At 42.4% G+C, this 70,953-nt stretch overlaps 2 protein-coding genes across 3 annotated transcripts; one reads left to right on the forward strand and one right to left on the reverse strand.

Moving 5' to 3' along the window:
- Nucleotides 1–3,838: 3,838 nt before the first annotated feature.
- LOC146657984 (ADAMTS-like protein 2) lies at nucleotides 3,839–47,292 on the forward strand. 2 transcript variants are annotated; one of them, XM_085426383.1, is made up of 19 exons: nucleotides 3,839–4,446; nucleotides 26,326–26,431; nucleotides 29,157–29,299; nucleotides 31,539–31,614; nucleotides 31,868–31,970; nucleotides 33,354–33,499; nucleotides 34,358–34,481; nucleotides 34,662–34,742; nucleotides 34,848–35,023; nucleotides 36,430–36,730; nucleotides 37,788–38,133; nucleotides 39,531–39,634; nucleotides 40,542–40,668; nucleotides 40,751–40,964; nucleotides 41,750–41,905; nucleotides 42,904–43,074; nucleotides 45,032–45,208; nucleotides 45,324–45,468; nucleotides 45,689–47,292. In XM_085426383.1, exons 2-19 carry the CDS (start codon nucleotides 26,327–26,329, stop codon nucleotides 45,814–45,816), a joined length of 2,823 nt encoding a protein of 940 aa, XP_085282509.1. In that variant the 5' UTR covers nucleotides 3,839–4,446; nucleotide 26,326; the 3' UTR covers nucleotides 45,817–47,292. The 2 variants fall into 2 exon arrangements, with proteins under 2 accessions (XP_085282509.1, XP_085282510.1); XM_085426384.1 differs by lacking the exon at nucleotides 3,839–4,446 and adding an exon at nucleotides 18,063–18,195.
- A 9,040-nt stretch (nucleotides 47,293–56,332) lies between these two features.
- Nucleotides 56,333–59,963, reverse strand: fam163b (family with sequence similarity 163 member B). Its single transcript, XM_085427089.1, has 2 exons — nucleotides 59,871–59,963; nucleotides 56,333–56,779 (listed from the first exon to the last, which is right to left on the reverse strand). The coding sequence occupies exons 1-2, from the start codon at nucleotides 59,961–59,963 to the stop codon at nucleotides 56,333–56,335; spliced, it is 540 nt and encodes a 179-aa protein (XP_085283215.1).
- Nucleotides 59,964–70,953: the final 10,990 nt, after the last annotated feature.

The raw sequence follows: 70,953 nt of genomic DNA on the forward strand, positions 1-70,953 counted from the left end.
CCCCAAACCATGATCCTCCACCAAAATTCACACTTGGCAACATGTCATCAGCTATGTACTGTTCGCCTGGGAACCAGTTCAGTTCAGTTTTATTTATACAGCGCCAAATCACAACAACAGTCGCCTCAAGGTACTTTATATTGGAAGGCAAACCCTACAATAATACATACAGAGAAAACCACAACAATCGTATGACCCCTATGAGCAAGCACTTTGGCGACAGTGGGAAGGAAAACTCCCTTTTAACAGGAAGAAACTTTGGGTAGAACCAGGCTCAGGGAGGGGCGGAGCCATCTGCTGCGACCGGTTGGGGTGAGAGAAGGAAGACAGGATAAAAGACATGCTGTGGAAGAGAGACAGAGATTAATAACAGGCATGATGAGTGTTACACACTTGGATTAAAATGAATTGAAACCAGTGTGGCTTTGTGAGTTCGCCTTCACTGTATCTGCAAATATATATATATATATGTAGACATAGCACAACCTTACACACTTTTGCAGTCTCACACAACTCTTATAGGCGCACTGCCTTATGGTTAGTGGCTGGGCTTATTTACTCCCGCTGGAGCTGCTCATTTTAGGGGATACTCCCTCTTGTGGTGTAACGGAGGAATAACTACCCTTCCTGCACTATGTCATTTTTGGAGACTGGGGCACACATTATTTTACAACTATCAAAGAAAATACATATTTGAACAATCAGACCATTTAACTAACTATAATATTGTAACTAAAGATGATGGGGGGTGTCCTGTTTTGTCCACAATGAATTTCTCGTCCTTACAAGAGGCAGGGTACACCTTGGACAGGTCGCCAGTCTAACACACAGAGAGAAACAACCATTCACACTCACATTCACACCTATGGGCAATTTAGACTGATCAAGTAACCTATCCCCACTGACTGCATGTCTTTGGACTGTGGGAGGAAGCCAGAGTACCAAACATGCAAACTCCACAAAGAAAGACCCCAGCCTGATGGTGGAGTTGAACGCAGGACCTTCTTGCTGTGCAGCAACATTGCTAACCACCGTGCCATCGTGCTGCTGATTCAATGCAAATAGGTCTATTAACACATAGTGAGCGAGAAAGGTGATGGGAGAAGAAATAGTGCATCATGGGAATAGCCTACGCCTATTGCAGCATAACTAAGGGAAGATTCAGGGTCACCTGATCCAGTCCTAAAGTAGAGATAGTGTCTGTCTCCTGAATCCAAACTGGAAGTTGGTTCCATAGAAGAGGGGCCACCAAATCCATACACATCATTCGGATTACCAGACTGAGAAGTGTGATCTGCCACTGCAGAGAACACATCTTCACTGTTCTAGAGTCCATTTATGGCGTGATTTACACCACTGCATCTGACACTTTGCATTGCGCTTGGTGATGTAAGGCTCGGATGCAGCTTCACAGCCATGGAAACCATGAAGCTCTGTACGCACTGTCCTTGAGCTAATCTAAAGCCAAATGAAGTCAGGAGGCCTGCAGCTATTGAGTCTGCAGAAAATTGTGAGGTCAGAGTAGGGACCACGTAAAACCAGAGTGGTTGCTCTGTGATTTTGCGACACCTACCACTTTGTGGCTTAGTTGCTGTCATTATTAATTGCTTCCACTTCATCATAACACCACTAAAAGTTAAATATGGAATATTTAGGACCAAAGAATTTTCACAGCTGGACTTGCTGCACAGGTGGCCAGATTTCATTTCTTTGTTAAAAGAACAGTACAGAATGTTGCATTATGCTTTAAATGGGGCGCCATTTACATAGGATACATTGCATACCATACATTCATAAAGTGTTTAATACTATGCACTTAAAACACTTTACCTACCTCCAACTGATGGCCAACTTAAATCACCAAATAACCCAACATGCACCTTACATAATTTCTTCCAAGGCGCCACACAGTCACCCACCTGAATGACTCACATTAGGTTTCACAATGTGCCAATACAACACAAAAGTAATCATTAATGGAAATTAACATCTGTATCCCTATTCAAAAAATATATTTAAAGTTATTACCAAGTGCATTATTAAGTAACTGACACATTTTATTTGGATTAAAATAAGGACATAAGTTACACATGGACAGAATTAAATGAGAGATCAAGGGGGGAAAGAGACAAGACAGTAACAAAGAGAACAAGTGCAGCGCTGCAAAAACAGCTGTAGAAACAGAGAAGCGAATAAACTGAAAGAGGAGAGAGACACATACGGAGAGGAGGAGAGGGAGGGGTGAGAAATAAGAAGCCGATAGAGAAAAACATACGTGAGAATAGCAGAAATCGTAATGAACAGGAGGGAGTGAGGCAGACAGATGGGGGGAAAAGAGGGGAAGACGACATGGTGGGCAGACACGGTGGTCCTCAGATGTCTGCTTGTCCTCCTCATCATTCACTCTTCCCACAGCGTCTCTCATTCCTCTGTCTGAATCGCTGTCCTCCCGTCTGTTGTTGGCTTCCTCAGAGTGTTTCGGATCACTTAAAGGACTAGTTCACCTGAAAAAGAAAGCGCAGCATGAAAGGACAAACCCCTCACACTAAACACAAAACAGCTCCATGTCCACTTTGTTCAACACAACAGATATTCATTGATCGGCCACAGCATTGATCACCTTGTTACTATGTAATGCTCTGTGAGATCCTGACAGTCCTGTGGATGTCACCTTGACACATACCTTGTTGCAAGCCATCGCTCTTATAGCTCCAAATTTTATTTGCAGCTATAATTTTATTTTTATTTCATTTGAAATGTTTTATTTTCAATTCAGGTGCGTTTCAGGTAGAGTGCTTTTGTTCTTTTCAGTTCACTGTTCAGTTTGGATTATTAGTTCACAACAGTACAATAATACGATTAAAAAAATGCAAACACACAGTCGCTGTCATATAGACGTCCCATGATCAGTAAACATTTGCATTATTGCCCTTTTAGCCTGTGGGTGCTTACAAATTTCAATAAATTGACAAACACCAAAGCCAAAGACATTTCATGCAGATTTGTATTATATTTTATTGTATTTATGGAGCATTCTTTCAGGGTTTTGTTTTTACTTCAATTTCCAAGCAAACCTACAAATGACAGCTACACTCTTTGATTGTATCAGCCTGTTATAGCAACAGTTTTCCCCAAAAAGCTGCAAAATCTACTCAGGAACAAACTGAAGAAAGAACTCGAGGTGTTAACCCAGACTCTTAACTTTCCTGTTTCTTGAGAGATCCCCCCCACGATCCACAGTACCCAATGTGTCTGCAAGAGATGTGCTGGTATGCCCCTGTTGGGTCTGTGCTCTTGGTGGCGTGTGAGGGATCAATGCAAATTAGGTGGTTTTCAAAGTTGCTACAAAAACAAGCAACTTGACCTTTTTTTGTGCTTCCATTTGCCATCGGTTGACGTCACCAGAATTTATCATTAGAAAGAAAAAAAAAAAACCTTGTCAAATGTCTGCGCCTTCCTTTCACGTATATCTAAATATTCAGTGTAACTGAATTTGAAGTGGCACATCTCTATCATAAATTCAGCGCATCCACCTTGAGAAGTTTGTGATTGTATTTCGGGAGATTACAGCTGTCCTTAAATTGCAGGACAGAAGCATCTTGCTCTGTGTGTTCTCATAGAAAAGTGTATCAGCATCTATTTTTGCTTCCATAGAAAATCCAGATCAGTGCAACACAAGAAAATGATTGAGAACTTCCGGAAAGTGAAGTTTCAGCTCAGTATGGAGGGCAGAGGACCCAGGGGAGGAGAGCACTGTGGGAAATGGGCAGTTCCTGTCTGTCTGTGTCTTTGTTCAATCATTTGTCTGCCTCTCAGAGTGACACGCTTGATCCCAACGGCAGTCTCCGAAGGAAAGATGGAGGCAGACTGAAGTTAAGGGACATTTGGATGGAATATAAACATATGAAGTTTTTGTTTGTATGTTTTTGGACTTGAGATTCTAATAAACTCAGGAAGAAAACAGAAAGAAGCCAGAGCACCAAACCAGGGGTGCTCCTGTTTTTTTTTCTTTTTTAACTTTACTGATCCTCCCACCTTCTCCCTTTGCTACCACTCTTGCTGCTCCTGCTAACTAAGGAGGAGGAGAAGGAGGAGGAAGAGGGATGCAGGGAGAGCACACCTTACCTCCCTCCCTTCCTTCCTCACTTTCTTCCTCCCTTTCTCTGTCTCTCCCACTCTTCACTCCACAGCAGCTCTCACCAAAACACCACAACACACCACCACTGTCTCTGGCAGGCTGACACACACTTACACATCCCTGCACACACACGCACACACACACACACGCACATACACACACACACACACACACACACACACACACACACACACACACACACACACACACCTATACACATACACACACACATGCACACACGCACACATACACACATTAATCGGCATCCTCAACACAGACTGAGACGCCCTTGGACTGCTGCAGGCGAGGTGAGTGGGTAAATATTTGCAACCTCCTTCTATGTGTGCATGATTGTGTGTGTGTGAGTGTGTTTATACTGTGTGAGAGTTTTTCTGAGTTGTGTGTTTTTCATCCTGTGTGTTTTTGTGTGTGATTGTTTGCATGTCTGCATGTGCTGGTTTGCCTCTGGCCTCTGCTCTTTGTGTACAATGTGTGTGTGCATCTAAGTGTGCGCGCGTGCGTGTGTGTGTTTATGAGGCACACCAGAGCCAATGAGACTTGTGCTTTGCACCAGACCAAAACAAATCCACAAAATAATGCTGACTCTCTTTCAGAGGAGTGTGTGTTTTTGTGCAGGCATGCATGTGTGCGTGTGTTTGTGTGTGAGATCCTGGAGAGGCCCGAGTCTGTCTGGAAACTTGTCAGCTGTTGGGAGATGTGTGTGCGTGTGTGTAAACTGGTGAGGTAGAGGCTAATATTCGTGCCAGTGCTACTTGTCAAAGTGTAGTTTTTTTCTCTCTCTTGTGGCTCTAAACTGCTGTAGAGAATTGGAAGAAAAAAATCTCCCCACGTCTTGCCTGTTGCATTTCCCTCACAAAAGGTCCTCCTAATAGTTTAGGAAAGTTACATTTAGGTCATTATTAAAGTAACGCTTTAGAAAGTGAGTCACATGTCAAGGCTTTTTGCTGTGTCAGCCTTTAAAATGCCTAAAAAGCACAGACTTGATGGTTTTGCCATTAAAAAAAATGCAGATGAAGAGGTTTGGAATAGTTCATTGTTTAAACTCATAACACCTAACAAACTGCCACTGATCTATTAAATGTTAGGTTTAGACAATGTCTACAGTTTTTTTTAACCTATTGGCCATGTACTTAAACAAAAATACACAGTAGGGTGATATTTTGTAATTTCTTAAAATATGCTTTCTTTGTGTAACTCTAAAATACAAGTCACCATTGCTGATGATCTTAGCACAAGTTTCCAAATTTAACCAAAAACCAATTTTTTAGAAAATTTAAATGACTTTTGTTGGGAAGAATTATTACTTTGTTGGTCCTCTGATTGCTGAGCGTATTCAAAAACAAAGGCAACTCACTGACTGAGTGAATGACTTATATTTCCAAAAGCTACTGCAGGAGGCCTGGGTTTGAGTTCTGCCCTCTCTCCCCCTTTTCCTGTCTATTCTACTATTCTGTCTAAAATAAAAGTGAAACTGTCCACAATGGGGCGATCGTGGCTCAAGAGCTGGGAGTTCGCCTTGTAATCGAAAGGTTGCCGGTTCGAGCCCCGGCTCGGACAGTCTCGGTCGTTGTGTCCTTGGGCAAGACACTTCACCTACCGCCTACTGGTGTTGGCCAGAAGGGCCGATGGCGCGATATAGCAGCCTCGCTTCTGTCAGTCTGCCCCAGGGCAGCTGTGGCTACAACTGTAGCTTGCCTCCACCAGTGTGTAAATGGGTGGATGACTGGGTGTGTAAAGTGCTTTGGGGTCCCTAGGGGGGACTAGTAAGAGCGCTATACAAATACAGGCCATTTACCACAAAGAACGACATATTCTGGTGGGGTCATTATCAGAATACAGTTCAAATAGATGAAAGAGGTCTGTAACCAGCCAGCTCCACAGTACAAGAGTTCACGTTACAATAAATTGGACTGAGCTCATAGAGAAACAGAGTTAATTGTCTAGTGAATTCACAGTTTGGAGTGTCATGCTTCCTGCACGCTGTACCAGGCTCCACCCTTGCCGAAACCAAAACAAGTATTGCGAGTAGAGCAAATGTGTCTGAAGTGGACCGCTCCCTGCTGTGAACCACATGCAGAAGAGCAACTTCGGACAGCCTGATTTGCAGAGGTGTGGACTCGAGTCACATGACTTGGACTCGAGTCAGACTCGAGTCATTAATTTTATGACTTTAGACTTGACTTGAAAAAATGTTCTAAGACTTGTGACTTGACTTGGACTTTTACACCAATGACCTGGGACTTGAATTGGACTTGAACCGGTTTACTTGAAAAGACTTGATATTTCACCCCAAATATAAAATTTAACATGCATATTATATAGAGATTGAAAATGTGACGTCATTCAGGGGTAAACCGCAAAGGATTCTGGGAACTCGTGGCAAGCGGTACTAGCACACGCAGGCTTTCAATTGAAATCAGTCACACAGCGATAAAAAGAAACACAAAAAATGGCAAGAAGCTGTTGTATTATTAATTGCAATAGCCGGTCGCATGACAGCCACGAGAAGCTGACGGGTAAAGAGATCGGTTGTTATCGGATTACGTCGTTGAAAAGAAATTGTTCGAGCCATGTGTCACGGCGGGGTGCGCCGATGTGTGCGGAAACAGGACCCAAAAGCAGATGATGACGAGGAATAGTAATGATTAACAGAAAAGTGAACCTTTATTGCGATGACGGCAGGAAATGAACCAAGAGACCAAAGCAAACAGGCAAAACACTAAGAAACAAAACACTGAGCTGGCAAAACACTAAGAAACAAAACACTAAAGGTACTAAGACCAAAAACTATAACTATGACCGAGGTGGAAAATAAACAGGCTAAGACTATGACTATGACTGTAACTCTGGTGAGAATAAACAGACGAACTGACAATGGCATGAAGAAAACAAAAGGCTTAAATACAGACATGAGGTGATCAGGGGAAGTGGCGACACATGGGGGAAAACAGCTGACAGACATAAACCTAATGACAGGACCAGGAGAGGAAACAAGGCCAAAAAAAAACAAAAACAAAATGTCCATCAAAATCACAGGAGCGCAGGGAACAGTTCATGACTCCTCAGGGGGCCGACCCGGAGGGTGACGGTCCAGAAAGTCATAGTTCATGTGATCAGGGGGCCGTCCGTGCGGACGGCAACGGCGGCGACACGGAAACGGTTCAGGGGGCCGACCTCGACGGCGGTGACGTGGAAACAGTTCAGGGGGCCGGCCGTGCGGAAGGCGACGGGGCGGGAACCGTTCAGGGGGCCGGCCGTGCGGAAGGCGATGGGGCGGGAACCGTTCAGGGGGCCGGCCGAGGCTTGGAGGGCACAGGACCAGGTGACGCTGAAGCAGAGGCTGAGGCCGGACCAGGCGTAGCAGAAGCACAGGCAGAGGCCGGACCAGGCGTAGCAGAAGCACAGGCAGAGGCCGGACCCGGCGTGGCTGAAGACTCTGACGAGGCCGGACCAGACGAGGCTGAAGACTCTGACGAGGCTGGGCCAGACGAGGACGAAGACTCTGAGGCTGGGCCAGACGAGGACGAGGACGAAGACTCTGAGGCTGAAGCTGGAGCCGGACCAGGTGGAGCAGGAGCAGCTGATGCAGAGGCCGGACCGGGCGAGGATGAAGGCTCTGAGGCTGCGGCTGACGAAGCACAGGCTGGAGCTGCGGCTGACGAAGCACAGGCTGGAGCTGCGGCTGACGAAGCACAGGCTGGAGCTGCAGCAGACGAAGCAGAGGCTGAAGCTGGACCGGGCGAAGCACAGACCGGAGCTGGTCCTGGCGTAGCAGAGGCAGAACCAGGTGACAGTGAGGCAGCCACAGGTGGTGAAGCAGAAGGTGGCCAGACGGGCTCCTCAGGCCCTCCAGCTGACGAAGCATGAGGCTGAACGGGCTCCTCGGGCCCGCCAGCTGACGTGGCGTGAGGCTGGACGGGCTCCTCGGGCCCCCCAGCAGACGTGGCTTGAGGCCGGAAGGGCTCCTCGGGCCCCCCAGCAGACGTGGCATGAGGCCGGAAGGGCTCCTCGGGCCCCCCAGCTGACGTGGCATGAGGCTGGACGGGCTCCTCGGGCCCGCCAGCTGACGTGGCATGAGGCTGGACGGGCTCCTCGGGCCCGCCAGCTGACATGGCGTGGTGCTGGACGGGCTCCTCGGGCCCCCCAGCAGACGTGGCATGAGGCCGGAAGGGCTCCTCGGGCCCCCCAGCTGACGAGGCATGAGGCTGGATGGGCTCCTCGGGCCCTCCAGCTGACAAGGCATGAGGCTGGATGGGCTCCCCGGGCCCTCCAGCTGACAAGGCATGAGGCTGGATGGGCTCCCCGGGCCCTCCAGCTGACGAGGCATGAGGCTGGTGTGGTTCTCCTGAACCTTCAGCAGACGAAGCATGAAGCTGGCTGGATTCTCCTGAACCTCCAGCAGACGAAGCATGAAGCTGGCTGGATTCTCCTGAACCTCCAGCAAACGAAGCCTGAAGCTGGCTGGGTTCTCCTGAACCTCCAGCAGACGAAGCATGAAGCTGGCTGGGTTCTCCTGAACCTCCAGCAAACGAAACATGAGGCTGGCTGGGTTCTCCTGAACCTCCAGCAGACGAAACATGAGGCCGGACGGGCTCCCCGGGCCCTCCGGCTGACACTGAAATTGGCTGCACCAGCTGTACCTCCGTCTCCGGCTCCAAACCGGCCTGGATAGCAGTACCACAGCAGCTTAGCTGAGCCTGATGGCTAGCTTTTCCAGGGCAAACAGTCTCTGTATAGCCGGGCTCATTAACCGGAAAAGTAGTGTCAATTTCAACAACTTCCTGAGAGAAAACATGAGGAGCCAAAATGTAATCACTCACTTGCGTTTGTGATACGGAGCGTCGGTGGCGCGCACGCCGCTTTTTCTTAGGAGTGGAAGACGGCGGAGCGATGGGTGGAAGTCCCTGGTAACTCCGAGGTCCCCCGAGAGCCAGTCGAGTTCCCCGGAAAGAGTGCTCGTGCTCCGGAATGAGCCACGGCTTCCACCGGAGCTCCTCCTCCAAGAGAGCGCAGAATATAGACTGGCGCTCGTCGTCGTCCAAGTCTATGGTGTGCGGCGCTTCCTCGCGCTGAACTGTGACAGGAGTATTGCGAGACTGTGATGAGGGCGTGGAAACTGGTGAGCTGAGAGGTGGTGACGCTGCGGCGAATCTCAGCGAACCGACACGAACACACTCAGGTTCCGGAGGCAGCAATGGAGATGACTGATTGTGGGGTTGTTGTGACTGGTGGGTGCTGGAAGCCATTTCCTGACTCGACAGTCCCTGGGCCTGCAGCATCTCCTTTATCCTCGTAAAGGCATCAACTATGGCAGGTGAGTCCGGGAGCTGGAGAAGGCGGGGATCCCTCTCCATAATAGCTTCAGCAGCGTTAATCATTACCAGCTTGCTCTTCAAATCGGGCGCTGTAAAGAAGCGGTCGAGGATCGCTTGGATCCGAGCAGTCTCCTCCAGACACTCGGTGAGAGCAGAATCCGCTGGGTCCATGACTGGTCAGTTCGTTCTGTCACGGCGGGGTGCGCCGATGTGTGCGGAAACAGGACCCAAAAGCAGATGATGACGAGGAATAGTAATGATTAACAGAAAAGTGAACCTTTATTGCGATGACGGCAGGAAATGAACCAAGAGACCAAAGCAAACAGGCAAAACACTAAGAAACAAAACACTGAGCTGGCAAAACACTAAGAAACAAAACGTTAAAGGTACTAAGACCAAAAACTATAACTATGACCGAGGTGGAAAATAAACAGGCTATGACTATGACTGTAACTCTGGTGAGAATAAACAGACGAACTGACAATGGCATGAAGAAAACAAAAGGCTTAAATACAGACATGAGGTGATCAGGGGAAGTGGCGACACATGGGGGAAAACAGCTGACAGACATAAACCTAATGACAGGACCAGGAGAGGAAAGCTAAATACAATGAACAAAGAACACATGACATTGTCAGAATAAAACAGGAAATGACAACACAACTTAACAGACCTAATACGTGATGAAATAAATAGAAAACCCCAAAACATAGAAAACCCAGGAACAATAACTGCCTAAACTAAAGGCAAATAGGAAATAACACAAACTAATAACATATCAAAAAATACAAAGAAAACTCAGAGTGCTGGGTCGGAGACCCAGCCTGTGACACCATGTTTCCGAAGTAACAAAGACGTGACGGATGGCCTGGATTGCAGCCATTCAAAGACCAAATATAACGTCCCAGAACACTCCAGCTCACAGGTTAGTCTGCTCCAAGCATTTACACGAAGGCAAGTCTTCTGTTGTAGTTAATACGTCATTTTCATAACATAATTGGTGATATAGGTTACAAGCAAGTCTGGCGCTGAACAGAAATTGTCGCGCTATGCTCCTTTATTTATTGTGCATAAACAGTGAATTGTCCTGACACAATATTGCGTTTCGCCTCTGTTATTATGGTACATTGACAAAAATATATACTTTTATTCACAGGATAAAACAGGTTTTTTGTATCACTAATTGCCCAGTACGATTACAGCATACAATATTGTTGTCACTGCTACATTTCTGTGATGCGTACCAGAAATTATTTCCACTACTAATTAATTACCCTTGAGCTCAAAGGTCCTATTAATAAATGGTTAAGGAATGTGTATTTATGAAGACAATTTGTGAGACTGGTAAACTTATGATACGTACGATGGTCTTTCGTTCTACACGGTGCATTTCAAGGTCCTGTACCCATCCGTCGGTAAACTGTACCTGGGCTTGTTGCAGTGACCTTAAGTTACTAAACTTCATGAGTGTGTGCACTCACTCCAAGAACCGTATGATTATAAATATGCATATAAATATGCTACGATGAGATAGCTGACTTCATCTAACTAGCAAATGTTTTCCAGGCTACGTTGGTGATACAGTTTTTTTTAATGTGTATGATATTTTTGTCATGCGATTTTAAAGCCGGTCCTACAACCGCATCCAAGAATAACATGCAGCGTATCTCAGAACTGTCGGTGAAAATTATTCTTGGAGCTAGGTTTAATTGAGCTGCATTTTAAAGAGGTGCAATTTCACAATTTGTGTATATTTTCTAAGTTCACTATTTTGTCATGTGTTGAGAAAAACACAGATTTTAAAATTACATGGTCTAATATTTACATTTAACATATAACTGCAACATGCTTTTTTCATTTTTTTTTTAAAGACTCGAAAGGACTTGAAATTCAAAGTTTCAGACTTGTGACTTGACTCGGACTTTTACACCAGTGACTTGAGACTCGACTCTGACTTGCCTGACATTACTTGAGACTTGACTTGAGACTTGAGGATAAAGACTTGAGACTTACTTGAGACTTGCAAAACAATGACTTGGTCCCACCTCTGCTGATTTGTTGGCTGTTATCCACAGTTCTGTATGTGTTTATATATAAATACATAAATGAGCTGCTGATTAGCATTACCCAATCAATTGTTGAGTTCCCTTAATAACGTTAATATGCTGGTTTTTCACAGATTGTAACTGCTCACAATAACAACAGAATTCACCTTTAGTTCGTGAACAAAGCACTGTTGCTCTTCACCAATGTGATTATCAGTCCACACAGATTTAGTCCAAGATTTAGCCTTTGACCACAATTTAGCCTTGTGGTCAAAGTGGATTACTGATTGGTTCGAGCACATTCAAAAGACCTGCTTCTTTTCACTGTGAGTGAGTCTAATAAAGATGAATTGAGCGTGGTCCTTCTCCTGGGTAAGCCAGCTCTGAAAAGTGAATCAATAAATAGGTCAGGGTTCAAGTGTGAGCAATTTAACCCAGTCTCTGTTTGTCCCAGGGGCATCTGAACTCTGCTGACCCATCTTCAACTTCTCAGACTGCCTTTCTTACTCATCCTTTGCGTCTTCCCTCCTTTCTGTTTCTTTTGCTCACTTATCCATCATTGTTGGCTCTCTTGGTGGCTTTTTTCCTTTCTGTATACAAGGGAAGGGCCTGGATCCTGTTTCAGCTTTGCATGCACACTTGAGAAAGGAAAAGAGTTTGGCTCAAGGGGTAAAAGGCAGGAGAATGAATCTTCCTGGAGACAAGCAGACATCCCCAACCGCCTCATACTCCTCCATGACGTTATCCGAATTTTGGGAAGCAATGACGCACTGGGATTTTTCTGCTCACTTATGTGTCATTGCACTTTTTATGTCAAAAGTATGCAGTTTACATCTAAATTGCATTTACCATTAACTCTAATTTTCTGGGTTCAAATATTGGAGAAGCATTATCCTGTTAACTCTTATGAGTTAGCTGTAAAGTGCGCCACAATTGTCATAAGTTGTGTTTGCTTTCTTGTGAAAAAACACAATATTTGCAAAACTTTCCAGACTCAGCAGAGAAAATGAACTGTTAATCGCACATTTGGTGCTTCAAGACACTGAAATCTGAATGTCTCCTGATGGCCAGACTGGCACCTTTCATGGCAGTTTGCTGTGTGAGAATGAATTTTAAATTACCAAGACAAGTTCCACTGCAGCCCACAGCACTGATGACTTCAGACAATGGGAACATGATATCAGTATTTCTGATACTCCTTCATCTGCTTCCTAGAGCAGATGAAAGAGTATCAGAAATACCAGGCTCCAATTTGCTACCGAAAAAAAATCTTTGTATATAGTACCCACAGATATTGGAGCGAGCTCCAACAATCACACAGTCCAATACGAACTGACGACAGGCAATAATGGCAAAGAAATAGATCAGGAATGATACAAGGGGAGAAAAAGTGCTCATTGCATCATGGGAAGTCCACCAGTAGGCTGAGCCTATATAAGTACTATGCAAAAACTAATTTTGATATGGTATGTGTAGATGCAAAACAGAGTCAATTACAATGAGCTTGCCTGCCAATATTCAGTATGACCACCTTTATTCTTCAACACAGCCTGAACTCTATTAGGCTCGTTAAGCAGTCTTCAGGAATACTTCTCCAGGATTCTTGAAGGACATTCAAAACTCGTCTTTGGATGTTTGTTTCCTTCTGTTCCATTCTCTGTTAAGATGATCTCACACGGCTTCAATAATGTTGGGATCTGGGCTCTGGAGAGGCCAAACCATGACTGCTAGGATTCCACTTCGGGGTTTTTTTCTGTCTCAGTATGACTTTGCAGGATTGGTAGCGTGTTTGGGATCATGCTGAAAAATGGAGCTGGATGATATTGCATGGTGGACCAAAATCTGATGGTACTTTTCTCTGTTCATAATTCCATCAATTTTGACAAAATCCCCAAAACTAAAGGTAACCTCAAACTATGACAGAGCCTTTTTGATGTATGCTCAATCGTCCAGGTAAGGAAATATCTAAAAAGTAGATTCTGTTCATCTGGACTTAGTATTTTCAGTTGGGCGACACGTTTTCACCACCCATCCATAGCAGAGCCTGCACTGTGTTTTACAGATGACAGGGACCTTCACTTTTCATGCATACTGATGACTGGATTGCAGGATTTTTGTCCTATTTATTAAGGACGTGACTTTCAGATACTGTTTACCTGCTAAAGCTAGCTTTTGCTTTTTTAGGCCTGCCTCCACTGATCCAGTTTCCTCACATTTTTTAAGGACACACTATGCCAAGTTTGAACTCGACACTGGTTCATCCCTTGAGTTAGGTGTCTTCACGGGTCAGTGTTAAGAGTCTACTCTGATGTTCAGAAACAAGAACTGGGCTGACAAAGAGTGCAGACAATGTCCAAAAACAACTTTGTAAAACCTTCAGAAAGCCTGGAGAACCATTGCTCAAGAACCGAAATATAAAGAAAAGAGGGGTGACTTAAGGCATTTGCACAGCACTGTAGTAGAATACCTAAAGGATACTTCAAGGTCATCTGATCCTAACTATAAGCATTATCAAAAAAGAAAGTTTGAAATCTAATCCTAAAAGTAGAGAGGGAGATTGTTGGGCGAGTTTGACAGGCTCATTCGGTATTTCAGAAGACAGCGTTATCATTTATGGAAGATCATAGACAGAGTCCTCCTAAAGCCAGTGTGTAACATATATCTCATTGGTATTAACCCTTTAAAACCAGTCGGAGCGGGCACGGTCCGTTTTGCGCAACTACTTTTAAATCCCTTAGAACTGCAACCACGTAAGCTAGCGCAATAATTTTTTTTGCATATGAAACCGGAGGAGTTGTACTTACATCTTATGCCATCAGCTGTTTGTAACACTTCCTACGTTAGAATAGACGTCAGCGTGAATTATCGCGTGTCCGCCATTACCTGCCTGAAACCGGAAGTGACGTCATTTTCGCGAAAATGTAGTTTTTTACCATCAGGGCCTCATGAGCCTAAGTTATGTTTGACTTTCTGACTTTCTGTGTCGTTTCTGGGATGCTTAGAACTAAAATTGCACTGCTGGAAATAGTTTATTTTGATGCATATTCTGCTTTTTTGCAAATTTACACTATAATATTTATTTTCGTTTTTCCTGCAGTGTATAAAAATTGGTGTATTTCAAAAAGAAAACTATGAAGACACTCAAAATACATTTCCTGTGGTGGGAAACTATTTTGTGCAACTTTTTTGTATTCACAGTTTTGAGGGATAAGCCTCTTACATTTCTCTAACTAGAAATATATGTTAAAAACACAAAAACGATTTTCAATTCTTTTGTAGTTTATTGCACTTTCTTGCAATTTATGTAATTTCTATGCACTTAATGCATACATATTATTAAAATTTGGGCTATAATGGTTGTATTGATGTATAGCAACTTGAAATGCTCCCAAAAATGGCACTACAACATGTAAAAATATAATATAAGCTCTGGCGGACTTGGTTCTATGGTAGGTCTTAAAGGGTTAACAGAAGAATAGCTTTCAAACACAATGTAAACAATACGTAGTAAATTATTCGGTTATTTTCTGTCCAACTGCATAACTGTATCCATCTCCATTACATGTGGCCACCAGAGACTGGAAAGCATCCAATATTAGATAATAAAAATCAAGTATTGGTCTGATATATTGTTTGATATGTCAGACCGGTCTTATTCAGTCCAACCTCTCAGGGGACAGACAGACTACTGCTGTCTGTCTATCTGCTGAGGCTGCCAGTGCTACATAAACAAAACGGCAAGGCGAGGGGCCCCAGGGGGCCTTCAGGGTGGGGACGGCTCAGGGGTGAGGGAGGGAGAGTCAGAGAGGATGAGGGACTGTTTACTTTTGTCTTATGCCTGGCCGCCTGGGAAACGACAGCGGAGGAAAGAAGGAAAGAGGAAGACTGTGTCTGGATTGTGTGTGTGTGTGTGTGTGTTTATTTCACTCCAGGTAGAAGGTATTCCTTCTACCAGGACCAGATGTGTTTAGTTATAATAGTGCCTATGACTTATGATGCAGTTTACAGTGTATTTAAACTGGATTTTAGGGTAACATTTCTGCACGTAATATACTTGTAGTAAGGACCAAGAAAGATACAAAAAAGAGGATACTGTCGCTAATGAAACCTTCGTGAATACATTTGTAACTTTTGCACACGACTGTATAACGAAGAATTACAGAAACATTAAATCTTCTAACAGTGAGTGATAATATTTTTTAAGCGTTTTTGAGTCGCGGAGCATCGACTACCAATACATGGTGTTTTAGACGGCTGGGCAGGTGTGAGGAGGAGCAGACAGATCAATAAGTAAAAACATCAATGCCTTATTGTTATTTAATCGAAATGATTTGGGGAATGAACAGCCTCTTTGTCAGTTGTGCAATGCCTGGAGACCTTAAGGCTGTCCTCCCTCCTGTGTAAACGTCACACTCTGTCCGTGCTGGCGTAGTCTTCCAGATCAACCTCAGCTAATAGAAACATCTGGGCCTAGTCTAGGCTACTTTTGACACTGAGAGCTCAATTATTAGACTGGCAAATGTTGTGGCCCAGACGTCATTAGCTGGGGCCTGCGGTGATATAACACGTACCTGTGGCTAAGTTAAATCTGCCAAACTCTTCCTAATTCAACACTGTCTGTTAAGCCCAGATGTGGCTCATCGAAAACTGTGGGCCACACTTGGAAACTTCGGAAAAGGAGTTGAAATTATTTCCTCAACAAGTGTCAGATATGGCTAATAGCTCACACCATGATAATTACAATAGCAGACCATCCAAAGTAGCACCAACTTTTGACATGTTGGCGAGTTCACTTTCTCAAAAGAGCAATTAGGGTTAAAATTAAAATACACTTGGGTGTAGGTTAATATCATTGTGCAAATATGCGTAAGCAGCAAAGAAGGAGATTTGGAGAAAGTGATTGACTGTGTGTGTTTGAGCGCGTACATTTATGCCATGATGTCTGCATACCTGTACGTGCACAATACTCAGTGTGCATGTGTCTAAGTGTGTGTGTACAGAGTCACGAACTGGCTGAGTGTATGCACATGTGTGGCTGTGTCTGACTGTATGTGTGTTTGGCAGCTGGCCGGGCTCCAGCTGCGTCTGGTTGGATAATGAAGTCCAGGTGCTGCTGTGCCTGCTTTAAGACACCTGTCACCAATATTTAGTGCCAGAGAAAGCCAGACTGCAAACAGGGGCGAGACGAGCTGCTTGCTTATTTTAACAAGGCTGCCTAACTGGACCTGAGGAGACAGGATGTACTATGAGATCTTTCCTAGAAGCTCAATGTGTATATGAATGTATACGTCTGCATATGCGTCTCCGGAGCTCATTTAACTCCGTCTGCTACTGTGGATTCACATTGGTTCCCTGAAATTTAGCCTCAAAAGAAACAAGATTTTCAGGATTACAAAATTCAAAATAAATTAACATATATTTGCATCATTTGTTAAATATAATTTTAGGATTTTAAACTAAGGGAGAGAAAACATTTAATTTCAGCAGGAATTTGAACATTGTATCGCTTGCAGACTCGTACATACAATTGTTTGCTTAAAAAACATATTTTTTGTGGAGAGAAGCACTAGAACCCATCAAACATTTATATTTTATACATTTGTATTTTTCAGCTGGAAACACAGCCTAGGCTTAAGAAAGTGTGGTTTTAACTAAATCAGTTGTAATAGTTACGCCAATTCTGGACTGGATAGTCGACTGGACTGGATATAAATTTCCAATGGCTAGTCAGTATGATGGTGGTCTCGTCCTTTTGCCTTCAATGACCAGCAATCTCCACCTCACTTTTTTGCAGCTGAATATGAATGAGAACTACAGTGTCTTGCAAAAGTATTCGGCCCCCTTGAACTTTCCCACATTTTGTCACATCACAGCCACAAACATGAATCAATTTTATTGGAATTCCATGTGAAAGACCAACACAAAGTGGTGTACACGTGAGAAGTGGAACGAAAATCATACATGATTCCAAACATTTTTTACAAATAAATAACTGAAAAGTGGGGTGTGCGTAATTATTCAGCCCCCTGAGTCAATACTTTGTAGAACCACCTGCGGCTGCAATTACAGCTGCCAGTCTTTTAGGGTATGTCTCTACCAGCTTTGCACATCTAGCGACTGAAATTCTTGCCCATTTGTTGTGTCCACACATACTATTGCATTTGTTCTGTAGATGCATTTACCAGAAGCGCTAGAGGGCGCTAGTGAGTATGTTGTTCTGGTTGTGGTTTTGGAGAAGAAAAAAAGAAAAATAAAGAAAGGAGTCAACTCCGGTAATCCTCTGTTCCTACCTGCGTGTGTGTGTAATACTTGCTGAACTAACACCACACAACAAGTGGCGACGAGAGTAGTGGTGATTAAGTTATGGCTCTGCTCTCTTTGCAACCCCCGGCTGTGTTCCTGGATTGCCCGGGCGAACCGAAAATTCCATTTGCTGCGTGGAAAAAGTTGTTCGATAACTACTTGCTGGCGATCGGGGGTAATGACTTTGCTACGGAGAGGAAGAGGGCCCTGCTCATTCACTGCTTGGGAACGGAGGGACAGCGAATCTACAGCGCCTTACCACTCGCTACGGATGATTACGAGGGATCCGTAAAGGCTTTGGAAACGTACTTTCATCCTAAAGTCAATGTTGTCGCCGAGAGATACCGTTTCAGGCAACGAGCCCAAGCTGTCGGTGAGTCTACAGATCACTACGTTGCAGCACTGCGTGAGCTCGTGAAACAATGTAAGTTCGGGGCTATGGAGAATGAAATGTTGCGGGATCAACTTGTAGAGAAGACAAATAATGCTCGTATACGTGAAAGACTGCTAATGGAGGAGGATTTGACGCTCGATCGAGCTTTGGAAATTGCTAGGCGTACAGAGGCTGCAATAGCTGATGCAAAGGCCATTGCTGTCGGTGAAACAAAGCCTGTTGCCGCTGTTCAAGTACAAAAGAAGATGCGCAAGCCAAAATACAAAGCAGCTAAAAAAACGGATACAGCTCCGACGTGCTACCGTTGTGGTTCAGCTGATCACAAAGCCAATGATAAATCCTGCCCCGCAAAAGACTGCAAATGTAATACGTGTGGGAAAATCGGACATTTTTCGAGAGTGTGTAAATCTTCTCATAAGCTTGTTAATGAAGTGACTGTTCCTGAAATGTGTGTTTTAACTGTTGACAATTGTGTCAGTGGTGATCCGGCTAAATTGATGTGCACTGTTGCAGTCACTGTACCAAATACTGCACAGGCATGCACTGTTAAGCTACTAGTAGACACAGGGTCTGGTGTTTCCATACTGCCTGAACATGTTTACAGCACAAATTTTGGCTCAGTTAACTTAAGTAATCCAGCTGTTCAACTTATTACATATTCAAAAGAGAAACTGGATGTATTAGGGTGTCTTAGAGCTGACATTACTTACAATGGCAAGAGTGCCTCCACAGATCTCTACATTGTGAGAACAGGAACACCCATACTGGGAATGGACTTGGTGACTGCCCTCCAGCTACACATAAAAGGGGGACAATTAGTTCTTGACAGTCCCAAGGTCTGTGCTGCACTCCAGCAAACCTCGGCTCTGCCCACTCAATGTAAACAGGAATGTGAGTCTCCAGTTGCATTCGGATGTGCAAAGGACTTTGTACATAAAGTGAAGGTGCGACCTGAAGTGAAGCCAATACAGCAGAAACTTCGACGCTTACCCCTGTCAGTCCGTGATGCTGTTTCCGCAGAACTCAAGAACCTTGAGGAACATGGCATCATAGAGAAAATTGATGCATCTGAATGGGTCTCCCCGATTTTAGTCACTAGAAGGAAGACTGGTGGCATACGCATGTGCGTTGATTTGAGAGAACCTAACAAAGCGGTGGTCGCTGACAGTCATCCCTTGCCACTGATAGAGGACATACTGTCTGAGCTGCGTGGGGCTGTCATGTTCTCCACCCTGGATCTTAAATCCGCCTACCATCAGCTGAAACTACATGAAGAGAGTAGAGGGCTCACTGCTTTCATTACACATGAAGGACTGTACCAGTACTGCAGAGTTCCCTATGGGTTGAGTTCAGCACCTGCAGCCTTCCAAAAGATGATGACACAAATCCTACGCGGCCAGAAAGGGGTGCAATGCTACCTTGATGATGTCATCATATACGGAACGTCAGAAGCTGAACATGAGGCCAACTTGCGTGCTGTGTTACACAGAATCAACAATGCAGGACTGAAACTCAATGTTGACAAATGTCAACTCCGTCAAACTACTCTGAGCTTTTTGGGTCAAAAGATCGGTCCAGAAGGTCTGCTGCCAGATGACTCTCATGTCACTGCCATCCTGCATGCTCCGCCCCCTACTGATCCTGCAACCCTGCGCTCATTTCTTGGCTTGAGTGCATGGTACAGCAAGTTTGTGCCAAATTACGCGACTGTTGTTGAACCTATGAGAGCTCTTCTGCGTAAGGACTGTTCATTCCACTGGAACGAAGCAGCTCAAGCAGCGTTTGATCAAGTCAAGCGGTTAATCGTGCACAGCCCTGCCCTGGTGATGTTCGACCCCAGTAAGCCAACCATAGTCTCAACAGATGCCTCAGACTACGGTGTAGGTGCTGTTTTGACTCAACTTGACGGTAATGATGCAGAACATACTGTTGCATTTGCATCTCGCAGCTTGTCTGATGCAGAGAGGAAATACTCAATCGTTGAGAAGGAAGCTCTAGCTTGCGTCTGGGCTGCTGAAAAATGGCGCACATGGCTCTGGGGCAGAAAATTCCTCCTACGAACAGATCACCAAGCACTGACAACACTGCTGACTACTAAGGGCAATAACAGAGCTGGTCTACGCATAGCCAGATGGTCAGCTCGCCTGTTGGAGTTTGATTATGAAGTGGAATATAGAACTGGGTCACTGAACCATGTTGCTGATTGTCTTTCTAGGCTTCCACTTTCCGAGACAGACATGGCATGTGCAGAGGATGTGGAGTCAGTTGCAGCCATCCTCACTGATCTGAGTGCTGTGTCTGAGGATGACTTCCAGTCAGGGTGCAAAGACTGTCCAGTGTTCACAAAGCTCCGTGTGCAGATACAGAAAGGCTGGCCTGCTAGGAAGAAGTCACTGGATCCTGACTTACAGCCGTACTTCCCAATCCGCCATGAACTCGCGGTCTTGAACGAGTGCATCATCAGAGGTACACATCGATTGCTAGTGCCTGAGTCGTTGCAGAAAAAACTCACTGATATAGCTCATGAAACTCACCAAGGCATCGTCCGTACCGAACAACGCCTGAGGGAAATGTACTGGTGGCCCAAAATGGATTGTCATATAGAGACACTGATAAAGAACTGTGCAACGTGCAGACAGAATGACAAGTCCGCTGTCACCCATGATGCTCCACTCCAACCCATTCCTTTACCAGCTGCTGCTTGGGAAAAGGTGTCTGTGGACATCATAGGCCCTTTTGAAATAGCCCCTTCTGACTGTAGATTTGCCATCACATTGGTAGACTACTTTAGCAAGTGGCCTGAAGTAGCTTTTGCTCCCCGAGCTGATGCAGCTACTATCATTCAATTCCTTTCTGTAGTTTTCTCTCATGAAGGGAATCCAAAGACACTGATAAGTGACAATGGCTCTCAATTTCTCTCTGCTGAGTTCACTGACTTCCTGAAAAGCAGGGGAATCCAACACCTGAGATCCTCAGTGTATTACCCAAGAGCTAATGGGGAAGTTGAGAGATTCAATAGATGCATTAAAGACTGCCTACAGACTGCCTCGATTCAAGGACAACCCTGGAAATCGTTCCTGAGAACTTACCTGATGGACTACAGAGCAACCCCTCATTCAACAACTGGAGTTTCCCCTTCAGAACTGCTCCATGGACGACGAATGAGAACAAAGTTACAGGTAATGGATATGCCTGTTCCTCAGACAGAGAGGCATACCATGTGCGAAAGAGTTAAGAATAAGCAAATGAAAATGAAAGAATACACTGATGCTCGCAGACACGCCAAACCATCCAACTTTCAGCCTGGTGACAAGGTACGGGTTAGGAAGCCGTGGAAGGTAAAGAAAGGCGAGTTAAAGTTTTCCAAACCAAGGACTGTCATGACAAGGAAAGGACCAAACACTTATTTGCTGGATGATGGACGGACCTGGAAAGCCTCACACTTATCGGCTCTGTCAGAGCTGAACGCAGGTACTGATTCTGACACAACAATGGACTGTCATAAACCAGGAACTGATCTAGCATCTAACTCTGAGTCTGATAGTAGGCTTAGGCCCACCAGGATGAGGAACCCACCTTGCTGGACCCAAGACTTTGTCATGGGAAAGTGAATGTTACTGAGTAATGTGAAATATGTTAAAAGTGTATTAGGTGACATACATCAGAATGATGAAGTCAGGTTCACATAAGAAGTCCTTGTTCAAAGGGGGAGATGTTGTGTCCACACATACTATTGCATTTGTTCTGTAGATGCATTTACCAGAAGCGCTAGAGGGCGCTAGTGAGTATGTTGTTCTGGTTGTGGTTTTGGAGAAGAAAAAAAGAAAAATAAAGAAAGGAGTCAACTCCGGTAATCCTCTGTTCCTACCTGCGTGTGTGTGTAATACTTGCTGAACTAACACCACACAACACCATTCTTCTTTGCAAAACAGCTCCAGCCCAGTCAGATTAGATGGACAGCGTTTGTGAACAGCAGTTTTCAGATCCAACCTACTCTTGGTTGGGAATACGTTTCTGCTCAGTCGAGGAAGGTGTTGTTTACAAATGAGGAAAGAGTGGAACAGGACAGACTAACAGATGGATAGAGCCAAAAGTGGTACGAATGCTGTGCCGGTCTGGTAGTGAGGAGATCCCTGAGCGGAAAGTGAAGCTGTTGACTTACTCTGCGACATATATTCCTACCCTCACTTCCCCACTGGAGCTGAGGTCATTTACCAAAAAGGGGAGATCTTGCACAGAAGAGGCACAAATGAGTTTCCTCTGTAGTGTGGGTGGACTCTGTGGGTGGAATTTAGTGATTCAGGACTAGTTCAGAATAGAGCTGCTGCTCCTCTACAAGTGAAGGATGTGGTTTGGGCACTTCATTTGGTCTGTCTCTTGAACACCTCTTAGGTGAGGTATTTCAGGCAGTACTTGATTGTTCTGGTACGTAGCAGGTAGGTGTTTGTGTTTTATACTTGGTAACAATGTTGCTAGCCTAACCCAACATGGTGATTGCGTCACAATTGACAAGTCAAAACAACATAACAAACAAATCAAATGTTATGGTGACTGTGGTTATTGATGTTTTTATCTCTACACACACCCTCTCATGGACGGTCTTTATCCTTCAAGCTCAAGTCCTCTATCAGAGGCCTGGGAGATTGAGGGTCCTGCGCATCACATGTTCCTCAGTGTGTGCTCTTTTGGACAGATATCTCAGATGTTGCTCCACGGATCTGCTGGAGACACTTGCTAAGTTTGGCACTTGTGGGCTGGGCTGGCCCCAACTGGGACCACTGTTACCTTTACCCTCCTCCTGGTGTAGCTACATCTATCAGTGTGGCCGTTTTCCTCTGCTTGTCCACCACTGCTCGGTTAGCCAACAGTTTGTTGTCTGTCTGTGGAAGTCCAACAGGATCTTAGTTCAGTCATTCTTAACCACCCTAAGGAATGTGTCCCATTTTGACATGGAGACTTACAGGCCACACACGGCACACATGTTCCTGTATACTATGCCAGCCACTTGGTTATGGAGTTTTATGCCTTGCATTTGTCCAGGAACTGGTAGGATTTCTCAATGTCAGCCACTTCTTGTATCTGGCAGTGGTACATGCCATGCATGGACCTGCTGATGCTGTTCCCAGCTACTTGTAGCAGTCCTTGATATCTGCAATTTTCCCTTCTGGTAGTTCAATCTCCTGAGTTCTGATTACCTTCCCTCTCTTTGTTATCATCCAGCTACACTTCTCCAATCCGAATGAAATTCCGATGTCATTGCTTTATGTCCAAGTGATGTTGATGAGTAAATCGATGTCTCATTCACTCTTGGCATGCAGCTTGATGTCATCCATGTAGAGGAGGTAGCTGATGATTGCTCTATTCCATAGTCTGTATCTGTAGCCAGTCTTGTTAATGATCTCACTGAGGGGGTTCAGAGTTTTGGAGAAGAGCAGTGGGGACAGAGCATTTCCTTGGTAGATCCCACACTACATGGTGACTTGTGCTATAGATTTGAAGTTGTCTAGTGTTGTACGCAACATCCCCATTGAATTCCTGATGAAGGCTCTTAGGGTAATGTTGATCTTGTATAGCTCTAGGCATTCCAGGGTCAATGTGTGGGCTCACTAGGTGGTGTGCCTAGTGAGCCTAGTCTTGCAATCTTGAGCGACTGTTCTGTCTACCAGTAACTGGTGTTTTGGCTGATAGTTGGATGGAACTGGTCCCTTCTGGGGATCCTTGGTGATCTGGACTGTCCGGCCTTCTGTTAGCCATTCCAAGTGTCTCTCGTTGATTAGTAACTGGTTTATTTATGTGGCCAGACGCTTATGGAGTACAGTCAGCTTCTTCAGCCAGTGGGCGTGAATCATGTCGGGGCCTGGTGCTGTCCAGCTGCTTTGCAGTTTCCAAGGCCTCAGGTATGGGCAGCTTGCTGAACCCCTTTCTTCATTGCACCTTTCTGCAGCTTACTCACTAATGTAACTATCCTTCCTCCAAATTCTCCTGTATCTTTTCTTGTGAAAAATGTAGCTAATGGATGATAGTCTACAAATAAAATGTATCTGCTCTTGAATCAGCACTACAGTTTGGTATGATAAAAGTAATCGGCAAACAGTGCTAAGTTAAAGGTATGTGGCTGCAATGTTCGAATGAACAAAAGAAAACTGGGATATGTTGCAGGAATTAATTTCTGTGCATTGAAACGGGAGCATTTACCTCTTCTGTGTCCCTTTCAACAATTAAGTATTGACTCTTACACTCCTCAAACTCATATATACAACTGCAGAGTCCTTTGAGTACCCTCCTTTTCCTGTATGTCTGTACATGTTTATGTTAGCCTCTACATACAGACATCTACATTTCCTTATAGTCTGAACAGCTGAACAAAGACCTACCTGTGTAAAGTCCTAGGAAACTTACCTTCATCCTTCCAGCACATCGAGACTTGTTTAAGTTTTACGTTGGCCTCTGTGCTGTCCAACTCCCGTCTCCAACACCTGTGGCCCTCAACAGCCTGTCTGTGCCACTCTCCACCTGCCAACGCTAGTCTCCACAGACTGCCAACACATTTGGATACCTACAGCTGGTACACCAAAACCAGCGTGCATTATCTGAGAAAATGCTCTTTGCTTGCCATTGTTTTGTCTGCATTTGTCTGATGTGCTCGGAAACCTGACTGTGCATAACGTACTGGATTATTCAAAGCAGACTTCACCTGAATCAGATGATCTTTTAGATACTTTAATGCAATTAAGAAAATAATGGCAGTTAACCTTTAACTCTGTTTAGTTTATTAAAAAATGAGTCCTATAGAAATTATAGAAAGTTATGAAAACAGCCTGAAACATCTTGAGAAAGATGACAGCACAGGTTAATCCTGTCCTCTCCAGTGGTAAGAATCATCTTGCGTAATGCTCTAATTGAAACTAAATAATCATGAAGTAATTAAAAAAACTGATGGGATTTTTTTGTAGCTGTTTTATGTTAAAAAAATCAAATCTAACTCTTTCAGTTCTTGAGGCCGATGAATGATTTGTGGCTTTTGATGATCCCCCTTTGTCTTTTGCGTGACGTCTTGTTTTTATGTTACACTAAAATACGAATATGTGTTCCTCTTGAAGTGTGTTAATCTCTTGGCTGGATATCGCAACGGTAATTTTTCTCTACAGTGGAAACAATCCCGTGATCATCCTTCACTGCTGATCTATGTTTGCATCCAGGCAGTTTTGTATTACAGAGGTCATTCTAGAATTACTGATTTGACCTCGCTCAATGTAACTCTCCGATGAATTTGTTTCTTATTAATGTTTTGCTTTTGCTTTTTTGTGCTACTAAAGGAAAAGATTTTATTTGCACTGAGATCACCTTTGCAAATGCAATATTTTAAATCAACTCCAGGACCTTTTACCTCCGTAGCTGCTTCATTATGTAACCGTATTTCTTGAATTGGCATAAATATTTCTAATCATCAAATAGGACTGCCACAATGAAATCTTTGCAAGATCTTCACTTTTTAAAATAGGGTTGACAGAATATTTCAGTGCCAATGGTGCTCTTCTGCACATTGTTGCGTGTCTATTGTGTATCTGCTGTTTGACACCACTCCCGTAATTGCTCCAGTGCTCTCTTGAATCTTGGACAGATATCTCAGAAATCAGCAATTATGTGATTTCTTGTAAAACACCCTCCACTCTCTGCAAAGGTAAAAGACAGCAGCAGCACTTATGTTCAGCTAAACAACTACAGATGTGAGAGGTGAGGGCTTTCACTGCAGAGTCAGAAAGGAAATATTATGACCACAAATGTGTCCCACTTCAAACCCTTCTGAGAGTCTGGAAGCTGAGAAGCCTCAATTTAGAGTGAAAAAACACCCACATGTCTCAGCATCCAAAGCTCGCCTAAGTGGTTGGCCACAAGAAGTCATTAGCGGTCATCAGATTTCCCTTCAAACTCTTCCACCTTTGTTAAACACACATCTCTGGCTGCTTCCATTCAGAGACAGGTTTTTACCCAAATACCCTTCATTAATCACAGCATCAGGGCTGCTGTCTCATAAACCTCAAGATATTTTTGTTGACATTTAAAACTTATTTTTATTTCTTTTATCCTTTCCTCTCTCTCATTCATCAGGATGAGGGTGTGGTCATGGGAACAGTGTGGGGAGACAGGCGTGGTTCTGCTGGGCTTCCTGACGCTGACGATGTGTTTGGGAAACCTGTCCACCAGGGGGCTGCAGGTACACAGCAAACAGGAAAACACTCTTCCTCTGTTACAGGGAAACATACACTCCGACAAACTGAAGCACATTTTGTCTAGCAAGAACTTTAGGACTCTCGGAGATGGATGAGGCGTAGTCCTAGACCAAAGAGGACTATGTTTATACTGTCTGCCTCTGCTGCAGTGACTGAGTGAGCACTGTAACACTGCATATGAAGGCAAGATTGTCAGTAATCCAAAGCTGTAGAACTACAACTAGTAAATGTTCAGTCTTCAGAAACATTACTTATACTTCAATGGGAATAAACATCACTGTACTGAATGCTCATGTCTTGATGTGGTAACTAAAACCTGTTAAAACAGGTAAAAATTATTTTATGTGTTGTATCTGGTGCTTTAGAACCTTCAACATGTGCTGAACAATAAGCCTGACACATAGGAAGAAAAATCAGTTTGAGGATGAATAATGGATGATCATATGATATCTCTAAGGGAGATGAGAAAATAGAACTTTTAGTTGGCGAATTTGTGTTTATACAAAGTAGAAACCTCGTGGGCAGAAATTAAGCTGACGTAGAAGTGTCAAAAACTGCATTACCCACAGTGGCCACTTGAGGGTGGCTCAAATACAAGTCAGTCACTGTAGATGTCTACGTTAAAACGAAAAACTTTGCAGCACTGAAATGCATGTTTACAGTCAGGTACAAAGAACAGCTTTGATCTCGATGACTTTTAGCTTAATAAAAATTATACAGGGGTGAATTTAAAAAAAAATCTAAATCTTGAGATTTCAGCTTTGATTGAGACAGGCAGCTGTAGCCTAACCTCCTCTAATAAGAGTCACTAAACAGGACATGCTATGTGGTGCAGACTGTCCAGTAAGTTTCTCCTAATTTTGAATATAGCTTGTTAATCAAGCTTTCTGGGGTGAACTGACAACTCCAGCCTCTGTCCAAATATGGTAACTTTGGGCTCCAAGAAACAACATAGCAACAGGGAAAGAGGCTTCAAAATGACCACAGTGGCCAGGTCCACCTATGGCGTGTACTTCATATTTGACATAATTCATTACAGAACAAAGCTTACGCTTTTCATTATAGTATGAGCTTTTTGCAACTCCTAAAGAAACTACATTAGTAAGTACATAGAATTAGCCTTTAAAATATGATATTGGGGTTTAAAAAAAAATTATGAACTGACAATTTGAATGATCAGATTTCTGATAAACAATATTCCTCCCCAGAAATAAAGGCACTAAAAGTAAAACCATGACATCGTGTTTAAACTGAAAGCCACTGAAAACAGTCTTTATGACCAGTTAAGTTAATGTAGGCTCATGTGCACCATATACATGCTATATATCCACTGTACATGAACCATTGCTATCAGTCATGAGTAGTCACATTAAACAAGCCTGGTGTCAGAGGTAGCGTACTGTAAAATGCCATGTTCAAACTAAATTGATCTTAATAGGATGGCCAGACTGAGAAATATCACTTCTTTCTCTGAGAGCGAAAATTAAAGAGTGACAGAATGCACCAACAAAGCAAAACAAATCAATTTAAACCAACTGAGCTGAAACTAAAAGACATAAAAGTCTAAAATACCAAATGCTCAGTAATTTAAGCAGTTTGGTGAACGGCCGTAAAACTGATCTGTCAGCCCACCGATCAATGACTCCTCTCAGCTCCCTCTACTCTAACTCTTGCCCATCTCCCATTCTCTCACATATGCTGAGTGTCTGGTATTTCCAGTGTCTCTCACTCTCTCTCTCTCTCTCTCTCTCTCTCTCTCTCTCTCTCTCTCTCTCTCTCTCTCTCTCTCCCACAGCTGCTCCATCTCACACCTTTTCAAGGTGCTCAGTGCACATTCCAGCGGTCACTCTGATAAATCTGTCTGAATAAAAGGCGACACAGCCACCGGCCTCAGTTAATGCTGCTGGTGCACATCAGGAATGTGTGAAATGCTGAACGTCTTCACGAGCCAAAGCCTCAGCACAAAACACTCTGACGATCATTTAGCGTGATTCTGCTCGACTGTGACGCACGCTGTTGTGCTAACTCTGTTTTTATACCACTAGCATTAATGCTATGACAGCTGCTAATGCTGCTTCTGCTTTTTCTGCCACTTTTGCTTGTGTCAATATTCCACAGCGAGTGCTAGCACTAGTGGCAGATGCCCAGAATATCAAAAGGTTTAGCAAATTATTAGCCCATTAGCCTACAGTGAAGTTTACTTGATCATGTCAGTTTTAGAGTACAATCAGGAATTTGCAATTCTGAGCTAAATGCAACAAATGAAATGCCCCCTTTTATGGATTGAAATTTGCATGTTTTAAATAAATTTGATAATGTGACTTCCTGTGCTGCAAAGAAAGTTTGATCAAATATTTACAAATTCGAAAGTTTACAGTTAGAGAAGATATGAGTATATAGTAGTAAATGGGAGATGAGGTTATTCTCCTGCTAGGCCAAGTTCATCAAGGCTACAATCCATCTTTGGTTCACTGGAGAGGAACCCAAATGGCACTGAGGAAGACCTCGGCCAGCTGCTTTATAAAACAGTTTTTAAAATAAAAACCATATGGCATCTTTAAGAGTATTAACACGAAACAAAGGCACTACTACATTGGCTGGTTAAGCAGTGTTAAGTAGTAAAGTTTGTGTGTGTGTGTGTGTGTGTGTGTGTGTGTGTGTGTGTGTGTGTGTGTGTGTGTGTGTGTGTGTGTGTGTGTGTGTGTGTAGGAGGACGGAGTGGCCTCCAACAGTCTGGAGGAGCAGCTCGAGGTGACCACGTACTGGTGGGGGGAATGGGCCAAGTGGACAGCATGCACTCGTACCTGTGGAGGAGGAGTGATGTCACAGGAGCGTCACTGCCTCAAACAGAGGTCAGTCAGTCTGCACCAGACGACAAGCTAAAATATCCCAGAAATGGACACATCTCCAACCCTGTTTAATACTGTTCATGGTATTTTACATACAGTCAGCAGTTAAAGTGGGATTTGGCCTAAGATCACCGCAGAGGGGAAAATTACTTGCCTCCAATAAACTTCCAAATTTTTCTACTGTGAGCTCCAGTTGATTTTTCTTTGTAGGCAGACTGTCCTATAAGGTGCTCTTTGTGACTGTAAAGCTGACTGGTCTAAGGAGCTTGGAAAGAAAAGCGTCTGGACTTCTTTAAATTGCTCGAAGACATTTCACCTCTCATCTGAGAAGCTTGTTCAGATGAAGCTTGTTCAGAGTGGGAGCGTCCCCTCTGAACAAGCTTCATCTGAAGAGGGACAAAGGACCCCCTGATGATCCTCTACCTAATCACATGAGCCAAGGTGTGAAAACTGGTGTAGGTTACAATCAGCCAAGGTTTTGGGTGAGCTCATTGTGAAACCTGGACCCACCCTATCATGTGATTTCCTGAGGTCAGATGGCCCAGGATGTGAGTGGGCGTTAAGGCGTCTGGGAAGGGATCTCAAAACTGGATTATAGATGGCAGACAGTTGGTGTCGTAAACCCCCGCCTCTTTTCAAAGATGGTCGCTCACAGTGGACATAAATGGCTTCTTTTACTCCTCTTTCAAACCATCTGTCTTCTCTGTCCAAAATATGAACACTGGCATCCTCGAAAGAGTGACCTTTGTCCTTTAGATGCAGATGGACTGCCGAGTCTTGTCCTGTGGAGGTGGCTCTTCTATGTTGTGCCATGCGTTTATGAAGTGGCTGTTTGGTCTCTCCAATGTAGAGGTCTGGGCATTCCTCGCTACACTGTACAGCAAACACCACATTGTTAAGTTTGTGTTTTGGAGTTTTGTCTTTGGGATGAACCAGTTTTTGTGTGAGTGTGTTGCTGGGTCTGAAATGCACCGGGATGTCGTGCTTGGAGAAGACTCGCCTGAGTTTTTCTGATACACCGGCTACATAGAGGATGACAATGTTGTTGCGCTTGTTTTTCTATTCCTCCCTAGCTGGTGTCTGATCTTCTTTTCTGTGCCTCTTTGCTGACTTGATGAAATTCCAATTAGCCCAATCCTAATTGGGCTTTCATCAAATCAGCAAAGATGCACATGAAGCAAAGATGCAGATCAACTTATTTTTAGACTCTCGTGTTTTAATGGCAGTAACAGGAAAGCATTAAAGTACATATCCATGCAGAAACATTAATAGTAATGTGTGGCAGTTGTGCATGTTCTAATTCAATGAGCTCACAGTAAAATGTAGGAAATTTGAGAAGAGGAAACAGAAACTATAACTTCTGGCTGAAAATGCCTCCTTCGTGCCAGAGGTGAGAGACGAATGGCCAGACTGCTTTGAAGTGATAGGAAGGCAACAGTAACTCAACACAACAAAGCTATGAAGAAGAGCATATCTGAATGCACACTTGTTGTACCTTGAAGCAGATGAGCTACAGTAACAGAGGACCACACCAGGTGCCACTCCTGTCAGCTAAAACCAGGAAACTAGAAAAACGTTCACTTTTTTGAGCGCTTGGGTGAGAATTTGGCACAACCAACACAGAAGCATTCAACCATCCTGCCTTCTTGTTAGTAGTAAGTCAGATTTCTAGTGGTGGTTCAGTTATGTGGGGGATATTTTGTTCCCCTTAATATCAACTAAGCATCATTTAAAATCTTATAGTCTGAATATTGTTGCTGATAACTTGCCATGTCACAAAGCTCAAATCATCTCAAACTGCTTTCCTGAACAGGAGAATGTGCTTACTGTACTCAAATGACTTCCAGAGTCACCAGATCTCACTCCAATAGAGCACATTTGAGATGTGGCGCAATGAAACATTCACATCTTGGATCTGCTCTCAACAAATATGAAGCTATTCTTTGATGCTAACATGTCAATATGGGCCAAAATCTCTTCCCCACCAAGGTGTACCCAATGAAGTGTATATACTCCAATAAAAGACCTACATAGGTTCATATTGAGTAGAACCTGACAGTCAACAGTTTCAATGCTACCTACTATATAGTCTCTCAGTTTAGAGTGATAAGTTTGGGGTGAAATGTATTTATGCTTAGCTAACAGACATGAACAATGCTGATATATTTCTACTGTGTTTTCTACTCAGTATGATTTTTATTGCCTTATTTTTTTTCATTCAATGTTTGTTTTCGGTCCAAAGAAAGAAAGCTGCTGCTGGGAAGGACAACATGACCTGTACGGGAACTGCTAAGAAATATTATCTCTGCAACACCAAAGTGAGTCACACACTTCCAGTTTATTTTTGTCTCACACCTTTATTAAAACAAACACGGTGGATTTGACTGGCTGACTGAACAGGATGGCTGTCATGGAGCTGGGTGGAGTTTCCAACAGTGTACTCTCAGAAACCACCTCTGCACAAATAAAGGCTTAACAAGAATTTATTTGTATAGCATACCGTAAAACCACATATTAACAAGTGTGAAACAAACCTCTTTAAATGGTCTGTGTTGTGTCTCTTCTCTGCAGGAATGTCCTCCCACTGGGAGGAGCTTCAGAGAGGAGCAATGTTGGTCCTTTAACTCACAACGTTATAATGGGAGGAACTATCAGTGGAAACCTCTATATCCCGGTAATAACACCAATAAAAAACCTTGACAGCCTCTCTTTAAATAGTGCAGTAATGAGGGAATTCTTCTCTATGACCTGCTAGTCTTCAACACAACCAGAAACCAAAGTAACAAACTTTGTATATCTTCTGATAAAGTGGTTTTAACTGCATATAAAAGATGGACTTGGCCTCTTTGATTTTGATGTGCTGATAGTGGATGACCAGGTCAAGTGCTAAGGCATTAGTCAATGCTATCGTTGTTAGTGCATTTATAGACTGCTTGGGAGCGTCACACAGACACTGGCCAATTAGTGCTACGAAGCATTTTAATGAACAAAATCACAGAATTTCTTAAGTGAAACTGCAGCACATCTGAAAATTCATCACACCAGCCATGAAAATGCTCCTGAAAGAGCGGTCAAGAGTTCCAACTCTGATCAGTTACTGTAGCTGAGGTGGGACCAGCAGACACTGAAAAAGACGTGACATTACCGCAGTTGGCATCCTGGTGTTTTGAACCTGGATGTGATTTAGGGGTGGAGCATACTGAAACTTAGAATGACCAAGATTTATAAAATGGACTTGATGTTTTATTCATACGACCTGAAATGAGTGACTGAGCCCATAAACTTAGCAGGAAAGTGTTTACAGAAACACCAGCAAAGGGCCGTTTTCCTAAAGACTCCTATAGGACCAGTAGTGTTTTTGCAACTTGAGCTATCGCCCTCTGGTGGTGTTTAAAAATAATGCACATTTGAGATGCCTTAGCATTTCCTTCAAAAAAGCTACTTTTATTATGGCCTTGTAGGATCTAACAGGCACGGCCTAATTAATTGGAACAGAGGGTAACGCGATAGACAGTCTCAGACTTACTACAGCAGGACTGAGGCAGGCTTGGGAAGTAGAAGCAAAATTAACAAGAATGAAAACAGTTTGAGATGTTTCAAAATAAAACAGGAAACGTGAGAACTTGAAACCAGGATAAGAACAGTATGATGGCAGACAAATTCATGACTAATTGTTGAGGACTAGTTAAAGAATCCGATTTGCGTTTTTTATTATTATTGATTAATGGAAATCAAACCTGAGAAAAAAGGAGTAAAAGTATTACTTAGATTCATCAGGTTACAAAACCAGTGAGAGTTGATGTTGCTTTGAGTCCTCATAATGAAACTATAATTGAAATAATTGTATATTATTTATATACATCATACTGGTATATACCAGCATATATTTGTACCACTATGATGCAGTGTGAGTACAGTAGTAAAGAAATGAACAGTTGTGGCTAAAGAATAATTGTATAACATTGCCGGAAGTTATTAGGAATATGCAGTATGCAGTCTGACCTTGCGAATTTAAGTGGGTATAAAACAGTGAAAAACATCTACCATTTGTCTCCAGATGACTACGTTCATATCTCCAGCAATCCCTGTGACCTCCACTGCACCACGACCGACGGCCAGAGGCAGCTGATGGTGATGGCACGAGACGGCACGTCTTGCAAGTACAGCAGCTACCGCGGCGTCTGCGTGGACGGTAAGTGTGAGGTGAGTCCAGCTTCTTATTTATTTGGCATCACTAAATGCTAATGTCTCCCAATCAAATTTAACACAACATTATTTGTATTTATTGCCGAGCCACACTGCAGGATGTAGCATCACGTCAGTTGTTGGTTTCTGCACTCTATAATGAACATTACACCAAGAGAGTACTGGGTTCAAATCCATCATCTGGAGGATGCGGAGGTCACATATTCCTTGGTGTTTATGTCGGTTCTCTCTGCGTCCTCTGGCCTCCTCCCATAGTCCAAAAGCATGTAATTGGTGGGATTAGGTTAAATTGCCAGGGTGTACTTTGCCTCTCACTCTATGACAGCGTGGATAGTTCCTAGCACCCTTGTGACCCTGCACTGGATAAGTGGAAGAGAACAGGGCGGAAATTAGCTTTACAGACCGAAACTGTATTTTGTTTCAGACTGTAAATGTGTTAATCACATAGCCAAAGTTAGGTATGTTAAGATCTGTGGGGATTTGGAGCCAGCCTCAAGCGGACACTTCAGGAAGCACAGGTTTTACATTGCTTTGAAACATTGTTTAGATGCAGTACAATAAAGATACAGACACCTTCAATGCAGCATGAGGAACTATGGTTTTTTTTCTCATTAAGGTTGAGACAATAATTGGGAAATCCCCAAGAGTTACAATGTGTAGATAAAACAAAACATGAAGAAGCAATGAAGAAGCTAAATCTTTCAGTAGTACCATTTTTACACATGATACTTTTGTGCACAGTAAATTCTTCTGGATAACCTTCCCAAAACAATTGTGGTAAGCGAGCTAATTATTATCACATGTTTAGTACGATTCTTTGTCTTCTGTACTCCCACATCTTGCCTTGCTGCTCAGCCAATTGGATGTGATGGGGTACTGTTCTCCTCCAACACTTTGGATAAGTGTGGTGTCTGTCAGGGTGACGGCAGCAGCTGCAGCCGAGTCACTGGAAACTTCCGTCGAGGACCCTCGACTCTGGGTAAACCTCGCAGTTCAGTTACCTAATGCATATTCAAAAACTATTATTACAGTGTAGCATGGCCTAATATAACTAGGACAGGACCAGACACTGAATTAAAAACTGACCGATCTGTCATTACTGTTAAATAAACAAAGAGCATGCCATGTTGCTGATGACTTTCTCTTTGCTGTCATGCAGGTTACTCTTTTATAACTCAAATCCCTGAAGGCTCCTGGGACATACAGATCATCGAGAGGAAGAAATTGGCTGATGTTCTCGGTATATACCCCCCCACGCACACACACAAATATTATTGCAGTGTGTAAAAAGAAAGCAAAGAACTGTTTTAAAGTTCTCTTAATTCTGCTTCTCCCCCTCCTAAAGCTGTGACTGATCAGGCAGGAAACTTCTTCTTTAACGGTGACTACAAGGTGGACAGTCCGCAGAATTTCCATGCAGCAGGCACCGTCTTTAAATACCGCCGACCTATGGATGTGTATGAGACTGGTATCGAGTACATTGTTGCCAAAGGCCCCATTGACCAACCCATCAATATTCTGGTACACATTACCCTTTCCTCCTTTACTCTTGAATTCCATGATTTAAGTCTTGTTGTTTATAGCTTGTGGAAACCACGCTGCTGCCATGGTGCAAAGTTAAAGTACTGTGGCTTCATCCATAAAAAACCAACATGAAATCGATGCTTTCACCTTGGAAAGTGCAGATGTGCACAGACAACACCTATGAATTTCAAACGTGTGCACAAAAAGAACTATGAATTTTCATTGTGAGCATTTATTGTGTTGGTTCAATCGGTGACCAGTTAGCAATTTTAAGATGAAAAATTTTGAATATGCAAGAGCATATGAGAGCCCAAACCTCTCTAAAGGAAACATTGCAACACGGCTTGGGTTCGTCAAGTCTCTTATGAATGAACCACAATACTTCTGGAACAATTTGGAGGCCAAATGGAGAAGTTTGGCCATACTGCAACGAGCCACATTTGAAGAAAAGCATATACGGCATACCAGAACAAACACCTCATGCCAACTGTAAGCATGGTGGTGGAGGGGTCATAATTTGGGATTTGTGGCCTCAGGACCTGGGCATCTTGCATTGTTGCCCATGAACTTGCCCATGACAGCCAGAAATGAGGCCTTCAGTCCGACAGCTAAAGCCAAAACTAGGTCATGCAGCATAACAATGATCTCATGTACAGCACCAAGTCTACAACAGAACGGCTGAAAAAGAAAAGAATCAATGTTTCGCAATGGCCCAGTACAGACCTTGTGTCTTTGACGGGACCTTAAGAGAGCTGAGCATAGACAATCACACACAAAACATAATGAATCAATGTTGTTGTGGTGGAGGTGTGGTCTGCAGTTCTGCTGCACAGGAGTCGTGGTGCAGTGGGTTCAGGGGGTGTCAGGAGGCTGGCAGAGCAGCTTGGGTTGATCAGCTTCTTTTATTGGGAGGTCGCTGGGACCGAGGAGATAGCAATGCAGAGAGATGCTGGACAGCCGAAAAGCTGCACAAACAGTCGGATCAAACTGAAAACTGAAAACATGTGAAATCTTTCTTGTTCATATGACTGTATATACTGACTTCACATATCACAAATTCTCATTTTTAATCCCCATTAAAAATCGTTACACAATATTTCACAAAAGCCTTTATATGATAGAAATGTAGGAATATTTGCTGTAATGGCCTGTTTTTATTAGCTAGCTATGGGCTAAAGGTCCCGCTGATTCAGACTGACGGCATGTTTTTTTTTCACCGTAGCAGGGGAGACTGCCAACACATTCATCCTTGAGGCAACAGTTATATAAAAAAATTTAATTAAACCAAACATTTTCTGTCTGAATGTTTGAGTCTATCTCTGAGACCACCTTGAGTTGGTCTAATTATAGTTTTTGTTTTGTGACTCCATAAACATCTTCGATTTACTCTCCTCATCTGACAGGTGTGGAACCAAAATGGCCGCACACCTTACATCACCTACGAATACACAGTCCTCCGAGACTCCCTGCCACCCGTTCCTCCTCCTCCGGTCTACACCGGGTCAGACACCTCAGCCGGAGAGGTGTCTGTAGAAGTAAGTGGTCTACTGACCCCCAATGGCAGCATCTGTGACCAGGTGGCTCCTGGGGGCCAGGTGGAGACAGAAGGTACAGATGGGCAGAAGGGCAAAGAGACCAACGAGGTGTATGAGGAGACAGCAGCCATCGACTGTGAAGATGGAGTAGCTGCCCCAAAGTTTACAGGTAGAGATTATGTGACAAGTTCTCTATAAACTATTACACTAATACATACAATTTACATGCACATTTTTAGAGAAAAAAATCCTTTACCTTTATACCTCCTGGAAGTGTAGCTCAGGGCATATAAAGCAATATAAAAAATAAGTTCTGATATAAGATGACTGTAAGACAGATGATGGATCCTAAGCCAGGTAGCACCACCCTCCATCTTACTGCCTTATTCTGGATGTGTGTAAGATGGCCCTTTGCAACTCTGTATTATTCATGATGCGGCTAGATAAAAACAATCAGCAGCAGATGAAAAATTCAGAGTTTTGTGGCGTTTTCTTCTTTTAAGAAAGGCAGCATCACAAACATGAGCAGTAATGGCACTTCCTGAGGGCTCTCAGCTCATTCAGCTGACTGCTGAGGCCATTACACCACTGCTTCAGGGAGAGGCGGCGGTGGTGAAAGGCTCGCCGTACACTTTTTACTCCAGTCGACATCATACTACGGACAAGATGCTGCGCTCCGACTGAAACCGCTCGTTCGTGTTTTCACTCTCTGTTTTTACTCACTGAGTTTTTACTCACTTTCTCTACATGTTAAAAGATTCTGCTTTAGTAAATAAAAGAAATCTGCCGGCACAGCTCTCTGTAACTAGTAACAAGGTAAAGCACAGACATACATGGTGGCCATGGTTCAGGTCTTTATCATTAGGAAAAGCTATAAAAGTAAAAAAAAAAAAAAAAAACCTACAAAAATAAATAGAAAAATAGAGTTTAAAGTCCAAAGAGCATGTCCTCTCTCACATTTTCCAAAGCAATCCACTGGACTGGTTTAGAAGTTTTCTGGTCCCAATTTTGGCCCCCGGGACTTGTGTTTGACACTCTTACACGTTTTCAGCCTTGTTCTTTCCATGCAGAGATTTCTCCAGATTCCAGAAAATCACAGGTTTTGTTGGTGATTTTAGTGTTTCCTGTTTTTTTTTTTTAAATATACTTTTATGAAATCCTTTATTCAGATAACTTGTAATGACTTCCATCATAAGCAGAGCTGAATTTGTTGACTTTGTGTGAAGGTAACAGCAGCCAAATAGACAGCACTGCCAAACCTGTTACTGATGGTGCGGGCCTGGATACACCACCCGATTCCCCAAACCTCATCTGGAGGGTCCTGATGGATGGCCGAATTGGTGCAGATGAGTTACTTATCAACATTTCGACCAACCAGCTGCTGACCGAGGGAGACAGTTTGTTCTCTTCTGAGGTGGGACCAGCAGAAGTGGGTCTGAGCAGCCTGGAGCGAGATGATCTAAACGATACACTCGAGTTTACTCTGGGCCAGAAACGCAACGACAGCGGAGACAGCCAGAACAGGACGGTGCCGAGCGGCGGGAGGACTTCCAACCGCTCCAACAGAACCAGGTAATGTAAAAAGAGCATAAGGGACATCAGCATCGCATATGAGTTTTAAGATGATGCAGAGCAGAAGCCCGTTGTTCACAGGTTCAGGTTTGGGCTCACATAAAGACATTTCATCTCAAATCGGATGAAGTCTGGACTGAAAGTGTTCAGACTGTTCACACACTGTCAAACCTCTGGACTTGATTCTGGCTGCAGGCTAAAGAGAAGCAGGCTGAGAGAAATGGGCGCTTTTAAAGAGATGTCCAGGCAGAGACACAGAGTGTGACATTGAGACAAGACTGACGGCAAGAAAAGGTTCAAAGTGAGAGTGCTAGTGGAACAGACAGCTTTGCCAAAATAACAGGTAGTCAGTGTAACGCAGGTAGAAAGACAGACGTACACTTAGACAGGTAATCAGGCGCATGTGCATGTAGCTAGGCAGTTAGATGAGACAATATACACAATGTACACTGTACTGGTTGCAAGAAAAAACAGCCATGTTAACTGACAAGCAGCAAAGCAGGAAGACGCATAGATAAACAGTGCAGGCAGTAAATCAGTCAGACAGGTAGACCAATTGGCAGAAAAGCAGGTGGACCAGTACTGTACAAGGAAGCAATGCAGACAGACAAGTAGATATACGGTCAGTACAGCAGTCAGGCAGATATATGCTGCAGGACAGGCCGACAGGTAGACTTGGCAGGTTTTGCATTTGTCATATTTATAATTCATGTTGGCTTCACCCGTTCTGCAGCCAGCAGCTATAAAACATACAGCGACACGCCCTTTCCTCAGGGAGACAGAGACAGGAGAGGAAACGAGCGGAGCAGAGCAACACAGAGGGGAGGAAGGTGGAGGAGGTGGGAAATGCAGCCGTGCTTAGAAACAAATAATTCAAGGTATTTGCAAGAAAAGTGAGAAATATGATGCAGAGGGGAACGTGTTCCGCTGTCAGGCTGCCATCACTTCTGGTGAGAAAATAATGGACAGGATTTGGTCTGGCTTACATGGAGGGATGCCGGTGAGGTATAACTCAACGTGTCTCCAATTTTCAGATAAATGTCTGGGAACGACTGTTATGACAGGAATGTGTGCATGACTTTTATGTGATGTGGTGAAAAAACAAAGTGCGTCTGCCGGGATGCGGGCTGTGAATCAGCTGTCATGCTGTGCTTGTCTGAGGCCTGGGAGACAGCCTGCCTCTGTGTGGGTGTTTGTGTGTTTACTCCTGGGTATTCTTAAAAGTCCCGAAAAGGATATTTCATTCAAATTACCCGGTTTGAAGACGTGCTCTTAAAATGTTGCCCTGAAAACTTGATATCTGCAGGTTGAGGATTCATAGGAACTGCATCTGCATAGCATGCTGCAGTTGCATACTCAAACACACACAACTGACCTGTGTCCTTTGTGCGTGACAGGGGGAATCAGCGGCTCTACCAGAAGAACCTGAAGCTGAGTCCTGCTGACTTGTACCGCTGGAAACTTTCATCACAGGAGCCGTGCAGCATGACCTGCTCCATAGGTATGCAAACACTCAAAGCACACATAAAACATCCATGAGAACATCCATGTTCAGTGAGAGTGTGATATCAGTTAAGATCCCAGACCTGACAGGTCCCTGTAACACCTTTGACTCTTGAAACCTGACAGAGCTTGTGTGGTGCAGCAACTTTCTGTGCATTTGCTGTGCAGCGAAGTGATTGTTCCTTTCCATATAATTTGTAATTTTCCCATTGTCTATGTAAGACATGCAATGCATTCTGTTTCTGTTTAAAATGAAGATAGATTTAACAAGTTATTATTAACGTAATTTATGCCAGGGCACAAATTCAAGCTCCACTCCAATTCCTGCAAATTTGGTGATCTCTGTGTCGGCCCATGTGAGCTGATAGCTGTACTGTCTATGCATCCAGTTTGAACATATACCAGTTTTAGCCAGTCCACAGGAGCTGCACATGTGCAAGATGGTTTGCATTGCAACCCACCTCCTCTCCCGCTCTTACTTTTATGTTTCATGTTTTTTCTCTGTTTTTTAATGAACAAATGTTATGAATGAATAAGTGTTTCCAATTCTGGAAAGCAGCACAGCAACTTTACCTGTAAAAACCGCGAACGGGCGAAAGCATCTCAGATAGCATGCAGTATAGAGATTTTTAGCAGACAGCTAACACCTAAGCCATCAGTTTAGGATAAGCTGATCTACTGAGATTCCTGCTGAGCTTGACTTCATCTGAACTAGTGGTCACTTTGATTTCCACTGGACTTTTTTTTCAATATAGGTACAGCTTCAAGACAAAACAGGAATTGCACTAATATACAGAAATCCAATGCACTTAGAAAGGACTTTGATACTCTGTGTGCACTGTGCTTTTTCCCCCCTTGTATATAAAATGCGTTGCATAAATCAGTTTACTCTGCCTACAATCCAGGAGTCTCCAGGTCCTTTGTCACATGTGTTCGTTACGATGGCGTGGAAGTACACGATATGTATTGCGATGCTCTGACCAGACCAGAGCCAGTCCATGACTTCTGCATTGGCCGAGAATGTCAGCCCAGGTGAGGAACATAAACCTTTTAATAAACAGATCATTACTGTGGCTGCGTCTTTTCCTCTGATAATTATGGACAAATCTTTCAGGTGGGAGGCGAGCAGTTGGAGCGAGTGCTCCAGGACCTGCGGGGAAGGTTTCCAGTTTCGTCAGGTGCGCTGCTGGAAGATGCTCTCGCCGGGTTTGGACAGCTCGGTCTACAGTGACCTCTGCACCATGGCTGACCTGGAGAGACCCGTGGAGAGAAGACCCTGCAAGAGCCCCGCGTGCGGCCCACAGTGGGAGGTGGCCGAGTGGATGGAGGTATGATAAACCAGGAATGTGAGCTTGTACTAATATACTAAAACAATCTGATTTACTTTTCTGTGTGTTGAGTAGATGTAGCTGAATAAATAGCACTACAAGCTTAAGAAAGACATGTACTTTTGAGGTGAACTGTCCCTTTAAAACATACAGAGTATCTTTACTTTGCATATTTTTTTGTTTGCTTGGATTTTTGCATTTGATTTCTGTGCAAACATTCCCCGGCACTCTGCAGGATTTGTTTTTTCTTGCAGTGCAGATGTCTCTGTCGTTCTCTTGTCAAGCTTTGAGGGCTGCAGCTGTGTGCTACAGTCTTGTGGTCAGATTGTGGTCACTGATGGATTCTCCAGAAACACTTAACAGACACCAAAAACCCTAAATGTGACTCTGTTAGATTGTTAGAGGTTGTATGACACAGAGAGAGAATGACAGAAATGTCGGGTACGCATGCTGATGTTTTTTTTTTCTTTGTGGATCAATGCAGACATGACCACAGTCATTCATTCATTCTTTTACATTACATACGAACAGTAAACGGTGCTGTTAGGAAAATGTAATAAACATGTTTTTGGGGTGGTTTTGTGCATTTTTGAGGAAAAAGCTTTAAAAGTGATGCCTAGGCCACCCATAAAAGTTCCTACTGATTCTGAAATAATTTTCTTCTGTCTTTTCAAGATATTTATTCAAAGCAAAGATAAACAATAAAGAATATAATGTAATTAATGCATTTCTACCAATCAACGTGCTTCATTTTCTTCATGACAACGACTCTTTCCTCATTGCAGTGTCCTGCTAAATGTGGCCGCAAAGCTCAGGTAACCCGCGATGTGCGCTGCTCTGATGAGACCAGACCATGTGACCCGTTGACCAAACCGCCGAATGTCAAAAACTGCACCGGTCCTCCCTGCGAACGCCACTGGACTGTGTCCGAGTGGGGACCCGTGAGTGTTTTTACTTTACACAAACCTGCGTGTCAGTGAACATGAGTGATGAGGAGTTAAAATCTTACCATATCTGCATATTTTATCTCTCGTCCCTGCTGGAATCTCAGACAGTGAAAAAAAGGAAAGACACTTAATTTATGTTTTAATGTTACAATCCGTGTCTAAGTTAAACGTTCTATTTCTTTTATTTTAAATTCTTTTTCCTGCGTCTAACATTCCTCCATCATTTTCATGGTTGTTGGAAAAACAGCTCGTCTGTCCCAGCCGTCTTTTAAGTGCCACGGTGTGAATTTATTGCTTTTATTGTGTTACGGACACGAGGTGTAGTTGCCGATGTTCCATTCAAAGTGAAAGTCTGGAAAATCGCAGGACTAATTTACAACCGCAGCCTCCGACTTGGAAAAACACAGAAAACTAAAGAGCTGTCACTTTGACACACAAAAATCACAATTCACAACTCAAGGCCAAAAAAGTTTATCTTTGTTTTCATAAATTTGCCAACTGAGAACAGATGTAACCAGATGTAACTTTTCATTTCTGATGTCTTCAGATTTACAAGTTTATTCTGTACTGGAAGGAAATTGGTTTGAAATTACGCCTGTCTCGTAAATGTAAATGACGTGGATAAAGCTATGCTGCTACAAAACTTGCTTATTGAGCTACACACGCCTGGTCTAAAAGTTTAATCGCAGCACGACCAACAAATATAGTTTTTAATAATAAACTCAGTGTGCGCAGCATAGTGAGGTTTTGCTGTTGTGTTGTTGATGAACTACTTTAACTGCAGTAAATATTAAACTCTGGTGACATGTGTTGTTATTTAACATCTGCCTAAACACGGCCTCACATGCTGATCTTTTATTTTCCATGATGTGAGGTGACCTGAAATGACTTCACGCTGTGTGCGACAAAGCTTGGTTGCAGATAACTGTGATTAGAACTCAATTGCTCCCGCTTGATAATGACTCATCGGGCGTGACCTTTGTTTGTTGCAGTGCTCGGGGTCGTGCGGCCAGGGGAAGATGGTGCGTCATGTGTACTGTAAGGCTCCGGAGGGTCGCGTGGTTCCCGAGAACCAGTGCTCAGCAGAGAACAAGCCCTTAGCCATTCACCCCTGTGGAGACAGAGACTGCGCTCCGCACTGGCTGAGTCAAGACTGGGAGAGGGTGAGGCCCGGATACACACTGTCTGAATTAAGATGTTACTACGAGCAGACCTGACACACATTTTAAGTGATTTTTGTAATCACAGAAAAGCATGACACACGTGTTTGGGGGGACCTGGAGTTATAGCTCAGTGGGAGCCCATTTGATTGCACTTTAAGAGGTCTCTTGTTCAAATCCCAGTGCCTAGAGTTATGGAAGGGGAAAGAAATTTATGCTTTACAAGAGGATTCTAACTAGTTTATGAGTAAAGATCATGCAGCTGTTTCCTCTGGATGGATACTGACTAATCCCATGAAAACACTTAGATATAGTTCCTTTATAAACCTAAATGCATTTAAGGCTTTATTCTAATTCGCTCTAGTTTTAAACTTTTGCTAAAGAAATGTTACTACATTCTAAACCTACCAGTAACAGCCTTGATCTAAGGATCTGGTTTTAACATGTATTAGAGCATACAGTTCGGTGAGCATGCTAGGGTCTGCTTGGGTCTGAGTGACTTGGATATGTGCAGATGTTAGCTTGCCTGCACATTTTTTTTGTGATAGTTCATATTTGTCCACTGAGACACTATTTGTCAGTGCACATGCTATCCATCTGCCCTTCAGGTGGTTTTGAGCAGACTTGAGTGTACTCAGAGAGACTCCTCACCCGTGATGCCTGCATATGTCTGCAACAGATTATAATCCCTGCCTTATGCGTGCTGCATTTGCTTTCTGTTGGAAAATGTCAGACATGGGCAGTAGCTCAGTGGAAGAGTATTTGACTGCACATCACGAGGTCTCTGGTTCAATTCCGGATGCCCCCTGCGTTGTTCCTTTAAAAATATAGGAATGGATATGAACCTGTCACCTCTGCAGTAGCTTAGGGTTTTGGTCTCCCTGTTTGGAAACCTTGTTTACAGGCCATCTTATATTTCAATACTAACTCATTTGAAAAGCTGCATATGGAACTTTCTCATCATTACCTCTTGTAGAGCAGCCTGTAAGGGTTAGGTTTTAGTTTAGTTTTAGTTTGGATTAGGGTGACCAGGTCTGTCACCTTAATCAGATTTAATCAGACAACCTTAATCACACACTAAAGATGTCCAAAGACATGCAGTAGTGGCTATAGGTTAGTTGGGAACTCTAAATCGCCCATAGGTGTGAATGTGAATGCGAATGGTTATCTGTCTCTATGTGTTAGCCCTGCGGCAGACTGGCGACCTGTCCAGGGTGTACTGCGCCTCTCGCCTTAAGACAGCTGGAATAAGGTCCAACCTCCCCACGACCCTGAAAAGGATAAGCGGAAGAGAATGGATTGATATTTACATTAAGTGTATGTGTGAGTGCAGAAGGGAAGGCAGCCAGACAAGGTTATTGGTTTCCTGCCATTCAGGTGGATGTTACTTTGACATGTATCAGTCACATGTACCAACTCAGTTACAGACCACATTCAGGATATCAACAGAGGGTAATCATAAAGAAGACAGCAAATGTTGGGACATTTTTATCCAACACCCTAAACAGTCAGTGCTCACCCAAAGACTCTTTAATTGTTGTTCTCTGAAAGACTTTCCTCTCCTGTCACTGAATAGCTAAAGAATTGTTACAAGCATGGGATTTCTTAAAATAATGCAATCTAACAGCATTTAATATTTCACACAGTGGTAACAGTTCAAACAAAAAGGAAAGGAGCATGTTTGGAGATAGTGTTATCATTTTCATGAATATGCAGGGAAGATCTGTTAGGTTCTGAATATATTCACAGGGTGAACATTTCCTCTATAAAACAAAAGGCCCAACTTGCACTGCAACTTTTGCATTTTTCAGACTGTTTATTAACAAAAAACCCCCAAGACAAATAAACTAAGGATATAATTTTTTATGAAATATTTGCAGAGCTTTATGAAGAAACTTTAAATGCACAAAGTCCCTTTTTAATGTTAACAATGCTACAAAGATTTTACCTTTAACTGCAGTGCAACACAACCTGTGGTCGTGGTGTGAAACAGAGGATCGTTCAATGCGTCGGCATCAGCGGAGGAAAGTTCCAGATCTTCGATGAGGAGGCATGTGTGGGGAACGAGAAGCCTGAAGAAGAGAACACCTGCTTCGAGAGGCCATGCTTCAAATGGTACACCACCCCCTGGTCTGAGGTGGGTCCACAGAAAGTCTTCGAGTGTGAAATAAACTCTCAAAATGAAGATAAATTAGGATAACAGCAAAACAGACGTGTTTAATGACTGTGTTTCTGGCTTCATGTGCCTTCAGTGCACCAAGACATGTGGCATCGGTGTGAGGATGAGGGACGTGAAGTGTTACCAGGGCAGGGAGCTGGTCCGAGGTTGTGACCCCCTCACCAAACCAGTGGCCAAACAGACCTGCACTCTGCAGCCGTGCCCCACTGAGCCTCCAGGTAACAACAAAGAGAATCTGCTACTTCCCTCCTAACCACTGTTCCTAATGAGTCTTGCAGGCGTTATAAGTGAACTGCCAGCTGCCTTTTTTTTACTCATGTCTGCCAGTTTTGGCAGAGGCAGTATTGAAGAAAGATAGACAGCTCAGAGTGGAGTATAATCTCCACAGCTGTTTGAAAGTTGCCTCCAGGACTAATTGTGAGTCTGACTGTTTCCCAGATGAGAGCTGTCAGGATCGGCCCTCCACCAACTGCCTGCTAGCTCTTAAGGTCAACCTGTGTAGCCACTGGTACTACAGCAAGGCCTGCTGCCACTCCTGCCGCGCTGTTCGACCTCCAGCCTCCTAGTCGAGGACGCCGCAGCCTCTCTCCACCCTGACTCTCAACTCCGGCATGAGGAAATACATTCAGCTGTACAGCAGTTACTGTGAATAATGAGGGAAAGATAAATGTCAGTCTGCCTTTTTTAAAAAGACGAAGTTCCTCAGATAACTTGGATTTAGATGGGTCAGTTTAAATGATCTCAAATGAAGTCCTGTCAGTTCCTGTTGATGTTACAACATCAGCTGCAGTGTTCTCACACAAAATTAGACAAAAGAAATGTGCACTTTGGGAGGCACTTTGAAATTAATGAGGACAAGTAAACAAACGTCTCTTTTTTCTGCTTCGATGCTACAAAAAGATTTTAGTTTCTTCTTGTTTTGAGAGGATTTCCGACACAATGCATGATCAAATATTAAATAGTTCCTTTCTGCTCTTTTCCAGTCAATATTTGTATTTTTAGATTCTACCAGAGTAGCTTTGCATGAGTAATATTTCAAAATAATCCTCACGTATCTTATAAAGACCCTTGTGGCAGCATCTCAGTAACAGCAGGTACAAACAGCAGGTGAGTGGAGCCTCTGTTCTCACAGTCAGAGCGTTGTGCCCTCTAAATTTGCTCCTGAGCTCACTCACTTTTTGACCCAGCCTCTAGTAGTGAACCAAGGAAGCGCCGTTTTTGGCTCATTTATCATTTATCAGCCCCTCGGGGAAAATAAAGCAGAGCATGCCTCTCCCTTATTATCATATTTCTTCTTATTTTCTTTATATTTAACCCTGCAGACCCTGTTGTACCAGTTGTTACTGAATATTTATGGGTCCATCATTTCAGTTCCTTTAGAAAATTTGCGCTAAACAACATGCGGAGTTGGAGACACAACGGAGTCAACAGTAAAGCGGTCTCACAAACCTCTATCACCAGTTAGCAGCATGCTCCTGTTATCGCTGCAAGGAAGAGCTCTATTAAATTATTTCTCAACTGAAGATATTGCATGAGTAGAATATTTAAAACAGATACTGTTTATGAAATATTATTTAAATGTGTTTCAGTTTTAGCGTCTGGTATGGCCAAACAGGAAGTAAAAAAAAAATTAAATATATATAAATATATATATAGCTTATATTTCCATTCCGTCTCCTGCCTTTTGACGCCACACCGGCGTGCCTGCAGGATATGGAAGCATATTTATTAGTGATAGAACATTTTCATTTAGCGTGACGCTCCTGATGCCAGTCTATGGTTATTCATCAGGTCAACTGATACCAGCTCTGGTCTGTGTGCGCGACAGAGGAGGAGAGAGTTGATCCGAACACAGACAGAGAGATCCCTGAAACTTGAAGTATGGGTGAAATGTATTCAGAAGACGTGTACGTGTATGTCTAACTAATGTGTACTGTGTTTTTATATTGCCGATACCTCTTTGTACAAAACTAAATATGGAGTTTGTGTACTGTTGATAATAAACTGAAAACCTAATGGTACTGACATGTATTTCAATTAAATAACAGTTCAAACATTTCGCCTCTCTCATGTTTAACTTTTGCACTTTTTTGATATTTTTCTTTACAGGAATGGATACCACATTAGTTTTTGAGTTTTTAATTTGAGTAACAAACTGTAGAAAGAAATCTGTAGGAACATTTTAACACATAGTCACAACAAGACTTGTCTGACTTGAAGATTTCTTTTTCTTAAAACACAACTGGGACTGGCTACTTTTAGTTATTGTGCCAGTTCAGAGGATGGTAGTTTGTTGTTAGCCAATATCTCCAAAGCCTCAGTTAGACTGGGGCAATCGCACATCTTTAAGAAAGGTTAGTCTGTTGGTCCCGTAGTGTAGTGCTTTACACATTTACCTAACAAGTGCCTGTTAAAACTCAGGAGGAGACCCAAACTCCTGTTCACTAGCTGGGCCCACGTCTTCATTTTAGGTTTGACAGCGTTCTAGTAGGTAAAAGTGAATGCTTTGACATGAATTGAGCTGCGCTTTGGGAAAGGCCGGAAGGGGACTGGCGATGGCTCTTGGGCCTGACAGATCCCCATGCACTAAATAGAAAGGAAGAAGTTAAAGAATTGAGAACAAGGAGGGAGGGACGGTGGGGCACGCAAACGAGAATGAACAGCTTGCAGAACTGGGGGAACCTATACAGATGACAACCGGAAGGAGTGTGTTTGGAGGTGTGATCCCGCTCCTGAAATTCCGATACATAATCTCCAATAAAATTGTGTCACGAAGGGCAACTGCCACAAAGAATAGTCTGCAAATCATCTTTTGTGAATACAGGAGCAGCCAAAATAATCTTCTTCATCTTAGGAAGAGTTAATATCTTTAGATGGCTATGACAGAAGACTTGAAACTGAAAAGAAAGGCTTTACTGGGCTTGTTTGCGTTACTATATCATAGCAAGATGTGAACTGGGAATGAATGAACTGCACTGTGGCACACGTCTCCTTGTCCTTGACTCCCACCTGTTTTTACTTGTTTACTTCATATCATGTTTGCATGCAGATTAAGCCTGCATTTAAATTCTATTTATTTAGTTATTTCTCTCAGATCGTTAAACACCACCACGACAGCTGTGCCTCACACATATATATCTAAACTCTCATTTAATGTAATAAGAATTATAATCAATCAGATTATCCTGTGTCTTAATGATGTGATACTGATAAATCTGTGAACTTACACATTAATATTCAAATATTATGGCACGGTTCTGGGTCAATTGACCCAGGGTTTGGAGTTTTCTTATACTTTGATATTCATTCATTCATTCATCGCTAGCGGTAAGCGGAAAGGAGGTGGGCTTGCTGTTTTAGTTAACAACCGGTGGTGTAACCCTGCCAACATAACAATCAAAGAAAGGATTTGTTGCCCGGACACTGAACTGTGTGCTGTTGGACTCAGGCCGTATTATTTACCCAGGGAATTCTCTCACGTCATCTTGGTGGCTGTTTATGTACCCCCCTCTGCTAACCCCACAGCTGCATGTGACACTATCCACTCTGCCATAGCTCGGCTACAAACTCAGCACCCGAGTGCCTTTATTGTGATCTCGGGTGACTTCAACCATGTATCACTGGACAATACACTACCAACATTCAAACAATATGTGGACTGTCCCACCAGGGGAGAGAAAACTTTAGACTTACTGTATGCTAACGTCAAGGATGCATACAGCTCCTCCTCCCTCCCCCCACTTGGTAGGTCAGATCATAACCTGATTCACCTCACCCCCCGCTATGTGCCAATTGTGAGGAGGGAACCTGTGACCACCAGGACTGTCAGGAGGTGGTCAGAGGAGGCAATAGCGGAACTACAGGGCTGTTTCGAGGTGACCGACTGGGAAACACTCTGTGAGCCTCACGCCGAGGACATCAATGGGCTTACTGAGTGTATCACAGACTACATAACTTTCTGCACCGACTCCATTGTTCCAGCTCAGACTGTTCATTGTTACCCAAATAACAAGCCGTGGGTGACTAAGGACATCAAAGCCCTCCTCAACAACAAGAAGAGGGCTTTCAGAGGGGGCAACAAAGAGGAGGTGAGGAAGATCCAGGTGTTACTAAAGGACAAGATCAGAGAGGCTAAGGACAATTACAGGAGGAAGCTGGAGTGGAAACTCCAGCAGAACAGCATGAGAGAGGTGTGGAGGGGCATGAAGACCATCACTGGATTCAGGCCAACCAACAGCAGGGGAGCTGAGGGAGGTGAGAATAGAGCCGACGAGTTGAATCTGTTTTTCAATAGATTCGACACCACAGTGTCTGCTCCCACCCCCACAACCTCACCTGTAGTCAGCCTGGAATCCAGAGCCACACCACTGTGCCAGCCTCTCTCTTCACATGTTGCCTCCTGTGAGATTCCTGACACCCCTCCCCCACCCATCACCTTCACTCAATACCAGGTTGAGATGCAAATGAGGAGACTTCACTCAGGCAAGTCTGCTGGACCAGACGGAGTGAGTCCCCTTGTCCTCAAGACCTGTGCCCCCCAGCTGTGTGGAGTCTTTCATAAACTGTTTAGTCTGAGTCTGCAGAGGGTCCCGGTGATGTGGAAGACATCATGCCTCGTCCCTGTACCAAAGACGCCACGTCCCAGTGGCCCCCAGGATTACAGGCCCGTGGCACTGACCTCCCACATCATGAAGACCCTGGAAAGGCTCATCCTGGACCAGCTGCGACCCATAGTAAGACCACACCTGGATCCCCTTCAGTTCGCTTATCAGCCTCGTCTCGGAACTGAGGACGCCATCATCTACCTGCTCAATCGTGTCTACACCCATCTGGACCAGCCGGCGAGCACTGTGAGGGTCATGTTTTTTGACTTTTCCAGTGCTTTCAACACCATCAGGCCGACCCTCCTGGGTGATAAGTTAGCAGCGATGCAGGTGGATGCTTCTCTGGTGTCCTGGACTGTTGATTACCTGACAGGAAGACCACAATATGTACGTCTCCCACAGTGTGTGTCTGACAAGGTGATTAGCAACACAGGGGCACCACAGGGGACTGTCCTCTCCCCCTTCCTCTTCACCCTCTACACCACAGACTTCAGCCACTGCACAGAGACCTGCCATCTTCAGAAGTTTTCTGATGACTCTGCGGTGGTTGGATGCATCAGCAGGGATGATGAGACAGAGTACCGGGCTGTGGTCGACTCCTTTGTCACGTGGTGTGAGCAGAATCATCTGCAGCTCAACGTGGCAAAGACCAAGGAACTGATCGTGGACTTCAGGAAGACCAGGAAACACTTGACCCCTGTTTCAATCCAGGGGGTCAGTGTTGACATTGTGGAGGACTATAAATACCTTGGAGTACACATTGACAATAAACTGGACTGGGCTAAAAACACCACAGCACTTTACAGGAAGGGCCAGAGTCGTCTCTATTTTTTGAGGCGACTGAGGTCCTTCAACATCTGCCAGAAAATGCTGAGGATTTTCTATGAGTCTGTGGTGGCCAGTGCGATCCTCTATGCTGTTGCATGCTGGGGGAGCAGGCTGAGGGTCGCAGATGCCAACAGACTTAATAAACTGATCCGTAAGGCCAGCAATGTTGTGGGGATGGAGCTGGACTCCCTCAAGGTGGTGTCGGAGAGGCGGATGCTGTCCAAGATAAAGACAATGTTGGATAACACCTCCCACCCACTCCATGACATGTTGGTCAGTCACAGGAGCTCGTTCAGTGAGAGACTGAGATTACCGAAAAGCACCACTGAACGACACAGGAAATCATTCCTGCCTGTGGCCATCTCCCTGTACAACGCATCCACTTAACACACTGTTTGCTGCTACAACTACACATGTTTCTTTTCCAACTATTTATTTATGAGTGACTTATGTATGTATGTATGTATATATATGTATATATTATACTATTCTTAGTTAGTGTATTGTCTGTCTTGTCTTAATGTTGGTTTAAAATGGAGCACTGTAACAAAAAATAATTTCCCCCAGGGATCAATAAAGTATTCTGATTCTGATTCTGATTGTTTATGTTTAAGTCTCATTTACTTATATTTACGCAGCTAATTCTCCAGGTGTTTCCACTTCCCCTGATCACCTCCTGTGTGTATTTAAGTCCTATGTCTTCCTTTGTCCAGTGTCAGGTTGTGTGTTGAGTTCTCGTCATGTTTCCAAGTTTCCAGGTCACGTGAACTCACTCATCTTATTAAGATGATATCCACCTTGACTGCTTAGCCTGATTGTTAGGTTAAGTGAATCCAGATATCCTGGGTATGTGAACTTGCTTCGTAGTACAGGGACCAGGTCTATAGGCCACTCCACTGTAGCGGCTGAGGGTTATTATCTCAAATACTTATGGATTTGACAGCAGGTGTCAAAGATATGTGTCAAGGCTGTGCAGTATAGACGACCCAAATACAGTATGCTGTCAAAATAAAAACAAAGGCCATGATCTTTGGTCTACTTAGCAAAATGCTAAAGATCCAAACCATAAACTAAAGTTCAGCCATACGAAGGAGCAAATGAGAGAAAACCACATGCAGTAAGCAAAAATGAGCCGTCTATCAGATGCCTTATCACAAAGGAAAAGGGAAAACAGGGCTACATTTACACTGAGAGCTGATTGTGACGTGACAGAAGAACAAAGAGACAAAGATGAAAAGAAATGAGCATAGGTGAAGACAATCAGGGCAGAATGTAAAATTAATGTAAGACACGAAAGAAAACTAACCTTAAAAAATAAAACAGGAAGTAAAAAGTAAGGAAGTAAACAGCTAAGCCTGAGCATGAAGATGAGACAAAGAGAGGCATAAACAGGGAGACTGTCATAACAAAATCAACACAGAGACCACAGAAATAAGATAATATCACACAACCCAAACATCTTGTAAAAAAATAACAACAAAGGCAAACAGGAACCACAAGCTCAACAACTTCAAGAATAAGAAATGCAAACACTAAAACAGCACAGAAATCTGGGACCAAGGGCTCAAAGCAAACTGCAATTTAAATGACATGAAAGTGTAAGAGTTTCATTTGTAGCAGACGGAGCGGCATATTCTAATTTAGTCTAGTTCAGAGTCCTAAAACTGAGTCTATGGTCTGTAATTTAGCTGGGCTAATATACTGTAACTACAATATGTGAGTAAGTGTAGTTATTTTTTTCATACAGAGTAACGTAAAGTGTGAAAGTGGTGCTGAGGACATTGTGTTTATTCTTCTCCAAGACCCCCCTCTCCTCTCTGAAGCTGTTTTGGATGTAGACAAGTCAATGAAATAATGCACATTTTGCTTTGGTCCTTTTCTGGAGGGAATTACACCGACACCCCAAAGTTTTGCATCATTTTATTAACACAGTAAATGAACTTGACACACAGAGCGGCTACAGTAAACAAAGGTTTGGCTGCAGAGGTGACTGACGCCTCCTGCTGGCCAGTTTGACAGACCCAAACGCCTCATCTGCTGCACTGACAGGATAATTGAAACACATCAAGCAGACAAAAAACCAAAGCAACAGTTTCAATCTTTTCTAAAAAAAAAAAATAAAAAATAAAAATGAAGAACTGCTGTGGATAAAAACTCTGCAGTCATCACAGTGAGCAACCTGCAGCTGTATCTCAGAAAACACCTTAAGTGGCACAAATATGTTCTCTTACCCTGAATAGTGTCATTCCTCAATGAGCAGAAGCAATCCATGACCCAAACTCACACAGATCAGAAGGAGCTGTGAGGACAGTGCTTTACTTAGGACGACCAAATAAAAATATAACCTTTCTTGACATCTTTTCTAAGCATGTTCAGCTTTCTGGAGGCTGCATGGAGAAATCATGGGATGACCATATGATACATAATGTATGGAACATGGTTTTTCTGTGGACATTAAACTTAGAGATAATAATCCATGTATGAGGTAATGAAAGATGTGTAGATGCTGCACATATATGTTCATTTATTTTTTGATGCAGTGAATTGAAGGACTAAAAGCACCTCACACAAACAAAGTGAAACAGCGAGCAGAGGAGAGAAACAAACCAAATGCACTGACTAAAGATGGTGGCTTCAGCACCAGCTGGCACAGACCACACTATGAAAAGGGGGCAGGAGTTGGATGATGTGCCTCTCTGTTCTTGTCTTCATGGCTGTGATTCTACCATCCATCCGGCTTGAAGCTTGTTAGAAAAGTGAAGGATCATTTGCTAATGTTTACCAAAAACTGAACAGATCTACTGTGCAGTCAGTTTAGCTGTGTCAGTGTACAAACAGCCAGTTTTAAGTTTTTTTATTGCAGTAATGCTGCACTAAACTAAGTAAACCTGCATATTTCTTAATGGCCATCATGTAGCAACTGCTCTGGTTGTGAAGAACAGTGCTTTCCTGAATTGATAGCTTCTATTACTAGTTTCAAGCCGTTATTTATTTGATATAATATGAGGTTTATTTTAAATCATGGTCTCGTTCAGAGTGAATTGTGAAGCAGTGTATGATTGAGGGCATGGCTGGTAAGTTCCGGTTGTATAACTGTGTGGTCTGTTCTTGCTCTTGGTTAGATTTACCTTATCAGACTCCAGCAATGCAGTTGGAGATATACATATAGGCATATACAGTCTCATAAGTTTTCATCATATAGTAAAAGTCTTCTGCTGAAAGATTTCCAAATATATGTTTCAGATCACAGCACTGCAGGTTGTGCACTGTTTGACAGACAGGCAAATACACCCAGTCTCTCTGTGAGCCTATGAGAACAAACCTTTTTGATTAGCAGCGTACTATTTTATCATACATGTTGCTAGAGTGAAAGTTTGCTCGAAACAAAGTTTCCGATCCGATAAATGTGTCAGCATCTGTGTTGTTTTGTGAAAGAAGAAGAAATGAGTCCAGGAGCTGTAGAGTTGTTTCTCTCTATGGATGTAAAATTTGTAAAATATAATTTGGATCTACTGCTCTGTCATCAAGAATATTTGACATATATCTGTATCTTTTCCCCTTAAATACTGAATGTACAATTCATTCCTTCTCTTTTAGGTATTAAATACTTAATATCTAAGTTGAAGAACAGCGTTTATCTACAGCATGATGTCTTAACAGGATATAAATGTTGTCCCTCATAATTCACAGTCACTGGATCACTGAATGCTCCAGAAAAGCCCTTTAAAATAATGTTAGTTTTCTCTGTTAATACTGAAACAGTCACATACTGACATATCACAGCCTGGCTCTCCAGCCTCTGATGTCGGAAGGCAAACAAAAAACTAACAACCCCGTGTTGACCCTGTGTGACAGCTACACCAATGAACACAAATATGAGTCAACCAGAATCTGTATGAGAAATTATTTGAGCTTTTATGCAGTTTTACGTATCGTTTTCTTCTTCTTCTTTCAGCTGCTCCCTTTAGGAGTCACCACAGCAGCTCATCTGCCTCTATCATCACCATATCCCAGCATCCTCTTCTGTCACACACACCCTCTGCATGTCCTCCTTCACTACATCCAGGAATTTTCTGTGGTCATCCTCTTCTCCTCCTCTGCACATTCTGTTTTTTTAAATTCTGTCTCTTTATACAAGGTGTGATCAATCTAGCCAGTCTCCCATTCATAATCACCTCCTCAGGCACGTCCGAATAGCTGCGATTTTTAGACCATGTCACGGAAATCTCATTTTGGGTATTTACACTGTGACCTTAAACTTTGGCAGAGGTCAAACATCTTTTGTTTAAAACCGACCCAAATTTCACAAGAAGGCGATCAGCACTTGGTGATGACCAAGAAGCTGCTCAAAGGCAGAATTGCTCAGTTTATTAATCACGAGTTCATGAATTCAACATGGGGAGTCTGAGGGAGACCAGTCAGAGGGTCTGTGGTGTGGTTTTATGTGCCGTGATGTGTCCGCTCAGAGTGCAGAGTGCATTGAAAACTCCACACCAACACGATCATTCACCAAATTTGCCTCACTGGAATTTTTACCACCAAAATAAAATGAACTCTTAAGATCAACATTTTCGCACAGTGAAGGAGATCCAGCATACACTGCATGAAAAACAATAGAAGCCAGGATGAAACCAGTCCACAGGTGCACAAGGAGATACACTTGAATATGAGCCCAAATCAAAACTGGGTAGACTTTTTGATTTTTATGAAACTGCGCTGTTCTGATTACAGCTTGTAAAAGCATGTCTTTTGTTTCTGATTTTCAGTGCTCAATCTCAACTCTGTGTGACGCATATGTTTTTGTTAAAAATTACATTTTTTTTGAACACATGGCCTCTTATGGCATGAATCTATTTAATCGCTGCGTGAAAACTTTTCCGTGCGCTTGGTCTCAACACCCGATCACTCTTTCAAAGGAAGAGACCGTGTCTGTGCAGTTATGAGCTTTTACCTGAAGTTAAACTAAGTGTGTAAGAGTTGAAAAACAGCTTACATACAAATAAATACTCTCTGTTGAAAAGATTATTTCCTCAGTCATTGGATTTAACAGACCAATAGCTGGGGACTATTTTCAGTGACAGATTAATCTACATTTGGTGCTTCAGTGGTTTTTTGTGACAGCGGGACAGTGTGTGCGGGGCTAGGCCTATGTATGCTACAATGTTTGCATTCATGCTAATGAAAGAACAAGTCACCGAGGTCAACAGTGAGATATCTAACTATTTTAGGAACAACAGTGGAGCTCTGTGGGACAGAGAGAGCAGGCTTTGATACACTCACATAATACTTGCTGGTTTTGGTCTGACATTAGCTTTAATATCCACACAACCAGACTTATCTTACCTCCTCTGTTCGCACTGGTGTGGTGCATTTAAACAAATGAAATCTGTGTTGATTTTTGTCGATTCTTGTTTATCCTTTGACAGCAGATATGTTAAGTAGCTACTTACCTAGCTATTCAGCAAATAAAAGGAGCAGTTTATGAAATTAGTCCCTTCGTGTGTTTCGATGATGCATTTAGCATTGCAGAATTTCCATCATCGCTGCCCTGACGTTTGGTCTAAAAGCCATTTATCAGTTTAACACTGACAGCAAAGTGCTGAAATAATTGAATGTGTATCGAATCGTTTAAATCAGCGGTGCTGCTTTCCTAAACGTCGGTGCTGACGCTGTGGGTGACTACTTCCTTCATGGTGACCTGGCGGATGAGGTTCAGCTTCTGGTAGAAGCTGGCCAAGTCCATGGGCAACTCCATGTCCTGCTGCTGCACAGTCCTGTAGCTGATCCTGCGACCGCCATTGCACAGCCTCTCTGGGTGCTGCAAGTAGAAGGGTAGTGAGCAGCGGGCACAGGAAGGGCAGAAGGCATGCGAGCGATAGCACCTGCGTGGCGGCGGAGGCGGAGGTGAGTAGCTGACGGGGCCGTTGGCTTCAGTGAGGAAAGTGGGAGGGTACATCTCGGGCTCGTCACTGTATTGCTCTGGCGTCGGAGGCGTAGGAGGAGCCGACAGAGCCAGGGGGCGAGACGGCGACATGGTGGCGAGCTCAGGTTCCTCCTCTTCCCCCTTCTCAGACTCCTCCCTCTTACAGCAGTAATACTGGACCAGGTGAGAGTCAAACATTTTAAAAGACAAACGGTTAACCAAAGGAGAAAATAACGAGCACTTTCAAAACAAATGTCTTGATGCATTCTCAATCATCCAGGTAAGTAAATCTCCAAAAGTTGATTCTGTTCATCTGGAGAAAACGCTATGTCCAGATGAACAGAATCAACTTTTGGAGAGTTTCAAATCATATGTTTCAACCAATCGGATCCGTGTTAACTATAAGTATAAGCCACAGTAAATATAGGGCATGAAAAACAAGCTGGTTTGTGTAACTTTGAAAGATAGCGAGCGAGTGTAGTGAGCTAGTTGGCATGTCTTTGTCTGAATCTTAACATTTTCATGAAAGCAATGAACCGTCTATCTATGACCACCTACTGGTAACATGGAAGAAATCAGGTGTAAACAGAATCACAAAGATGAAGAACAAACTGCCAGCTGAGGAGCTTTCAAAGCTAGGAAGTAGCTAGCATATACTTGGCGTCTCTGTGAGACCGTGTGCATGAAAGGCACTTGCAGATCATCACTTTCAAATGATATTTGGCAGGTGATCGCGCAGAACGGAGGTGGAAAAAGGATAAACTGCATGTATCATTTCAAATTCTAAAAGACTGCTGGCATCACTACCAGAACACTGTTAAAGAGGCAAAAAGGGAATATTTTGCAAATATTATTTCTTCCAACTCTCATAACCCACGTGTGTTATTTAGGACCATTGACACTGTTCTTAATACTCCTTTGAATGTCTGTTTGGAAGTTTTTTCCTGAGATTTGCAATGATTTTCTGAACTTTTTTATTGAAAAGGTTGTCACCACCAGGGCTCTTATCACAGCTCCTGACTCTGACCCTTCTGTCTCTGTCCCTTGCGCTGCTGTTTTCACTCAGTTTGAGCTTGTGACGCTCTCCACTTTAGAGGATGTGGTTCGCCATATTAAGCCCACAGGTTCCCCACGGGATCCTGTCCCTCCACAATTCTTTAAAGAATTTTTTTCCTAGTATACAACAGTATGTCCTTGACATTATTAACAGCAGTCTGTCTTCTGGTATGGTTCCTGCAAATTTCAAACATGCAGTAGTACAGCCACTGCTTAAGAAACCTGGCCTTGATCACACAGTTTTAGCAAACTATAGGCCTATTTCCAAGCTGCCTTTAGTCTCCAAGGTTTTAGAGAAAATTGTTTTTAGTCAACTGAAAGATTTTCTAGATGAAAATGGAATCTTTGAGGTTTTGCAATCAGGTTTTAAAACCCTTCACAGCACAGAATCTGCATTATTAAGAGTTTTTAATGACATCCTTCTGGCATGTGATTCTGGTAACCATGTTGTTCTTGTCTTGCTTGACCGAACTGCTGCCTCTGACACCGTAGACCACAATATTCTAATTTCTCGATTACATGATGTAGTGGGTATTGGTGGCACTGCACTTAATTGGTTTAGGTCTTATTTGTCAGATAGAACTTTCTCTGTCAGTCTTCTGCTCCTCTGTCATGTGGCGTCCCACAGGTCTCAATTTTAGGGCCACTGCTCTTTTCACTGTATCTATTGTCTCTGGGTTATATCCTTAGAAGGCATGGGATCTCATTTCATTGTTATGCTGATGACTGCCAAATTTATTTGCCACTAAAACACAAGGATGGCATCTCCATAAAACCTCTCTTGACATGTCTAGATGACATTAAAACTTGGTTGGCTCTAAACTTTTTAAATTTTAATGAAAAGAAAACAGAAGTGTTGGTGTTTGGACCCAGTGGTCCCTGTGAGTCCTCCACTGTTGTTTTAGGATCCCTGGAAGTCTATTTTAAATCTGTTGTTACTGACCTTGGTTTTAAGTTGGACAGTGATTTTAAATTGGACAACCAAATCAGAGCAGTGGTGAAGTCCAGTTTTTATCATTTAAGGCGACTGGCAAGAGTAAAATCTTTTCTTTCGAGGCAGCACCTTGAAACAGTGATCCGTGCTTTTATTTCTTCCCGCCTGGACTACTGTAACTCACTTTATGTGGGGGTCAGTCAGTCATTGCTCTCACATCTGCAGCTGGTTCAAAATGCAGCTGCACGACTCCTAACAGGAACTCGAAAAAGAGAGCATATAACCCCCATGCTAGCCTCTCTGCACTGGCTGCCTGTGTCTTTTAGAGTTCATTTTAAAATTCTTATGTTTGTTTTTAAATGCCTTCACAGTCTTGCCCCGCCTTACCCCTCTGAGCTTCTTCATCCCCACATACCCTGTCGGTCTCTCAGGTCAGCTGACCAGCTGCTCCCAGAGGTACCGAGATCCAGGAGGAATCTCATAGGGGACAGGGCCTTCTCTATTGTGGCTCCAAAATTATGGAATAATTTGCACTGCATGTTAGATAGGCCCCTTCACTGTCCACTTTTAAATCACGTCTTAAAACCCACTTTTATTCTTTGGCTTTTAACCTCAGTGAGACTTAGTTTCTCTTTTAATTGAAGTAGTTATTTAATTAATGATTTCACTCTTCTTTTATCTGTGTTTTATTTATATCTCATGTAATTTTATTTTACAGTTCCAATGTACAGCACTTTGTGTCAGCTGTGGTTGTTTTAAAATGCTTTATAAATAAAGTTGATGATGATGATGATTACAAAAAGCATCCATCACTCCTAAAACTACAGTTGCAATCTTACATGCTAACTGCTAGGACTCACTCAAGAAGAAAACATGTGGATGTGAGTTTCTGAAAGTCTCAGAAAAAGTCCCATCCGGTTTTAAAGGTCTTACAGTTGAGGATTATTTCAACATGGGTTATTTGTTATTAGTGTGTATGCTCTGTCTCGGCAGGTTGTGTTGCACTATTTGGATGTCAGCTGTAAATTTCTAAAAAGAAAAGCAAGATTGTTACACAAATCCAGTCTGGCCAAAAGTAAACACAGAAATGTTCCACTTGGACTACTTTGATAATTAGGAAAACTGTCTGGGGCAGCAAATTACTCCCAGCTTTTTGCACTGCACACATCATGTGTGAACATTTGTCAAGTTTCTTGTTTTCATGAATACGGTGCTGAGGTGCATTTTGCATTCTGTTAAACTTTAGATGTGTAATGAACAGTGAGACAATCATACCTGCAACCTACATAAACACAGCACAGCGACGATCGTCAGTAAGATGACTGTAGCCAAAATTCCTCCTGCGATGACCACTGTCCCGGCTGACATCCGAAATCCTCTCCATCAACACCCTGCAATCAAAGCAATGAGTCAGAGTTTATTTTTTGGTTCGAGTAGTTTAAAGGACTTCACACATGACTGAGAAACCAGTAACTATTCATCCGGACAGCCATTTTTGGCAGTTTATCTGGGTTTGGGGTGCAAACCCAGATCAGTGATTGAACCTGGTTAAATGGTCAAACACGGAAGCAACGTATGTATGATTGGTTTAAAGGAAACTCAATCAAAATCCAGATTGAGAGAAGGTCTTAAGTTTAAAATTATTTTAAACTTTTCTCAGAAGAGAATGGAAAAGGGAGAAGGAGACCACCGAGGGAATATTAGCAGGGTTTTCCTGACTCACACTGGGATTTGGCTGGTGACTGACCTGCGTAAGGACAATTAGCCAGCATAAGAGTAATGAGTCTGCAATGAGTCTTTGTTATGTTATTTGATAGAAGTCTGTGGATTTTTTCAATTCTCTGTAAACAGGAATGTTTGTTATGGTTGAGTAACTGAAACCCTCATTAAAATAACTCATTTAAAAACCTAAACTTATTACAACGCTGGCAGTTTCCCTTTGGCTTTGCCCAAAAGCTCTTTTGGGAGAAAGTGAGGGTTTCTATGCAGGAAACGCTTATTAGAGAAGAGATTGGGTTGGAAATGGAGCAAGAGAAGGAAGAAGAGAGAGAGGGACAGGTCAGCCAGGAGGTGCAAAAGAACAGATGGAAAGAAGATAATGAGAGGAGGGGAAAGAAGCAGGGTGAAGGATACACAAAGATGAAGAAGGTCAGAGAAAAAGAAGGTAATGAGGAAAATCATGTTATGGGGGAGAGAGCATAGTGACGGGGAAGGAAAATTAAAAGAGATGATGATGATATATAAGGAAAAAGGGATGCAGATGGTGGGTGGGGAGGCTGTAGGAAAGATAATGATGTTGCTGTTACATTTTTACAACTATACTTTATGGCTCTGCCGTGAAGCTCTAAAATGTTTGAACTCTTGCCAGCAGCCATTACAGAAAATACTGCTTATTGATTCTAATACTTCATTTTTGTCAGTAATCTAATTGGTCAGAAAATGTAGTCACAGTAAGCCAAGTGCAAAGCCAGCCAACAATCGAGAGGTCCAAGGAAGAAAATGCATTTCCCACTTGATCCAGACTTTAAGGAGAGCTCAGTTTAACATGGCAAACCATAATCAAGCATCCTCGAGACATTTTAATCTGGATTTCCCACTGAAACAGCTCTTCTCAGAGTTTTCACATTGGCATTGAAATCACGTAAGAGATATTGTCAAGTTGAGTTCCACTGTGTCACACTCTGAAGTGGACATTTAGTCATACCTTTCATCGTGTCTGGATTAATAAAAAACAATAATCAGGAGGTGTACAAATGTATACGTTTCTAATAGAAATTTCTCCAAAAGTTGATTCTGTTCATCTGGACGTAGCGTTTTGTGGGAATGAGAATGAGAATTTGCATAATTATGATGAAGGAACTGACCTCCCAGCCCATTGTTCCTTCAGTGGGCTGGTTTCAGTCATCATGCACATCTACTGTTTATAAGATTGGGGAAACCTGCAGTCAGCTGAGACTGAAGAAGTGACTTGGATGAGTGACGAAACATTTCTCCCACAAAACGCTACGTCCAGATGAACAGAATCAACTTTTGTAGATTTACTTTCCTGGATGATTGAGAATGCATCAAAACTAAAAGAAATTGTATAATTTCTTTCTGTTCAGGTCAACTGGGCTTCTCAGACACGTTGTGAAGGTTAAAAAAAATCTAAACAAGCCTCACTTGTCAGTATTTTACAGGCTAACTGTCCATTAAACATTTGGCGCCTGTTACTTGAAGGCATTCAGCTAAATGCACTTAAAACAACCTGAGAATTAAACAATAAAGCATCCATTGGCGCACAAACATGCACTAAACTGTTTTCAGATTAGAAATTGGAAAAAGGTTACACCTAATCTAGTTTGTCTCCTTCAAACGATATAAGAGAAAAACAGAAACATTACATCATTACATTGTATCATTTGCTTTTCATTCATATTTAATATATGTATGGTCCCAAAGCAGAATTACATGTGTATTAGTGAACTGAAAGAAAAATTAAAACACTATTGAGACACTAGCAAATGTTCGTCAACCATTTAATGCGTCAGCAGAAGGAAATCTGACAAGTTCCCCTTGCAGGCAATTGAATGACTGCAGTCAGTCAGTCCAATGTTGCATCATGACTTTGAGTTTTCTTGATGATTTACAAAATAAATCATGACAGACACTAAAATGCCAGCAGGCAGATGCAGACAGTAACATGAAAGGAGATGTAACTAACATAAAGCTAAAATCTTAATACAATACAAATTCCCTGAAACTGTCCAAAGCTTCATCAGGGAGAAAAAACTTCCTCATTGGTGGAACCAGAATATGAGTTTTTAATCATCGTCCATTGCTCAGCAGTTTTTTGTTTTTTGCAGCAAGTACTTTGAGTACTCAACAAAGTGGAAATTATGCTAGTCTAGTACTGGAATGTTTACCATAAGTGTTAGGCGACAGATTAATAAAGTGCTAGACTTTAACACATCAAAACTGGTGAACATGCTGTTTGTGCCTCACAAAAAGCCTTATAATTGTCAGGCAATTGGATTAAAAGTACAATTATTTTTTTACCACAGGTAAAAGCTAGCATACAGCTTGCATACGCAGGAGTCTCGAACTCCAGTCCTCAGGGGCCAGTGTCCTGAGAGTGTTGCAACACACCTGAATACAATTAGTAGGTCATTAGCAAGACTCTATAAAACATGACTGCATGAAGAAGTGCCAACCCCTAACCCTACTCAAGTAAATTTCAGTAAATGTAAGTGTTTGGGAAAATGTACTTCTAAAAGTACTTTTAGTGCACCATGTTTGTCATTTTCTTTGGGTGTCTACAGGGATTGTGCCATATTTAAAGCCAACCTGATGCAGGTTTTCGAAGAACCACAGGTTTTCACTTCATCATCAGAGAGTGGAGGTAATCCACCTAGAAGCTACCAGATGTCATAAATGTTCTGTGGATCTGTAAGATTGCATGATACTGGACAAACAGGAGAAACATACAAATACAAAGGTACTTTCTAGAATTAAAAATAAATAAATGCAAGGTTGAGTCCAAACTTAGGTTTAGAAAACTAGGATGTGACAAGTCTGCTTTATGGATCTTTTTAGAGCACTTTTTGGTATGAAAATAATTTAAGGAGCTAAAAGTTGAGCAGTTCCCAGTAAATAATAAATATTATTATATACTGAATATAGAATAATATAATATTCATTATGTTTGACCTACTTACATGGTAAATGGCCTGTATTTGTATAGCGCTTTTCTAGTCCCTAAGGACCCCAAAGCGCTTTACACAACCTGTCATCCACCCATTCACACACACATTCACTACATGTACGTTTCTTCTGATAAAGGCCTGTCACAGCCATTTAAACCAAAATTAAAAACCCTATGGATCATAATTTATAGCAACCAAATACTAATACATGAATTAAACTCTCTCTGTTACTTACACATCACAGAAAAGCACTACCATAGGTCTACTTGACCACACTTTCATGCTACACGCATTTTGTCACCGTAATCCATCTGCACTCTCAGCATCATTTTCATATGATCTGTAATCTGTAAAGGCTCCAGGCTGAAGATGACAGTATGTCAGCGTGCTGTGATACAATCAAAGTCGGACACATTTGAACTTGAAGCCACTCAGAAATTTTATACAACACACTCTGAGCTGATGAGCTCCCTCATCAGCAGGCTGAGGATCAACTCATCACTGGCTATTGCGTTGGGTTTCCATAGTGACGGTACCCTGTCACCCCTGAGGGCTGGAGAGTCATTTACACCCACACAGCCAGTCAGCATTATACACAAATGACCAAACACAACACACACTCAAAGGTCAACAGCCATCAGTCCACCCTTCAGTGCTTGCTGAGTGCTTCACTCCAACTAAGCACATCATATCTTCTTCATTAGACTTAAAAATGAAAATAAATCTGATATATTAACCCAGCTTTCATAAATATTTATTGCCAGGAAATGGGCTGCAGAAGTGAAATTTTCTTAAAACCAGAAAAATATAAATATTTCAACCTATTTTTGTGCACATGTTCTAGAAAAGCACAATAACATCCTAAAACCTTTTTCCTGCACTTCTTAATTTTAGAAAATTCTTTACACGAGTTTATTTGTAATGGAAAGGCTGATGTTTTATCACCAAACTGCATTTCTCTTCATTGGTGATGGAGATTCACATTGTGAAGCAGATAAAGGAAAAACAGAAAGTTTCACTCGTATGTCAAAACAGATTCTTTTAGATGTTTCTTACTGTCGACAGAACCAATTAAAAAACAAAAAGCAAAAGTTAAATTTACAATAATAACAATTATTGTCAGTTTATCCAACATCTGTGGCTTCTTCGACAGAGCCGTAATTTGTTGAGTAACTGGCTTGTGTTAAAGAGAGCAGGAAGGTGGAAAAGGTGCTGAAAAATGCACTAATGCAGTGCTAGTTATGTTATAAAGAGACCGTTCTATTAAACCTGGTTTTCTCCTTCAACCCTTTCAGTTAGTTTCCACTCAAATTCTATCACAGTGTGTGATTCAAATGCACAAACATCATATAGAGTCTGAGCCAGAAAATTATGAAAATATACCCATTTTTTAAACCATTTGATTAGATTACATTCAGACGATTAAAACTTTTGTTAAACAACCAAGGAAATGTTTAGAGCTTCTTATTTGAAAAAAAAAGAAGTAAATTTGTAGTTAAATGTATGATTTCAACTAGGAAAACAGAGGCAAAATGAATGAATCTGATTTCTCATCTTTTCATAAAAAAAAACTGAGTAGGATCATGAATCTAACATGTTTTTATAAAACATAAGTAATGACTGACTTTCTGTTCCTACAATGTGGAGATAATCCAGTAAATACAGTGAAGTTAATGATCCAATTATTACCCAGCATTAGAATAATTATTGTAGGGTCTACCTTACCATACAAAGCGCCTTTATGGGAATGCTGTTGTGATTTGGTGCTCTATAAATAATACTGAATTGAACTGAATTGAATTGAATTATTTTGCGTACAAGCTGCGGTTCAACGCACATCAGGTTCTCTTCATTAAACACTCTTTCATTCCGTCCGTTCATCATCTGAGCTGCGTTTGCAGATTCTTATGTTCTAAATAAAAATACAAAGTTATCCACAAATTTGGAGGAAAAAAATAACTAAGACCCTACAATTGATTTAAAACGACTTTTTCATGCCCCCACAGTGGGAAGCGTTTTTGGAGACCTGATAAGAGGAAGAAAATGCGTGGCTAGATGGTGTTTGATTTATTAACGCGCGTAACAGGCGATGTGTGCATTAAGTGGTAATCTTACCCATCACATTAGTATTTGGATGGTCTCATGGCGTTAACCACGACACCTTCGCTTCAGAATGTCCCGTTTTGTGACCAGAGGTGACGGGAAAGTAAAGTCGCGTTTAAGCTGGATGTTACCCAATCTGTAAATCTGTGAGTTTATCTTTATTCACATCCGCGCGCTGGTGTGTCCCATGACAACCATTAGTAGAAATCTGTGTTTCAGTTAGAGAAAGACGAATCTTCAAATATTTTCTGTAATTTCACAGCCTGTGTTTCACTCCAGGTTTGAGATGCATATGCGTAAAAACGCAATTCTGAAAAACAATACAGCTCTTTTTCATCGAGGAGCTGTCTTCTCACACTTTCTTCTTTTACTTTTTCATGACTGGCTGTGTTGCAAGTTGGAGGTACAAAAGCGCTCATGAACTCAAAAATCCCGAAATCTGACTGGAAATATTCCCAGGGCGAGTTTCAGGTCCCCAGATTTTCTCTTGGCTTTGGTCCCAACAAAATCTTCAAAAAGCGGCTGATCTCAAGGACGAGAGAGGAGGAGAAAGGGTCGTGTCCGCTTCTAAGTAACTGCAGGTGTATGCTGTGCACACTGGATCCGGTCTCATCCTGTCTGTGTAGCAGCACATATTTCCGATGCTGACCCGAGAGAGGACGCGACGTGCGTCACAACAGCGCGCTGCAGAAACAGGTAAAATCCAGGTAGATTCAGGGGGGAAATAGAAAGAATTGTAATAATCTACTTTCCCTCTTCTTAGAATACGTTGAACATTTTCCAGTATATGAAAATATACCTTTTTACAAATTACCTTTGTAAAAAGATTTGTTCTAAACTCACTAATTTTCGTAACATATATAAAACTGTGTGAAATACACAAATATATATACATATAATTATATATAATTATATATAATTATATATAATTATATATAATTATAGGATACTGAGCATGTTTTTTCAGTTTTAAAGCCAGCAGCTTAAAGCTTAAAAGTCACCAGTAATCTTTGGTCAAAACATGTGAACAGATCTGAACTGTGAAGGTGTTTTACCCTAAATTATGTTAATATTTTGTGTTAGTTAACAGCATAGACTCTCCGTTTTATCACCCACTGGTCTCTTGACTTTTCTGGACTTGGAAGCCATATTTAAATTGGGTGGAAAGCTAATTAATTAGCTAACATAGGCTTTGCTAGCAGGCTGCATCTGTGCAGCTGAAGCTGAAGTGAAGTCTAACAGATGTTTACAGCTGCCTTAGTCAGATTCCATCTGTCACTTAAAGCAATCAGGCCCCTACTAAAGCTAAACTTTAGCTCTTAATACAAATTTCTTTGTTAAATGTAGAAAAAAGTGTACAGTTGTTAATAAGGGATAACTTGGCTATGAGACAACTAAAAACAAAAAGAAGAGTGTCAGTTTTGTTTCTTATGGCAACAAAGAGTACTGATTTTGATCCAAACATCATCCATTGTCTGATGAAATAGCTGCAGTTTTTATGCCTAGACTGTAACACAAAATCTTTAACAGCTTAAATTGAATAAATTTATGTCTGTATCAAATCTAATTCCCTTAGTTTGCTCTTCATATTCGCTCTTCAAGGGACAAAACACCAACATTAGAGCTGAACTTGTTCGTCTTATGTGATCTTGTGTCCAAGGAATATTTATGGAGCTACAGTTTCACAAAAACTGACAGATGTTTAGTTTATGTTGCAGAAAATGTTTGTTTTCTAATCTGAAAGTGATTTTAATGTCCATAAGACTTTCACACCTTTTTTGTTTTTAAACAGGCAACATAATTATAAAATGTGACTTACCATAGAGAAAAATTAAAATTTGTTGACTGAAGAGTTTTTTGTTTTTATTTTTAAAATGACCCAACAGGATTAAAATTCCTCCAAAATAGATATAGATAAACAATTCCATACTTTCTGACTTTTCTAAAGATATATCAAAAAGATATTTGTATTCAGTCAGCAAGGAAGCAACAAAGCTCAGATTTGGAATATGTCTTTGTTCCAAATAAATATAAGTTTTTGTTTCTTCTGGGTTACTCTTTGTTCGCAGTCTGCCACGGTCTTTTTTTTCCCATCCTACACTTGGAGCGGCACCAAGAAGAGACAAGTTTAAGGGCTTTATAGAGAGAAAAGATTTTATTGCGTGAATTATTTAGAGGATAAAGCAGGCTGAGATTCCACTGTATTGTACAGACACGAGCGTGTAATATTAATGGAGTTGAGATGTTAGAGGTTATTTTTCATCTTTTCTCCTGCTCCTGCGGTCTTGCAGTGCTTCTTTCTTTCAGCATGCAGCCGCTCCCTGAGGAAGCCTCTGCTCCGAGCAGCAAAAAGTGAAGATTTTAGGGTCAAAGCTGGAACAGTGACAGCACAGTGACAAACTGTGTCTTTTATTAGGCTGTTTCAGGCCAGAGAACAGATGTTGAGTTTAAAGTTGTAAATTGCTTATAGACTTTGATACACCAAAATAGGCTCCGATCATGCTCGTATGCTTCTTAAAACCATGCTTCTAACTCATTAGTGGGGGGTGTTGTTTGTTTTTTTAAGGAATATTGCAAAACATTGTTATTATTGTTTGTCATAGAGCTAACATTTCGGTGTATAAACTAATTCAAGGCCTCATTTAGTGTTCTTGCCTCGCTGCTGAGAGATAACAGTCTAGTTTTACTTACATGTTCCACGTTAGACAGACGGGGTGATGTTGGCATAAGGTGCAGGTTTGTGCCCCACTGATACCTTTATGTTTTGGAATTTGTAGATTTTGTTAATTTAGTTTTTACTGTCTATGACATTTGGTTTAATTAGGTTTAAGCACTAAAACCTATAGTTGGGTTCAGGAAAATGGTTATTCTTAGAGCTAAACCACACTTCTTACTTACAGTAACACTGCTTGCTACACATCAGTTGGCAGTGACAGATCTCTCTAACTAATGACCCAGTGTGTAAATGGAACTCACCAGAGGCACTAAGGTACTAATACGACACAGATGGAGAGTCCTCATATTTGTTTCTCACAGCTGGAGCCCTCAGTTGTATCTCACTGAGTTGACTTAATTGTCAAGCGCTGACATAAAAAAGGCAGCTTCAGATTTTGTTATGTTAACCACAAAACTGATAAGAAAAATATTTTACAGTCTACAGCTGAGCAAACTCAGATTCATTGTGTAGAGAGTGGACGGGGCATTGCTGACTTCAACTGAGGATATAGTCGGGTGGTGGAAAGAACACTGAGGATCTCCTGACTCCCACTGACACTGCAGTGGAGTCCGGTGATGAGGGGGATGACACACCCACCACTGGAGGTCAGGTTATTCATAAAGCTCAACTCCACAGCAGATGAGATTCACCTTAAATTTGATGTTTCTACAGGAACATTACAGGATGAGGAAAAAGATTTTTGATGAAGTTCCAAAATTGTATCTACTTACAACATAAGGAAACTTTAAAGTGGTCCGAATTTGTTTGTTTGTTGGTGCCACTGGGGTCACAGCTGAGTTAGTTGCTTCCATTTTGACTACATTAAACTGTGAACATGACGCTATTTAAACCTCAGTGAAAGGACGGACACATGACTCCACACTCAAACGCTGCCTCTCTCCATCCTCCTCCTCTCACTGGCCGTTTAATGGCATCGTTCAATAAGACAAACAGGCTTTCGGTGTAAGTCGTCCACTTTGATGTGGAGATCCACATTGATCTCCACTTCGGGGCGACGGATCAGCTTACAGCAGGTGCACCTGCCAAGGTCAGGTAACAGACACTGAAGCACTGACGAGGCGAAGTCCAGGACAGATGAGGAATTCAGTGGGTCACACAGTAACGTCAGAATAACCAGCAACTGAAAATCTGTTTCCATTATCAAAATTAAAGGTGTGGATTTCTCAGCCTGGAAACTGAAACTTGAAAAGCCAGTCTGCAATTTATATACATGTACACAGTATGTCCAGCTCAATCTCATTTATATGGCAATAATCTAGCAATAGCAAAAACCTATAATGTTAGAGAGAAAACCCTAAAAATCAGATTCCTTTTAACAGGAGAGACCTCTGTAAGAACCAGGCTCGGGGAAGGACAGGGGCAGGTTTGGCAATAAAGGGAAAGAGAAGAGAAAAAGGAGCATAAAGAGACCAAAGACAAAACAAAAACTAGAGGAAAGAAAACCAAAATATTTATGACACACATGTAAATATATGAAAAGAGGGGAATAGAGGAAAAGTGCTCAGTGCTTCATGGGAACTTCCCTGGCAGTCTCAAGCTATTTATGCACCCATATGGGATAGTTCAGGAAGAACCAGGCTAACTGTAAGCTACACAAGAAAGGAAATTCTGACCCCAAACTGGAAGCCGGTTCACAGGAGAGGAGTCTGATAACTGAAGTCTCTGCCTCTCTTTCTAATTTTAGAAACTCTAGGCACCACATGTAAGCCTGCAGTCTCGGACCAAAATGTCCTTTTGGAATAGTATGATGTGGTGAGTACTTTAAAATGTGACAGGGCTTAAACATTCAGGACTTTCTATGTGCAAAGAAGGATTTGAAATTATTTTCTTCATTTAACAGGGACACAAAGAAGAGAATTTGCTCCTTTATAAAGCTGATAACAACAACAAGTAGTTAATAAGCGGATAAAAAAGTATCACCAGTTCAGTGCCTCTGTTAAGAAAATGTAAGGTGCAATTGTTAAATGATGACCTAAACTGTGAAAAACTGAGTATCACACAGTACGTGTATTAATCAACTGTACAGGGATGAAGTGTGTTGTGTTTTTCTTTTTTTTTTTTTAAAAGAGCAAACAAAAAGTAACAGTTTTTTCATAATTAAAATGATAACAGAGCCCTGTTGAAGTTTGAAAATGGGCTAAAATAAAGTTATCTGTGTCTGTGGTTTTCTTCGTACTCTTCATAGTCTAAGCAGGCGAGTATCTGTCCTCCAGGACATGTTCCACTCCAGTTCAGGCACTGCAGAATACTTGATGTGACACAGCGTCATGATACCCACCAGATGCCTTCAGTCCTCCTCTGTATCTCTCACATTCTGCTTCGCTCTGACTGATCTGAGCTCTTGTTTTTTCAGTCGGAGCGTCATCCAGAACATGGCTCCTGACTTAGCGAGCCAAGGGCTGACAGGATGTTTCCATCTCCCTCTGGATCTCCACACAAAATCTGTTTACAGCTGACGCATCAGCACAACAAGCTGCAAGATCAGAGCCTGAAACACGCATCAGTTCTTTCTGTGGAAGATTTAAGTCTTACTCCTTATTATATACAAATATAATTTTCTTTTACTTCAATTGCTGTTCTACATACTGTTCTCTCATCACAAACATAATTTGCTCTTGAAACAGCAATTAAATCCCAGACTTAAGCCTGAAATTACCTCGCCAACCCCCAAATTCTTAGTGAGTTCTCCATACTTCAATGTACAGCCTTTGCTAACTTGCTTAGGGTTTTCTGGCAAAATCAGACTTATTTTTAATATGTTTGCTTGGATTGTAGTATAAGAAACTGATGTGCTGTTCTTGAACTCGCTTCCACTTTTGTTTAAGTTTTTTGC

Source organism: Rhamphochromis longiceps, linkage group LG12, assembly GCF_057381845.1.
Source record: "Rhamphochromis longiceps isolate RC_006_pf linkage group LG12, R_longiceps_female_GT1.1, whole genome shotgun sequence".
NCBI classification, from domain to species: Eukaryota; Metazoa; Chordata; class Actinopteri; order Cichliformes; family Cichlidae; genus Rhamphochromis; species Rhamphochromis longiceps.

Coding starts and splice junctions, on each gene's coding strand:
- LOC146657984 (XM_085426383.1), top strand. CDS start 26,327: ATGAGGGTGTGGTCATGGGAACAGTGTGGGGAGACAGGCGTGGTTCTG. Junction 26,432..29,156: donor TGTCCACCAGGGGGCTGCAG/GTACACAGCAAA, acceptor GTGTGTGTGTAG/GAGGACGGAGTGGCCTCCAA. Junction 31,971..33,353: donor GTGGAAACCTCTATATCCCG/GTAATAACACCA, acceptor ATTTGTCTCCAG/ATGACTACGTTCATATCTCC.
- fam163b (XM_085427089.1), bottom strand. CDS start 59,963: ATGTCAGCCGGGACAGTGGTCATCGCAGGAGGAATTTTGGCTACAGTC. Junction 56,780..59,870: donor TGTGTTTATGTAGGTTGCAG/GTATGATTGTCT, acceptor CACCTGGTCCAG/TATTACTGCTGTAAGAGGGA.